General features: G+C 41.2%; 1 protein-coding gene and 1 long non-coding RNA gene across 2 annotated transcripts; both read left to right on the plus strand.

Moving 5' to 3' along the window:
• The first annotated feature begins 6,111 nt into the window (after positions 1-6,111).
• Positions 6,112-41,355, plus strand: LOC110970633 (B-cadherin-like). The gene is given in 19 exon segments (XM_022220936.2): positions 6,112-6,516; positions 7,604-7,718; positions 11,164-11,252; positions 11,855-12,019; positions 12,922-13,062; positions 13,503-13,658; positions 26,859-27,003; positions 28,610-28,782; positions 29,149-29,277; positions 31,489-31,674; positions 31,843-32,087; positions 32,460-32,602; positions 32,971-33,062; positions 33,313-33,448; positions 33,722-33,940; positions 36,856-36,986; positions 37,474-37,567; positions 37,570-37,616; positions 40,403-41,355. Coding segments are annotated over 19 exon segments (2,670 nt in total). The 5' UTR covers positions 6,112-6,465; the 3' UTR covers positions 40,616-41,355.
• A 5,998-nt stretch (positions 41,356-47,353) lies between these two features.
• Positions 47,354-56,169, plus strand: LOC127537422 (uncharacterized). Its single transcript, XR_007947045.1, has 3 exons — positions 47,354-48,523; positions 53,298-53,388; positions 55,721-56,169. It is a non-coding gene; the product is annotated as an uncharacterized LOC127537422 (long non-coding RNA).
• Positions 56,170-72,089: the final 15,920 nt, after the last annotated feature.

Below are 72,089 nucleotides of genomic sequence, written 5' to 3' on the forward strand. Positions count from 1 at the left end.
TGGGACTTTAGACTGTAGACCAACTGACATTAGGCACATCAGATGCAGAAACGTTTGCATGCTGGCAAGGTAGTGCAGTATTTCAGTATTTCAAATTTGTATTCCTTTCTGTGAATCTGACAGCATTTGAACATGTTAGCTTAATGTCTGAATAAGCACCCTGTTCACTATTTCATGCAAATGTCAATGGTAATCTCACTAGGTAAGACCCGCTGACCTTTCTGGATGACTTGCAACACAGCACAAGTCTGAACTCCATGCAGTCACATTTACAGACAGAGATACACAAGATTAAGATGTCTGAAGGTTGTTGAGGAAGATTTTTTCCAATTTTTTTTAGCACAAATATTGGTCCAAAAACATCACAAGAAGCAAAAGAAACAGTTTACTACCAAGTTCATGAAATTTAATGTGCTCTACAGTTTCACATCTATTAAAAACTGAAATATTAAAAAAAAAAAAAATCTTAATGTGACAAAGAGACTTCAGCAGTTTAGATTTGTGAGATTCACCAATCATGAACATGGGCCTTTTTTGACAAAATATTTAAAGGAATATAAAGTTTGGTTTGTTGATTTCAGGTGTTTGCTGTTTTTTTCCCTCTACGTTTATTCAATTCCTTCAGTGTCAAACAGTAGAAGGATCCATATGAATGTCTCCAAAGACAGAGAGCTGTACTATTTAAGCACATCACACAACAGCAGTAGCTTCATGAATTACTACTCTTTGATATGGAGACAGGATCAGTCAGATCTCTAATGATAAGTACTTTTTTTCACCTCAGACATCTGTGCTGTCTCACACAGTCACAGTTTATCAGCTGCTATTATATAACTTATGGGTGATCCTCATTTTGGATCCTGAGAACACAGCTGGTGGGATATTTTCATTTCACTGTTGATAAAGTAGTTGCAGATTATTATCACACATAGGCAACATTTTCACAGTTTAGGGAAATAATTTGGACAGCTTGATAATATGTATAACTTGACGTATTGTCCAGTCTCTCATGCTTGATAAATATCACGTGTATAAATATCACATATCACTGTCTTGGGTATGTCTGAATGAAGTCATAACGAATATTAATGTACAAGTGATCTATATCTGAATTAAATGTCATCACAGACAAATAAATGTACGTCTGAAAATGACTAAAGTTGATGTGTGACTTCATTGTTTCCCTGTGTTTTACATACCTATTCAGATTAACATAACCTGGAAGTTTTAAAAATCTGTCCTTTGAATGGAATTTGGGGGAAATGTATATTCGAATGACCTAAAACACTGTGTTCATGTGGATGAGGCCGAGACATAGAGGAAAATTCTTTCAAAAATGTTTGTATTTGTGTGGACTGAGGTATTTCTTCACAGGGTTCCAGGCGTACTTTTTTCCTTGGAGCACAGTGGCCTCTAACTTAAAATTTTAGGAGCGCAAGCAGAAAATTTAGGGGTGCACACCGAAATCGACTTGCAAAGTAAATATTCACATTTCCTCTCATTTTCTCTGTATTACTGACAAATACTTGAACAATAAATGCAGAAACTACAATGTTTTCAATTCACATTTTATTGTGGAACAGTTGACACAATATAATAAACAGCTAAAGGTGGGTGTCCACTCGATGCGATTTTCCAGCAAGGCAATCTTCTTCTGAAAATCGCACGGATGGCGGGCGGTCACAAATAGACCACAACATTATCACGTGACAGCGTTCGAGCAACACCAGGCCACTACTAGTCATGTGACCGACCTTTCAGCATGACAGTCTGGCAGGCATGTCAGATAAACACACCGGCTTGGCTGCAAACTTTCCCTTTTATTTTAAAAAACACCTTCTTCTTCTATGGTGTTCGCCTCCTTTCTTCTTCTTTTGGATTTATTGTCAGTTAGCAAACCAGCTCATTTGTGCACTGTCAGCTACTGGGCTGAAGTGTGGAGCAGACGTTAGTCAGCAACAAAAATATTCAATTGTAATTTTTAAAAAAAATCGGCAAATTTACTGGTAGAGTAGATGAAAAATTTACTGGCACTGTCTCAAATTTTAGTCACAAAATGCAACCATTTAATCGCAGTCTGGAGCCCTGTTTCATATTTTTTCAAATGACAATTATAGACTTCTTTATTTTTAATGTGTTATAATTGTTCACCCAGTGATAGAAATAATAAAGTTTGTGATTTTAGTACAATTTGTATATTCCAAAATTAATTTACTAAAAATAAAATAACCTTGGGAATGGTACACTCTGAACTTGAGTTCAGAAAACGAATTCAGCTACGACTGAGCCTGTTTGCTATTCAGGGTAAATAAACATGGATTCAGTGCTTTATTTGCTTTTATCCAATAAATTACTAGCATTTAAGGCAGTTTATATACAATTGTTTCCAAAAGGAGTAAACTGAGACGAAATGAAGTCAACAAACATTAGCATGGATCATCTAGCACCTGAGAATATCCTGTTACAAGCACAGTTACCTTTAGCAAGCTAGCAGTCTATCAAATCCTAAATTCCATCCATTCTCTATACACCACTTTATCCTCACTAGGGTCGCGGAAATCCTAAATTGATGTGTAATATTTTAAAAAAGCATTTTCAAATTTTCCACACATTTAGCTGCTCAGCATTAGATTACTGTGATAAATGTGAAGTTGTTTAAGAATCGCAAAGTTTCTAGAAGATGTTCCTGAGATGGAAAGAGTGAAAATGCTCAGGTAGGCTAACGCTAGCTGGCTTTCATCAAGATTAGCTCATGAAAAGTTTAAAACATAATTTATTATTTTTGCAGTTTGTACAAAAGAAATGCTTCTTTCAAATATGCAAATTCCAGTGACATAACTATTTAAATGCATAATGTCCTTATTTAGTATTGTACTTTTTGTGGCCAGCAGGTACTTTACATCTCTATCTATCTATCTATCTATCTATCTATCTATCTATCTATCTATCTATATATATATATATATATATATATATATATACCGGGCTTTGCAAAAGTAAAGACGTTTACATGTCGGAGTGAAAAATTCCATTAAATAAACTGAAAGTTCTACCTTATAGGCAGGTGTCCTTAATACAATTTTTTCTCCGGTGAAGTTGTATCAAGATGGAAGTCAAAATAGTTGAGATATCTGCTCTCCTTCATGCTGGCCACAACAAGTCTGACAGAGCCAAGCAGCTGAACATCAGCCGGATGACCGTCTACAGAGTCGCGGAGAGGCTCAAGAATGGTGAAGATCTTTCAGTGATCTTTCAAGAATGGTGAAGACCTGAAAGATCTTCACCATTCTTTAGCCTCTCCGCAACTCTGTGGACGGTCATCCGGCTGATGTTCAGCACAAAGGAGAGCAGATATCTCAACTCTTTTGACTTCCATCTTGATACAACTTCACCGGAGAACAAAATTTGTATTAAGGACACCTGCCTATAAGGTAGAACTTTCAGTTTATTTAATGGAATTTTTCACTCCGACATGTAAACGTCTCTAAAGATCATGAAACCGAGTGTAACAGAACTTTTGCAAAGCCCGGTATATATATATATATATATATATATATATATATATATATATATATGTATATACATACACACGTGGACAAAATTGTTGGTACCCCTCAGTTAAAGAAGGAAAAACCCACAATTCTCACTGAAATCACTTGAAACTCACAAAAGTAACAATAAATAAAAATGTATTGAAAATTAAATAATCAAAAACAGCCATTACTTTTGAATTGTTGATTAACATAATTATTTAAAAAAACAAACTAATGAAACAGGCCTGGACAAAAATGATGGTACCTCTATAAAAGATTGAAAACTATTTGACCAGAGTGACATGATTAACTCAGGTGTGTCATTTAATTGACATCACAGGTGTTTCCAAACTCATAATCAGTCAGTCTGCCTATTTAAAGGGAGACAAGTAGTCACCCTGCTGTTTGGTGAAAAGGTGTGTACCACACTGAACATGGACAACAGAAAGCGAAGGAGAGAATTGTCCCAGGACATCCGAAAAAAAATTATAGACAAACATCTTAAAGGTAAAGGCTATAAGACCATCTCTAAACAGCTTGAAGTTCCTGTGACAACAGTGGCTCATATTATTCAGAAGTTCAAGACCCACGGGACAGTAGCCAACCTCCCTGGACGTGGCCGCAAGAGGAAAATTGATGACAAATTGAAGAGACGGATCGTTCGAATTGTATCCAAAGAGCCCAGAGCAACCTCCAAAGAAATTAAAGGTGAACTCCAAGGCCAAGGTACATCAGTGTCAGATCGCACCATTCGTCGTTGTTTGAGCCAAAGTGGACTTCATGGAAGACGACCAAGGAGGACACCACTGCTGAAAAAAACTCATAAAAAAGCGAGAGTTGAATTTGCAAAAATGCATGTTGACAAGCCACAAAGCTTCTGGGAGAATGTCCTTTGGACAGATGAGACCAAACTGGAGCTTTTTGGTAAGGCACATCAACTCTATGTTCATAGACTCAAAAACCAAGCATACGAAGAAAAGAACACTGTCCCTACGGTGAAACATGGAGGAGGCTCAGTAATGTTTTGGGGCTGCTTTGCTGCATCTGGCACAGGGTGTCTTGAAAGTGTGCAAGGTACGATGAAATCTGAAGACTATCAAGGCATTCTGGAGAGAAATGTGCTGCCTAGTGTCAGAAAGCTTGGTCTCAGTCGCAGGTCATGGGTCTTCCAACAGGACAACGATCCAAAACACACAGCCAAAAACACCCAAGAATGGCTGAGAGAAAAGCGTTGGACTATTCTAAAGTGGCCTTCTATGAGCCCAGATCTGAATCCCATTGAACATATGTGGAAGGAGCTGAAACATGCCATTTGGAGAAGACACCCATCAAACCTGAGACAACTGGAGCTGTTTGCTCATGAGGAGTGGGCCAAAATACCTGTTGACAGCTGCAGAACGCTCACTGACAAATACAGAAATCGTTTAATTGCAGTGATTGCCTCAAAAGGTTGTGCAACAAAATATTAAGTTATGGGTACCATCATTTTTGTCCAGCCCTATTTCATTAGTTTGTTTTTTTTAAATAATTATGTTAATCAACAATTCAAAAGTGATGGCTGATTTTGATTATTTAATTTTCAATAATTTTTTATTTATTGTTACTTTTGTGAGTTTCAAGTGATTTCAGTGAGAATTGTGGGTTTTTCCTTCTTTAACTGAGGGGTACCAACAATTTTGTCCACGTGTGTATATATGCCTTACTTCTATTAAATCTAGTGCTGTCTATAAACCAGCGTAGTTAATATACAATGAAAACAAGAAAGCAAGTGTTTTTATTTATTTAATAATGTAGATAAATAGCAGATAATATCAAACCTTACTGTCAGTCAGTTTTGTTTGGGCAGCCAGTGGTCACTCTGACACAGTGCAGGCTATTAACCCACAAAGCTTTCAGTCAGCTGATGTCCAGACAGTCAGGAGAAGAGAAGCACAGATGGATGAAGGAAGTGCTCTTTTCTCAGGATTAAATATTGATGTTTATTAGCACAGAGAATGACTTCAATGAGCACATTAAGAAAATGGTTTGTAAGACTCAGTGTAGTACAGCCTATTAGCAAAAGATTTCTGAGATGTTGTCTACTCAAATGACAGTAAATACAGAGGTCAAAATAAAGTTCAGTTGACAGAAATTAGTGCCATGTGCTCTATAAACTCTGTGTTGGCCTATTCTGAGTACAGTTAGCCTATTCTGAAATGTCTCACCATTTAAATTAGGATCTCATTTCGTCGGATGAAAATGGAGAAACTGAAACTTCCACTGGGCTTTAGAAAGCATTTGGGTGACTTTTGGACAGGTTTCACACCAATTCTAAACAAAGTGTTTGATTGGACACTTAATATTAACTTCACAAATGAAAAATATCTTCTGTTAGCAGTTACAATATGTTTGGGTTGTCATTCTTAGTGAACAGTCATGGTTGGAAACTTTATTCGAGAGAGAGAGAGAGAGAGAGAGAGAGAGAGAGAGAGAGAGAGAGAGAGAGAGAGAGAGAGAGAGAGAGAGAGAGAGAGAGAGAGAGAGAGAGAGAGAGAGAGAGTTGTGTGTTTGGAGAAGAGGAAACGAGACAGAAAGCACCTCGCTCTACTCAGATAACTAACAATTCTGTCAGCGTGTGACTAATATCTGATGTACATGTCTGAGCTGTTCACCACTGAGACAGCAACAGAAACTACTGGTTTCTGCCTTCTCAGGTATGTTCGGTTCAGTCTCTATGACCATATGAGGAACCCGGAACCCGCGCACCTGTGAGCTGACGTCATAAGCTGAAAGTACCTGTGGGGACTCGCCTGCTGAGAGCTTCAGTTACGGGAAGTACCTCGAAGAGAACAGAAGACGACGCCAGTTTACAGAGGAATATATTTATCATCTGTCTCTTTTATATTTTTTCCTACTTTCTTGTGGGGTCTATTGAAAGAGGATTTACAGACAGATGGGGACCGCTCGGTTCGCGGTTTTGGGCGTTCTGGTCTTAGTTTTTCAGGTGAGACTTCCTCCTGTCCGGGGAACTTCACTTCAGGAAAGGTTTTCCTTTATTTTCACCGTGTACCTTAAACTAGTGTGTTCATTAGACAGAACACAGTTTGGATAATGGTGAGAGCATTTTCCTCCTCGTTCTCTCGGGATAACGTCGCTATTCGTCCAATCGCTTAGATTCCCACTTTTCTCAGCCAGGGCACTTGCAGCTCTGAGCTCTGTTGAAGTGGTTGGTGACGAGGACGGCTGTTCAGCTAATGGTCGAGTTCATTGTAACAAGGAACTGCTTCATTAGCTTAGCAAACTTAAAGTGGTCACGATCTCATCACGCAACTAATCCCAAAGTAATACTGATACCAATGTGTCCACCTCGTAGCTCACACCGTAGCTTTAAATCGCCATTTTATGAACTACTTGAGTCTTCCTCCGCCTCAAGCGCTCGGTAGATACTCGGCCTCGCCCTTGTTTAGTGACGCTGCTGCAGGTTAAATTACTCATCGTGTTTCAATTTGACCGCTTGTAATCCTTTAAAATTTGTTCACACCAATCCAGTATTTGTTGTAATCATACTCAGAGGTAGTTTCTCAAGCAATTCTAACAGAATCACAGTATTGCTGTGAACACAGTGTCTGACCCAGTTTTATGCATTCAAGTGGTTTACAGCTGACTGATTGTTACCTGAGGAAAATGCGAACATTTTTTACCTCCATCTTTTAAAATGTGATTATAAAAAGATTTATTTAGAGATTCCTTTTTGCCAAACTAAGAGATTAGCAAGAACAGAACTAAAACCAAACTTAAAAGTTGCCCATCAGCAGAACAAGTACATCTTTCTCACTGTCGTTCATTCAAATTAGAGTTGCAACTTAAAATTTTTTCAGTGTCAGTTTTTGTGCTGATATCTTTAGAATTATTGGAATATTGGTTTTGTCTTGCGAGTGTCATAAAATACTAAGTGTACCTGTTACAGTTCCTCACATGAGCTTACATGTCTTGTTTGACCAACAGTAAAACAAAACTGGTTGATTTAGTTTTATGTATATTGATGATCAACTAATAATTAGACATGTAAATTGCTGTTTCTGCTCTCTTAGGCTTCAGCTTCACTGACTGCTGAGGAGACGACATGTGCACCTGGATTTGAGTCGGATCTGTTGATCTTCAAAGTGACCAGAATGTACCTGAGTTCAGGCATGAGACTGGGTAAAGGTAAGAGCAATCTAAGAAACTCTCCAACAGGTTGTTGCCTAATGCACGCAGTCCTGATGAACCTGTGGTGGTAATTTGTAATGTTAAGTATAATTTTAACTGTAAGATTTTTAATTTGTGTAAAGCATCTGGACCTGTTAGAGCCATAGATGAAACTTGTTAGCTTTTGTAAAGTGCTCCGCTGACTCAGATGGGCATCTTCAGACTACCTGTTTGCATTGTTCTCACATGAAACCCTCAAACAACCGAAGGTCTCAGCTTGCACTCACTCTGCACCTCATGTAATGCTCTTACCTACAGGCAAAAACAATGTGCCCAAGCCTGTTTTGCAGGCTTTGATTCTAAAAGGATGTCAAATACTCAAAGAAAAGCAACACATTATATTTTTGTGTCAGTTTACTGGAGGGGGTTATGCATTTTGTGTATTTGCATATATGGATTGCTGGATTGTTTTTGTGTTGTTGCCTTTTTTTTTTGGTTATGTAATGTTAGTTTCCTCTGTTCTCTCTTTTTCTCCAGTTTCCCCATGTTTGTTCATCAGTTAAATACTGGATAGTTGTGTATAGCTGTATAACTTTAAGACTATATATTGTAAATAAGAATTTACAAAAAATTCCTTTTGTGATTAAAAAGGATGAATTGAATTGACAAATCACAGACATGAAGTATCTTTGTAGTTTGTACCTGGGTACAGGTTGCTTATTTCCTTGGAGTAGGCCCTAACAGAAACACTCAGACTTTGATAAAAGCTGCTCTACAGTGCCAGTCATCTTGTGCAGGGTTGTTGAGTGAAGCTTTTCCCATAATGCATTGTGAAAGAGGTGGGGGCTTGAGCCAAAATGACAGAGCTCCCCTTTCATACAGAAGCACTGATCGACAGAGTTTACCAAGAGATACTTTAACTCCTCTGTTGATCCTGGTGACATAGAGTCTGTGTAAATATCATGATAATGTGCACTTTTTCCTGATGAGCTTTTTGGTGCTGTGTTATGGTAGGTTTACCATCAACAAAGTATACAATGTGTTTTTGTGTGTGTGGTTTAGCACTAGAGATAAATTGCATCAGACTTTAACTCAGTTAAATTTGCTTATTGTCTAGTATAAGCATTGCTGACTTTTAAGAGATTGACTGGCAGTCTACATTAAACTATAGAGGAGTAATATGGAAACACTTTATAGTTTTCCAACATTTCAAAAAAAAAGTTGACTGTCCTGTGGTTGGTGTGTTATCAGTAAGGCCAGTGCTGGGAAAATACTGACCACTGAAATATCCCAACTCCTTGTTGCCTCAAAGATTTTAATAACTCAATTGCAAACCGAGGTAAGTCAATTGGTTTAATTGGACCTACTCATATCAGTACAATTGAAGGTTATATTAATAATACATTGATTATAATTAAGAAATCCCAACAAGTAGTGTTTTCTGGGACCAACAGAGCCAGCTTGATGCCTTATCAAGTTGCTAGTTGCTAGCAGTTTGTCATTGATTGAATCTTTAAGGTCTTTAACCCATCTTTTCTTTGATCATTACTTCTCTGTGTCTAATTACATGGAGAGAAACTTGGTACTGCATCAACTAACCCATTTTGACAGTATCATTTGAAGAGTGGTGCTATTATTTTTCTAACCCATTGGGACTAACTTTAGCTAAGTACCAGAAGTATTTGTTGATGTTATTTGTTAGCTCTGTTATCTCATATTCTCAAAAAACAATTTCTCAGTCTGGACCCAGATGTTTCCATGAATAAATTTAGAGGAGTAAAACTTTCTGCTAAGATATAATGTTTGTCTAAGTGGCTGTTTAAAGCACTGATATCGAATGCATTGTTCCCTGTGGACATGGCATCTGACAATGCTAAAACTCCACAATACAACTTTAACTCAAAGTTCACACAGCCTGATGGATACCATACTACATGTTCCTGAGCTACTCGGTGTGTGAACAGTTTGGCATTACAGTTTTTATTTGTTTTTTGTTTATCAGAAACATTGCTCGTTATTCTTGACTCAGCAAATCTTTTTTGATTATTACCTGATATGCTTTGTGCAGTTGCAACATCAGTTTGATGAGGTAACCTTATTCCTTATGACATTTTCCACCAGTTGTTGAGTAGTTAAGTCCTGGATGATATTTAAAAGTGAGTGAGAGAACTGGTAATGTCTTGGATTTGATTTTAAAATACAGATGCAATTTTAAACTCAGGTGATGACAGAAAGGGGTAAAATGAATGTATTGTTTTTCCGTTGACAGTCACTGACTTCAAGCAGCTAACTGAAATGCCAAAAATAAGAAAAATAAATTTATGTACACATGCTATACATCAACACTCAGCATGCAAACATTTGACCAATCAGATGAAGCCCCTGGCTGGCTGTCAGCAAGCTTCAGATTAACTGCTGTCAGTTTGAAGGCAATTGGTTGAGGAAGGAGAGAACAGCGAGGAGCACTTCAATAGAGGTTTTAGGAAAATAATTTGAGGGGGGAATTGGACTTCATTGCTCTTTTTTAACATTAATTGTGTTCAATGAAAGTATTTTCAAAACTAGAAGAGCACTCTGAGAGCGCAGTACTCTGCCAAGGCTGTTCATTCCCCCGTATAGCATTGTGTGCAATGTCTTTTCTAACGGAGGAACTTCAGCACTGTCATGAGTTCATGTCACATTACACTAAACAATATTCAACACATTACCTTTAATCTGAAGAAAAAACTCTTGTTTAAACTTCAACTAGCAAGTGATTATTTCAGATTTTGATAGTTTCATTGAAATTGGCATTGAAAAATTAAGTTGTTTTCTCAGATCTTTTATGAATCTGATAAAACTGAAAAAAGTGGTGATGTATACAAATTTCAGATTGTCTTCAGTGCTTACAGTTTTAGGTGAACATGAAATTATTTTGTACTTCAGCTAATCACAAAAGCTGAATGTTTAGGCAGGGTCACTAACAATCTGAAGTCCAACATAAAGTTTCAGTCTGTCATACAGGTAGAGCTTTGTTTCATAGTCAGTAAATCTGACCTCTAAGTTGGAGACGCGACAAACTGAGAAAGTGGGTCGCAGCAGTGCTCCTGGTGAAAAAGTTTTGTCTGGAACCCTGTATTGTTGTTATGGGTGTAGTTACACTTTAGTACATTCACGACAAAGTCAGTCACAAATATCTGCTAGTTATTTTTTTGTGTGTTGACAAGTCTTACTCCATCTTTCCTCCCACTATCACCAAATGCTGCTTGCTGGGAAATTGTTGGGTTCTGCTGTATATTAATATCAAATGCTTCACTTTGATGTTTGTAGTTTCTTATGTATTGTTGTCCTAACCTCACAAAATACAGTGCGTTAAGATGACTTAAGTGCTGTTTTGATACCATAAACAAATTTGAACTGAGCTTAAATTTAACTGAATTTGCCACATTTGTAATGGATAGCTTGTTGTTCTGTCTTTTTCTAGTGGGCTTCACTGGCTGCACAGACCACACAAGATTTACTTTCATCAGTGATGACAGCCACTTCAAGGTTCAGACGGACGGCATATTAACTGTTAGTGAGTTTATCTGATTTGATTACAACATTACAGTTTATAATGGTCACCTCCAAAATATCCCTACATGAGTTTTGTCAGGGTCTTGGGGTAACTGTGTTGAGGTAATAGAAATAAGAAAGCAATGGGAGGGTTGGAGAGATTTTTTTATTTTATTTTTTACAGAACTTTGAAAGGTGTGATATTGTTGTCTTATGATTTGCTACCATCGAAACCAGGTTGTAATATAACATAGTAAACTTTAAAGTGGAGTGGAGAAAAATAAATCACAAGGTGAAAATTTAGATCATGTGTGCCTGATGTCTGCTGCACTGAAAATATCTGTCTTAACTGTAGCAGAGTAACTTCTCATGAATTTTTAGTTAAATATGACACAGATTAACCTACACTCCTTGAAATATTGTAGATTTAGCAGCAACAGCCATGATCACTTCTGACGATCATTTACTGATTATTCCTTATGTACCCTTCACAAGTTGGCAATGAATGTTGTAATTATTGCAGTGGTTCAGTTAGCCACAATTTGAAATTGTTTGACATTAAATGCAGGAATGTTTCCAGAATGTGACTTTGGTTCATGAGTGTTTTTTTTCCCCTCCAGGTAAACAAACAGGTTGTTCTTCGTAAAGGACAACACAATTTTAACATATCCTCTTTGGACTCACAAGGTCTCAAAATGACTGTTCCTGTCAAGGTAGTGCATGATGGGCACCACCACCAAAATGTTGAGCATCACCATCGGCAAAACCACAATAATAACACAGAGGTAGTGGATGAACTAAATTGACAAAGTAATTTGTTCTATAAATATCTTTTTTTTTTTTTTTTTTTCCTCCAAGAAATTACAATTGCTGGTCCAACATGCACCATATTGTTTACAAGGGCTTTAATTATTCAAGACCAGAGGCAGTCTGAGAGAAAGGTCTGCATGCAAAGACTGTTTTACTTTAACACACACTGCCCCTCTGTGGCTGTGTATGAAAAGGTTTTATTTTATTGGTCTTCATTGCTTTATCACTGCAGCCATATTAGATTATATGCAAGACACAAAATTGAATATTAAAATGCATGAATACATCATTTCAGTTTGTGTAACGTAAGGTAACAACAGTACTTCAGTCTTTACAGCACACATGAACTTTTTAAGCACCTTCTTTGTTCTAACCAGATGATATGAAGGCTGCAGTTCTTTTTCTGTGCCTGTGTCTTTTGCCCTGCATGACTCTGTTAGAATCTGTTGAAGTACATAAGCTAATAATTATCCATTAATCCATCCATCTATCGATTTTTCTCCTGCCTAAAGGGCAGTGGCCCATGTTACTTCTTCAGGCTGTGCCTGATCGAGTCACACGGGACCCTAAGGCTCGACCACCAGACGTGCTCTGACAAGCTCCTCTTTCATTGGGTTTATGACTATTAGAGAACCTTTCAAATAGGAGTCATCCAAACAAATGTTCTGTACTTTATTGTCTAATAGTCATTGTCATCATATTTGTTCCTGTTTGGGTGCAGAGAGGATGTTCTCCTGGCTCAAATGGGTTAGGAGATAGGGTAGACCAATTTTAAGCTAATGCTGATTAATGCTTTTCATTCTAGATTGCTCCATTCAAGGAGTAGAGTGGTCTACTTTCAACCCCTCACTGACAAAAAATTTGCATGTTTTCCTAGAGTGCAGCAGATCCACAGGTGTATATTCTGTATTTCCCCAAGTCTGGTGAAAGGCTGAGGCGGAGGAAGAGAGATTGGGTTATTCCTGACCTATCTGTTGTTGAGAATGACAGAGGACCCTATCCCCTCAAAGTATCTCAGGTAAGAATCAGAATCACTTTATTCATCCCCGAAGGGAAATTCAGTTGTCAGGGTTCTTATCTGTTTAATTTAGAATTGAATAGCCTGACTGCTGATGGCAAGAAAGATTTCCTAAATCTTTCGGTCTTGCAGAGGAAATAAAGTCCCTGTTACTGAGAATGTGATAGCGAACTTCTTTCTTTGTTTTGCTATTTGTCATAGCAAGGATATTTGGATGTTCATTCCTACCACAGTAATTGTGCTGTGATGGGTGTTTTTTATTTGATTTATTTTTTATATTTCTACTTGTAGTATGTTCAAAAAAGCTTTGGATTTTCTTGTGTTGCACAGTGTACAGAAGTTAGATATTCACTAACCCTGTAAACTTGAGATTGTTTCTTGGAACAACAAATTTGATTTTGAAGTTGTTTTGCAAAATTGTAACACTGTGTTTTGCCCAGATCCGCTCCAACGAAGATAAAATAAAGAAGATCTTTTACAGCATCACTGGTCCAGGAGCTGATCAACCTCCAGTTGGTCTTTTTACTATGGACAGAACAACTGGAATTTTGTATCTCACACAACCACTTGACAGAGAGAAACAAGATAAATATACGGTAAGCCTCCTCTGTCCTGGTTTTATACACACTCTTTCCCTTTCCAAATACTCATCCTACCACTACCTCAGAATAGTGGCTCTGCTTAATTTTAGTTGATATATATTAGGGATGGGAACAGATTCGATCCAGTTTTGGATTCGGGTTCCGATACCAACGAAATTCACAGATCGGAAATTTCAGATCCTACCTGCAGAGATTTCTGATGCATGAGCCTATTGTACTTGATTTGTGCTGTTCAGATGCAAACTTGTGTGTGTGTAAGATGTTTACACTGATTGCATTTTTCTTTTATTTCATATATTTGATATTGGAACACCTTGATTTGTTGATGCTACAAGAGCCAGTATACATAATTTGTGCTGATCAGATGGAGAAGTCCTTTGTATTTTCCAAAGTTGTTTAAATCAATCCACTGGACTTTAAGAAAGTTCCTTGAAGACATTTCACCTCTCATCCAAGAGGCTTCTTCAGTTCTGGTGGTGGTTGGTGTTGCCTCAGCTTTTAAACCTCTGTGAGGTGTGTTCAGGGCTATTGTTCCAACGACCAATGCCAAGACTCAGCTGACTACTCAACGATTGTCATTGTATCGGTGTGGGTCGTTAAATGCACCGATGTCACTCAGCCCTCGTGTGCTAATGGTGGTCATTAGCGTGAGTCTGCTGAGTAGTTCTTTTGGGGAGTTTTGAAAGGACCTGATTGTAAATCGGCCAAAGATGATGTCGCAGACCACCCGCCCTGTTCAGTGATGGCTTCTCTACTTTGACATGGATGGCTTCTTTCACTCCTCTCTCAAACCATCTGCCCTCCCTGTCCAAAATCTGAACATTGGTGTCCTGAAACGAGTGTCCTTCTTGCTTAAGGTGAAGGAACAGGGTTCCCATGCGTCCTGGAAAACCTGGAAAATGACTGACCAATTTTCCAGTCATGGAAAACATATAGAAAATGAGAAAAAAAGGTCAAATGTCCTGGTAACGGTTAACTTGTCCTGGAAAAATATATCTTCCCCTTGTCAATGCAAACGGGTTACAAGTTATGCGCATGCATGTGTGTTGTCACCGTATTTTGTGGGCAACATTAAGACATATAATATATATAAAATAGCGCTTCTCTGCTTCGAGCCGGCACGGCGCCCCATGTGATGCTACCAGCCAATCAAATTTGCATTCCCCTTAGTTGGCTGTAACTTGCGAGATGAAACACAACTCTGATATCGACATAGCGGCGGCTTAACAGGTATGGGCCATGTTTCACTCAGTAGTTCAGTTGTTTTATTGTCTGATAAAAATAAGGGAATAAAAACATTAGGAATTCTGTTGTGTGGGTGGTGTGGGTGTTGCGACACCCGCACTTTTACTGAAACATCATTTCATCCCCCTCACTGCCGAGGTGTGTGGTGTCGTCCGCATAAACTACATCTTCCCACAACAGCTGAGGGTGCAGCTGAGTGTTTCATGTCTGAAATCAAACTTTCAGTCGATGACGCCGGTCAGCACCGTAGAATACAGTCTATGGTCAACACAGATAAAGTCTCTGTCGCGAAAAATCCGCCTGCGTATGATGGTGACGTCATGGTGACATTGCTCACTTCACCTCCTCCGTATCAATCGGTAGTCGAGTTGCAGACACTGGAATGCGAATTTAGCGTGCACACGCTAATAAGCAAGAATGTCCAATTAATACAGAGTAAACAATCAACATGTCAGTCTGGAAACAGAATATCAGAGGGCAGAGGTTCTCAATAAACGAGGTTATAAATGATGGAACTAGGAGAGACCAGGACCAGATGAGCATGAGGGTGAACTGTCCTGGCTACTGTTTACATGTCATTGTGCACATTTTTTCCTCACTGAACCAAACTTTACCCTCTTAAACCCTGATCAGCAAATGAAGCTACATTTGGGCATATTCTGGATATGGCATAGCCTAGCTGTGCTAGACCCAGCTCTTAAGACACAAGGGTCTAGGAACGCTCGACAGGGAGGGAGGCGGGCTAAAAGGTTGTCTTTCAAATCACTCTGCAGCAATTGGGTAGGTATACAACCAATCAGCGCAACAAATAGGCTGACGTAGTTCCTAGAGAGCTGGATTGTGGCTAAGTCCCATTAGCTTCCCAACCAGCGGAGCCAACCGGTATATTAAGGATTTGCCATATCCCGTCGGCGTAAGTCCAAATACGTCTTTCTTAATGAAACACTTCAGTGCCGTCCTTTGTTTATCTTTCAAGTTGAATTTTAGCTTCAAATCTTTAAGGGCTGTGGCCAAAGCCGAGTCGAAAGATAACTGTTTATTGTGCACCGGTTGTTTCTGTCAGAATCATCGCGCCTCTGTCGTCACTTAGTTACGCCCGCCTTCTGACTCTACACTTCATGGTGATTCGTAGGGCCAGTTTTAGGAGCATCCAACCTCGAGCCTCATGGAGGGTAAGCTAGACCCACCCTGGCAGAGAATTAAATTTGTTGCCGTGGGTTGTCTAGCGCTGCTAGGCTAGATATGGCATATTTAGGGCTGTCTTTTCGAACAGTAGGTGGCATATTTTTGGGTAATTTGTTTTAAATCTGATCACATTTTTTCAGGTGTATACTGGCATACCAAGAGCACATTTTGGTATTTTTCAGGTTCGTATTAAGGTCACATTTTTGCTTTGTTCTGTCATTTTCTGGGCACATTTTGTTACAATTGAAGCACATTGTGGCATTTTTGTCCATATTTTTGCATTAAATTGTCCAGTAGGCCAGCAGAGCCATATTAGACTCCATATGGGCTTAAGAGGGTGAAGAAAAACACATTATCTTCATGAGAAATGCAGGTGCCAGATGTGCAGAAAATCTGAGTTAAGCAATAAACTGATATGAAACAAAGGAAATTGGTCAGTGATTTATTGAAAATATCCTAATATTTAAAAATCAATTGCAACAGAGAAAGTAGGAGAGAAGACAAAGTAGAGTTGGGAATTACCCAGTTGAACACTGTAACTCCAGTTTGTCATGCTAGTGAACTGTTACGCTGTAATCTGTGGTTGTGTTTGCATTATTCTATGATATATCTGCCATAATTATTTTTCATAGATAAATTATAGCCATAGATGCACATCATATGTCTGAGTAATAAGTATAGAAACAATCTGGGTAAATGCAAGTTACAGCCGTAGTAAAGAATACTTCCAAAGAATGAGGGGGACGGGAACGTATTAGTGGATGATGTGATAATGTGTGTCTGTACCGACTGGAAATGTCCTGGAAAATCATTTTGGGGAAAGAGTGGGAACCCTGAGGAAGACTGCCAAATCCTGTCCTGAGGAATTGGCACTCCTGTGTTGAAGAGCCAGTTCCTCAAACTCCCCAAAAGGACTACTCGGCAGACTCATGCTAATGACCACCATTAGCACACTAGGGCTCAGTGACATCTGTGCATTTCAACGACCCCCACCAATACTCACAACCATCGTTGAATAGTCAGACGAGTCTTGGAATTGGTCGTTGGAATAATAGCCCTGAACACACCTCACAGAGTTTTAAAACCTGAGGCAACACCAACCACCACTAGAACCGAAGAAGCCTCTTGGATGAGAGGTGAAGCATCTTCAAGGATCTTTCTTAAAGTCCCGTGGATTGATTTAAACAACTTTGGATAGCCATGACCTGGAAGAATGAGAACCTACACAGACACCCTTTGTATTTTATTTGGAGAAGGGTAGTGTTAGAGAAGTTTATGCTTTGTGTGTGTCTGTCTTGGAATTGGTAAATATTGAGTCAATTTGAAACCCTTGCAGTTACATATTTGTTTTCAGGATGGGATTTTTCCTGTTAATGGGATTTTGTGTTTTTCTGAATATTTTTCTGACCTTATACTTACCTTAAGTCGTCTTTTGGGACTTAGATTCATACACATCATGCTTTCCTGGAATGAACTAAATTTTGGGGAAGATGTTCATTTTAATAGGGTTTATTCTTCCACCCAGCGAAAGTGGTAGCAAGTCTCCTTTTTCAAAATCTTTTAGTAGCAGTAGATAGTTTGCTTTATAAAGTTCCTTGTGGTTATGTGTAATCCAGATTCCTAAATATTTAAATTTCTGGGGACTGATTTTAAAGGGAGTCGGAAATGAAATTTGGCCTGTAAATTATCCAATTGGCATTAGTTCACTTTTTGAGAATTCACTTTATAACCCAATACTTCCCCAAATTCTTTAAGTAAAACGAGTAGTTTTGGAAGGCTGTTGGAGGGGTTTGATATGAAAAGCAACATGTCATCGGCATAAAGTGATACTTTGTGTTCAAGACCCCCACAATGAATTCCTTTGATTTCAGTACACTCCCTCAAGGCAATGGCCAATGGTTCAATTGCTAATGCAAAAAGAAGGGGTGACAAAGGGTAGCCCTGTCGTGTGCCACGTTGGAGCTCAAAAAATGGTGCTAAATTATTGTTGGTGCACACAGCTGCCAAAGGAGTAAAGTACTTTAATCCACGATATAAATTTAGTTCCGAATCCAAAGTTTTGGAGGGTGCAGAAGAGGAAGTCCTATTTCACACAAACGCCTTTTCTGCATCAAGTGAGGTTATGTCCTGAGAATCATTCGGAGATCGGTTGTAATTTATGGTCAGCAAACGTCTAATGTTAAAAAAGGATTGTCTATTTTTAATACATTCCATTTGGTCAGGTGAGATGATGGAAGGTAGGACGTTCTCTAGACGGCGAGCTAACACTTTTGCAAGGATCTTTGTATCTGTATTTAGCAGGGAAATTGGGCAATATGAGCTGCAGTCATGGCGACTTCTTTTGTAAGAATTAAAGAGATTATTGCTTGTCGCATTGTTGTAGGTAAAGAATGGGATAATAATGACTCCTCAAAGACAGCCACTAATAAAGGACTAATTTGATCAGAAAATGTTTTGAAGAATTCTGAGGGGTACCCATCTGGGCCTGGGGATTTTCCTGATTTCATACTTTGTATTGCAGATGCAACATCCATGACAGAGATTGACTCTTCCAGCTTGGTTGCTCCATCAGAGTTAGATAGATAGATTAAACCTTTATTAATCCCACAGCGGGGAAATTTACATTGTACAACAACAAATGGAACACTTATTTACAGCAAGATTTTTATGTAATTGCACAGCATCAGTATTTACATTTTTTTATTCCACAGTTTGTAAATGGTTGAACAGAAACTACTGGGAGCAGGCTTGATTGTAAAGTCTGACTGCAGCAGGAAGGAAAGACCTGCGGTATCTCTCTTTTAGACACCGCGGGTGAAGCAGTCTGTCACTGAAGGAGCTTCCCAGCGATCTTACTGTTTCCTGCAGGGAGTGGGAGGTGTCCTCCATGATAGACAATAGCTTTGTCATCATCCTCCTGTCTCCCACCACCTCCACAGGATCAAGGGGGCAGCCCAGGACAGAACTGGCTTTCTTAACCAGTTTTAGTCTCTTGCTCTCTGCAGCCATGATGCTGCTGCTCCAGCAAACCACACCATACATGATGGCTGATGCCACCACAGAATCATAAAAGGTCTTCAGAAGTGCTCCCTGCAACCCGAAGGACCTCAGTTTTCTAAGGAGGTAGGGTCTGCTCTGACCTTTCTTGTAAAGTGCGCTGGTGTTAGTAGTCCAGTCCAGTTTCTTGTTTAAGTCAACACCCAGGTACCTGTAGGAGTCCACAATCTCAATGTCTGTTCCCTGGATGTTCACTGGTGTAGGAGAAGTGTGTCTGTTCCTGCTAAAGTCCACCACCAGTTCCTTGGTTTTCACCACATTGATCTGGAGGCAGTTCAGCAGGCACCAGTCCACAAAGTCCCGGTTAAGTTTTCTGTACTCCTCTTCTTCTCCGCCCGTGATGAGGCCGACAATGGCAGAGTCGTCAGAGAACTTCTGAAGATGGCAGTTTGTGGTGTGATGGGAGAAGTCTGGCCCGATCTCACGAGGATTCGTGAAACTGTCACGTAAGTTTTAGTTTCGGTTTCGTGCGCACCAACACGATTTCGTCATGTTTTTCGTGCCGCTCACCACGAAATGCGCACCAATGTATTTTAAACGGCGGACTTTTCGTGCCACTCAGAACGTATTTCAAAAGAATGTGTATATTATATTTTTAATGTAAAACCGTGGCGAATCCAACGCTATATTTTGCATGACATCGTTCCTAAACATAACCCTAACCATAACCATAACCTAACCATAAGCCGGTGGTACACTTACCAATTTGCATAGGAATTTCAAGAATGTCCGGCGGCCGGCGGCCGCAAACGCAATCACACAAGCAGTATACGCCGATGGACAGCTTAGATCGTCATGAATCCGCCGGTATAAACCACTTTCAGATGTAATTACCACAGCGAAAAACATTTCGTGGTGAGCGGCACGAAAAACATGACGAAATCGTGTTGGTGCGCACGAAACCGAAACTAAAACTTACGTGACAGTTTCACGAATCCCCGTGAGACCGGGTTGGCAGTGTAGAGGATAAAAAGAAAGGGGGCAAGGACAGTCCCCTGTGGGGCCCCCGTACTGCAGACCACAGTGTCGGACACACAGTCCCCTACCCTCACAAACTGTGGCCGGTTTGTGAGGTGAGAGTCCACTCCTGTCTGCTCCAGCTTGTCCCAGTTTAGGGTAGGGATGTTATTTTTTTTTTAAAGTTCTCCAGGTCCGAATTATTATTAGATTTTGAGGAACTGTACTGTGTCTGGTAGTATTTCACAAAAATTTTATTTATGTCTAGACTGTCAGTACATTTTAAGCCCTGATCATTAAGAATTTATGTAGTAGTTTGGTTAACCGTTCTCTGCTGCAGCTGATGAGCCAGAAGTTTCCCTGTTTTTTCCTCATGTTTATAAATATTACTACACATTTTTGAAATGAGATATTCTGCCTGTCTGGTTGATATAAGATTAAATTCTGTTTGCAATAGTAAACGTTGCATATATATTGCTGATGTGGGTAAGGAACTACATATTGCATCCAGGTTCTGTATGTCACCTGCCAATTTTGTGAGGCGTTCAGTTGTTGCTCTCTACTTCTGTGCATAGTAGGAAATAGGTTGTCCCCTCAAATAAGCTTTCGATGTCTCCCATACAGCAGATGAGGAGGCTTCTGGGGTTTGGTTAGTGTTTAGAAATAATTCAATTTCAGACTTTATATAATTGACAAAAGCCTCGTCTTTAAGTAATAGTGGATTAAGCCTCCATGTACGATAGTTGGAGTGTACTTTGGGAATGCATACTGTCATAGCTAATGGGGAGTGGTCTGAAATCACCATGGCTTTGTAATCGCAGTCTGTTATCAAAGGTAAAAGTTTTTTATCCAAGAGAAAATAATCTGTGTGAAAAAGTCTTGTGTACTGGGGGGAAAAAAAGAGTATTTCCTTGAAATTGGATTATGAAACCGCCGAACATCTACTATACCATAGGTTTTAAGAAAACACTGGATTGTACAGGCTGATTTAGTTGTCAGTGTTTTCTTTTGTGAACTACGATCCACAGCAGGAGATAGGACACAGTTTAAATCACCACCAAGAATGAGGTGACGAGTTTCCATATTTGGAAGTCGCGACAGGACATTGGTGGAAAAAAAACCTGGTCATCCCAATTGGGTGCATATATGTTCGCAAGGATTACCGGGAAACCATAGATTGTACTGACTACAATTACGAATCGCCCGGCCGGATCGGATCGAGTCTACATTTGGTGCTACATTTGGGACAGTTTTATTGATTAGAATGGCCACCCCCCAAGATTTGGAGTGAAAATTGGACTGAAATGATTGGCCTACCCATCCACCCCTTATTCTGAGATGGTCAGAAGTTCACAAATGAGTTTCTTGTAAGAAGGCGATATCTGCCTTAAGTTGTTCTAGGTTACTAAGGACCTTCTTCCGCTTCACTGGGTGATTAAGGGATTTAACGTTCCAACTTACAAAGTTAACTGAGCAACCATCAGCTGACCTGGAGTGATCAATGACCATCAGAGATTATTAAGATATGAAATGAAAACAATAACAGAAAACAGCAAACCAAACGAAAAACGCATCACTAAGGACTCAAACATCTGGCATAATCCCAACCCCTGAACGTTATCACCTAATTGAACCTGGTGATCAGAACATATCCACACATCAAGTGCGTGTATGGTTTACTCTGAACCCGTATATAAACTGGGCTCCCACTGAGCCTATGTTTCTCATGCAGGTTGGCAGCTGAGGGCCAGCAACACTCCACAATAAGTTAGACATAGAGCATGACATACCTGCAGAGGATCAATTGTGCAAAGTAGAATTTAATAATGGTAAATAAAATCAGTCTCTATTAGAGAGGGAGGGAAAAAGTGTCTTCTTACTGTATGTAAAATTTCAGGCATGTGTTTTCTCCCATTCCCTTCAGAGCTAAGATCAGAGGTAGTTAAACAGCTAGGAAGGTGACTGATGGCAGGAAACTGTTATTTTTCTGAAGCTATAATGTATAATGTAAATATTGAATTATGAACAGATGTATGGTCTGTTAGGAATCAATCGGAGCATGCAGTTCGTTTCAGTCACATTTTGTCCTCCGTTGGTTTGATGATATTCTTTTTAACATAAACCATGGCTTTGCTGGGATCTAGGAACTCCTTGTCTTGCCCGTTGTGCATAATACAGAGTCATGCAGGATACAAAATACCAAAGCGGACACCTTGTTGGTTGTGCAGGAACTTCTGTCCCTCTGTAAACGCAGCTCGGGCCTGAGCCACGGTCATGGTGTAGTCCGGAAAAATGGCTACAGGTTAAAGCGGAGCGAGGTCTGGGTTCGGGCACAACGCAGAATCTCTGCACAGTCCTGGTAGTAGTGGAGTTTGGCAATGATGGCTCGCAGTTTTCCATCTTGTCTTTTTGGTGCGAGACTCCTGTGTGAGCAGTCAATAATAATGTCCTTGTCCAGCTTTAGCATATCTTTCAGTAGCTAAGATACGGGTGCCTTGGAGCTTGAGCCTGGCTCCTCCAGGATCCCCAGAATTCATATGTTGCATCGCCGCATTTGTCCTTCCATATCTTCACACTTGCCCATCAACTCAGTTAGCTCTTTCTGCAGGCTTGTCACCGTAGTTTTTAGCATGGTGACTTCATCTGACCACTCCGAGACAGCCTGCTGTCCATGTCCTTCATATTGACTTTCATTTGATCGATCTCACCGCAGGTCGCTGCTGTACTTTTAGCAATCTCACTTCTCACTGCCTACAGTTCGGTTTTGAGGAAATTAAAATCCTCAGAAAGTGCACTTCTCAGCTGTTCTTTAGTCACAGCAGTCATGTCAAACTTCAGAGACAGAAGAATCTGGGCTTTTAAGTCCTCTGTGTCCATACCTGTGGGCTCCGTAGCTCGGGTGTGGCTAGGTGCTGTGTCCAGGCTGTCGGTGGAATCCTGGCTCAAGGAGGTGGTGGGCCTTGCAGTAGCAGACCCGCTGTACTTATATTTTCTCAACCTGGAAGCCATTATCTCAATCAGAAAAAGATGTGGAATGTGTCACTAGGTCCCCAGTCTACGTTCTTTGGTTCAAAACAAAAGTTTAAGAAAAAATATTATCGAAATATTTAAGGTCAGGTCCAGCGGGAGCCCAGCGAAACACGTCTTACTCCATTGCAGCTCACTAGCGCCCCCCACATCATACTTTCTTGTAGAGAAGAGTTTATTACACTCTCATATATAATCAACAATGATGATGATAATATTATTAGGGCTGCAACAACAAATCGATTAAAACGATTTAATTCGATTATTAAAAGCGTCGGCAACGAATTTCATTATCAATTTGTTGTCACTCACCATGTCACAGAGCCGTCCACTTCACCTGCAGAGCTTTGTCAATGCTGACTGACTGAAATAAAGTTTAAAAAAAAAAAAAAACCTCCACCTGCAGGGCGAGTCGAACAGAGCAAGATGGAGACGGATCGGAAGTGATATTTTCAAAGGAAAAGTAAATTCAACAAATGAAACATGACCTACACGAAGAAAACAGTTTGACTGAAGTCCTGAAAAGTGTGGGAGCATTTCACGCTTCACAAAACAAAAAACATGTGGAACATGCAATCTTTACAAAAGTCATTTGAGATGGCATGGGAACAACACAATGATAATACACCACCTGAAACAGAAACATGTTGGAGTCACCGATGAAGATGAACGGAGTTCAACAGCAAATGTAAGTCACTAAATTATCCTATGTTTGTTCCGTTTTAAAGTGAGGAAACTTGACATCAGTCTCTCCGGTAGCTTGCCTGATGCTATCGTTTGCTTGTTAGCTGATTAATGACAGTGAGAGATGCTTTTTATTTCACTTTAATCAGATTAAGCAGGGTTTGAATGTCCTTTATAAATAAACGTAACTTGCACACAAGATTGAGCCTCAAGTTTTAAATAACACTGACAAAGTCTGAGTGAAGACACTGCATTGCATTTAGACAGGGGTTACAGTAAGTTATGTCTACTCAAAAAAGTGTATGTGTGTATATACATACACACACACACACATATATATATATATATATATATATATATATATATATATATATACACACACACACACACGTGGACAAAATTGTTGGTACCCCTCAGTTAAAGAAGGAAAAACCCACAATTCTCACTGAAATCACTTGAAACTCACAAAAGTAACAATAAATAAAAATTTATTGAAAATTAAATAATCAAAAACAGCCATTACTTTTGAATTGTTGATTAACATAATTATTTAAAAAAAACAAACTAATGAAACAGGCCTGGACAAAAATGATGGTACCTCTATAAAAGATTGAAAACTATTTGACCAGAGTGACATAATTAACTCAGGTGTGTCATTTAATTGACATCACAGGTGTTTCCAAACTCATAATCAGTCAGTCTGCCTATTAAAAGGGAGACAAGTAGTCACCCTGCTGTTTGGTGAAAAGGTGTGTACCACACTGAACATGGACAACAGAAAGCGAAGGAGAGAATTGTCCCAGGACATCCGAAAAAAAATTATAGACATCTTAAAGGTAAAGGCTATAAGACCATCTCTAAACAGCTTGAAGTTCCTGTGACAACAGTGGCTCATATTATTCAGAAGTTCAAGACCCACGGGACAGTAGCCAACCTCCCTGGACGTGGCCGCAAGAGGAAAATTGATGACAAATTGAAGAGACGGATCGTTCGAATTGTATCCAAAGAGCCCAGAGCAACCTCCAAAGAAATTGAAGGTGAACTCCAAGGCCAAGGTGTGTCAGTGTCAGATCGCACCATTCGTCGTTGTTTGAGCCAAAGTGGACTTCATGGGAGACGACCAAGGAGGACACCACTGCTGAAAAAAACTCATAAAAAAGCGAGACTGGAATTTGCAAAAATGCATGTTGACAAGCCACAAAGCTTCTGGGAGAATGTCCTTTGGACAGATTAGACCAAACTGGAGCTTTTTGGTAAGGCACATCAACTCTATGTTCATAGACTCAAAAACCAAGCATACGAAGAAAAGAACACTGTCCCTGCGGTGAAACATGGAGGAGGCTCAGTAATGTTTTGGGGCTGCTTTGCTGCATCTGGCACAGGGTGTCTTGAAAGTGTGCAAGGTACGATGAAATCTGAAGACTATCAAGGCATTCTGGAGAGAAATGTGCTGCCTAGTGTCAGAAAGCTTGGTCTCAGTCGCAGGTCATGGGTCTTCCAACAGGACAACGATCCAAAAACACCCAAGAATGGCTGAGAGAAAAGCGTTGGACTATTCTAAAGTGGCCTTCTATGAGCCCAGATCTGAATCCCATTGAACATATGTGGAAGGAGCTGAAACATGCCATTTGGAGAAGACACCCATCAAACCTGAGACAACTGGAGCTGTTTGCTCATGAGGAGTGGGCCAAAATACCTGTTGACAGCTGCAGAACGCTCATTGACAAATACAGAAATCGTTTAATTGCAGTGATTGCCTCAAAAGGTTGTGCAACAAAATATTAAGTTATGGGTACCATCATTTTTGTCCAGCCCTATTTCATTAGTTTGTTTTTTAAAATAATTATGTTAATCAACAATTCAAAAGTGATGGCTGATTTTGATTATTTAATTTTCAATAAATTTTTATTTATTGTTACTTTTGTGAGTTTCAAGTGATTTCAGTGAGAATTGTGGGTTTTTCCTGCTTTAACTGAGGGGTACCAACAATTTTGTCCACGTGTATATATATATATATGTGTGTGTGCGCACTTTGTGTTTTGCTCTTTGGACTACTTACCTGCCTTGGACTACTTAAAACAAGATAATTGTTGAGGTGTTGTAAGTTGTGCTATAATACATACTCATACTATACTGTCTTTTTCATTTCATCAACAGCAAACAATGGCAGGCTTTGTGATGAGAGACATGTACACCACAGCAAGCAGCTGTCTTAACTGAAAACATCCTCAGCATAATGGTCATTGACATTAGGCCTCAGTCGATGGTTGAAGACGAAGGATTCACTACAATGATCTTATTTTCTCTTTCAGTCCAAATCCTCTTTTTCTGAATAAAGAAGTGGAAATTAAAAATGTGTTGTTGTTTTTTTTAATCCGATTGATTCATCGAAAAAATAATCGACTGATTAATGGATTATTAAAATAATCGTTAGTTGCAGCTCTAAATATTAAAGTAAACAGCGCTCTGGTAAAAGAATAGTAATGGTATCGACAGATATCCAGATTCAGATATCAGGATCGGATTGGAAGTGATAAATGTGGATCGATGCATCCCTGATATAGATGATGCTATGTTATTTATTCTCAAAAGTTTCCACCTTAAAACAAATGTCCAAAGACCCATGTCTACTCCCCTCTGAGATAATTTACTTCTTTGCTGACCTGCCTCTTTGCTTCAAAATCAGTAATGTCTGACAGGGAGATGTACCAAACTTTTAGCAACTGCACATCTTGTGTCATCAACTGTTATTTAAAGTATTATTGTTCTGCAAAGTGTTCTGTCCAAAGCCTTTTTTTTTTTTTTTTTTGAAATTTTTTTTTTTTTTTTTAGGAAGCGCAATAACATGTCTGTATCATTAATATGACCACTATAAAGATTTTCTTGTATCTTTGTCTGACAAATATTTGAAAGCATTTCCTGCTTCAAAAACATTTGTGAAATGGATATTTTTAAAATTATTTATTAATTTTCTACGCATGATGTAATAATGAAGGAATCTACATGATCCCTACTGCAACGGTTTCTGTCTTTGTGCAGTTTCTCGCACATGCTGTGGCAGAAGGTGCAGGAACAGCTGAAGACCCTATGGATATTGTCGTCAATGTAATTGACCAGAATGACAACAAACCTACTTTTGCTCAAGACACCTTCGTGGGTGAAGTTGCTGAGGCTTCACCAACAGGTACTGTCAGTGGATATAATGAGCATGAAACAATATTTCTGTTTTTCATTTTTACAGTAAAAGGGAATGATACGAAGCTGCTAATGTCTGTCTAAACTTTACTCGAACACAGTGATGTTTCAGATCTGATTAGGACTTTCTCTAATGTAAACTCTAACCCCAAAAATGTATGTAAATGCAGCTGTGGGGAATAAAAGTAGTGCACCTCATGTATACTCACACGCAAAAGAAACGCAAGTTTCTTTAACCCGATTGAAAAATTAAATTTTGTTTTTGAAAATGTTAAGAACACACCATGCACCACAAAGTACCAAATGCATTTTTGTTTTGGGAAACCAAATTTAATTTTTCATCGGGTAAAAGAAACTTGCGTTTCTTTTGCGTGTGAGTATACATTCTTTTTGACACATTGAAATAAACCATAGATCCTATTTGAAACGGTGCCTACAGATAAATATTGTATATTTGAAGACACCCACAAGAAAAATTAGGGTTTTAAATCATTCCTGCAACAAAATATCAATCGATGTAATATTGTGTGACAGCAAAAGTTCACCTTTGGTCAGTGAAGTTACTATTGCCACCTTTCAGCAGATGTAACTTCTTGTATCTTGTAACTTCTTGCATAAATGTCCTGCACTTGTTGACATGGGCTTGCTGAAATTATTGGACCAAGTTCCCAGATGTATTCCTTCAAAATGAAGGAACGCAAAAGTGGGAAACGAAAAAACCCCATTGTGTGCTGCTGAGATGGCCACAATTTTTGGACCAAAGATTCTTCACCTTGTTAATTATGTGCATATCTTCTCATAAATTTTCTTGGGAATTCTTGGTCGCTAGCCAAATGTTGATGAACCAACTCATGTCCACTCACAGATGAAGCAAACAAATATCTGGGTGATATTAGACTGTGAGGGAGCAGTTGGTTCTTTAAGTCTCAATATGTTGGATCTGTGAGGAATGGGCAGGTGTGTAGATGTTTGTCAGGGACTAAATCAGTAAAGCCAGATGACTGTCATTGCGCCTTAGAAACAACAAAGTCTATTGTTAGCTCCCTGTTAGCAATGATGAGTATCTGCTGATATTTATTTGAGGATAACCAGTTACAGGGTGTTGGAGGATTTGCTGCAGCAGCTCCAATTCCAAGTTTGAATGATTAAATAAACTACTGTTCCCATCTTAGTCTTAGCCTGTCAGAAGTGGTCATCAGAATGTTTTCACTCATCATTGTGTAGAATTTTAGATGAGAAAATCAAATACAGCTGTCAATACAAATCAGGTCATTGCAGCCATGTAGAAGTTGTGTAGATCCATTTTTGTTTTCAGTTTACGCAGTGCATCATAGCTCAGTGACAGATTCTACACGAGTCTTTTTTTAATGGAGTGTCACAATTTTTTTTTTAAAAAGTTGAACAAAGACTACAAAAATCCAAAGTGACTTAACTGACTGGCATTGCCCACCACAATCAACAGATGCTTTGTACATTGGTCAGCAAACTACCCGTCCAGACCAGTTTTATTTTATAAATCACCTCTTTAACAAATTTTTCTAGAAACTTTGACAAACCTCTGCTCTTATTTCCACTTCTAAAATCCTTCTCTTCAGGTTTTGAGGTGATTAAAGTTGAGGCCACAGATCTTGACCAGCCCAATAATGACAATTCAGATATCCGCTACCGTATACTGAGCCAGGAGCCACAGTTGCCTAGTGCCTCCCTGTTTGTCATCAACCCGGTCAATGGAGTCATCAGAGTGAATTCTGGGAGGCTGGACAGAGAGGTGAGCCTTCTAGAAACAACTGTTATCTTTCTTAGTGTGTTTTCATAGCTATACACTGAAATGATCAGTGGTTCAAACAGTTTTCAGTTTGATGTGGTTCAGTTGGCCAGGGTAAATGCTTCCATGGGTGCTCTGGTGCAGACCAGATAATTCCACTGAGACTCACAGACTGATCAGAAGGTTGTTTTGATCTTCTTTCAGAGTCTGTGTTGACAAACTACCAAGCCCTAAGAAAAAAATACATTAGCTCAAATGTTACATTAACTTTAAAGTTATCCTAATGGATTATCTGGCAAGTGATTGTTAGTCAGAATGTTTATTCCTTTTTGTTGACCAGTTACATTCATCATGTGTGTCTTTCAACAGAAATATCCACAGTACACTCTTGTGGTACAAGCAGCAGACATGGTAGGAGAAGGGTTGACTGGACAAGCAAAAGTGATCCTTAAAGTGACAGATAGCAATGACAATGCTCCAGACTTCACTCAGCCTGCTGTAAGTACATCATACTTGTGACTGGAAATATTCTCTTAATTTGCTGTTTCCCTACTCATTTATTAAAACGGATTGACACATTTAATTTGCTAATGTTGCATTCATACACTTTATGATGTCATTAAATTTTCCACATTTTATCTCTTGAATTCATCAGTGTGTACACATTCTTTGATCAATTTCACAATGCAAGGCACCATGTTTTTAAAATGTGAAAATAGCATTTGTGCATCTCTGGTAGTGAGTAGAATATTACTGTACATCACCATGTAAGGGCTTATTGTTGATGGAACTACTTAGTGTATAGGGAGTAGTAAATAAATGAACAAGGGAGTTCTTTCAGATATAGCCACAGTATTTAAAACAATCCCATAAATTCCAGTTTGCACGTCTGTCATCATAATCCTTGTAAAAAGCATACATGTAGCACAACAAACGGTGGACAGTAGCTTAGTTGAAAGTACAGTGGGTACAGACCCCTTGAAATTTTTCACTCTCTGTGTAATTGCAGCCATTTGCCAAAATCAAAAAAGTTCATTTTATTTCTCATTAATGTACACTCAGCACCCCACCTTGACAGAAAAAAAACAGAAATGTAGAAATTTTTGCAAATTTATGAAAAAAGGAAAACTGAAATATCACATGGTCATAAGTATTCAGACCCTGTGCTCAGTATTGAGTAGAAGCACCCTTTTCAGTTAGTACAGCCATGAGTCTTCTTGGGAATGATGCAACAAATTTTTCACACCTGGATTTGGGGATCCTCTGCCATTCTCCCTTGCAGATCCTCTCCAGTTCTGTCAGGTTGGATGGTGAATGTTGGACAGCCATTTTGAGGTCTCTCCAGAGATGCTCAATTGGGTTTAGGTCAGGGCTCTGGCTGGGCCAGTCAAGAACGGTACATACCGCTTAGAATTAACACCAAAAAGTTCAATCTTGGTCTCATCAGACCAGAGAACCTTATTTTTCATAGTCTGGGAGTCCTTCATGTGTTTTTGGCAAACTCTATGTGGGCTTTCATGTGTCTTGCACTGAGGAGAGGCTTCCGTCGGGCCACTCTGCCATAAAGCCCCGACTGGTGGAGGGCTGCAGTGATAGTTGACTTTGTGGAACTTTCTCCTATCTCCCGACTGCATCTCTGGAGCTCAGCCACAGTGATCTTTGGGTTCTTCTTTACCTCTCACACCAAGGCTCTTCTCCCACCATTTCTCAGTTTGGCTGGACGGCCAGGTCTAGGAAGAGTTGTGGTCATCCCAAACTTCTTCCATTTGAGGATTATAGAGGCCACTGTGCTCTTACGAACCTTGAGTGCTGCAGAAATTCTTTTGTAACCTTGGCCAGATCTGTGCCTTGTCACAATTCTGTCTCTGAGCTCCTTGGGCAGTTCCTTCGACCTCATGATTCTCAGTTGCTCTGACAGGCACTGTGAGCTGTAAGGTCTTATATAGACAGGTGTGTGCCTTTCCTAATCAAGTCCAATCAGTTTAATTAAACACGGCTGGACTCCAATAAAGAAGCAGAACCATCTCGAGGAGGATCAGAAGAAATGGACAACATGTGAGTTAAATATGAATGTCGCTGCAAAGGGTTTGAATACTTATGACCATGTGATATTTCAGTTTTTCTTTTTTAATAAATTTGCAAAAATTTCTACATTTCTGTTTTTTTCTGTCAAGATGGGGTGCTGAGTGCACATTAATGAGAAATAAAATGAACTTTTTTGATTTTGGCAAATGGCTGCAGTGACACAGTGAAAAATTTCAAGGGGTCTGAATACTTTCCGTACCCACTGTAAGTCTATACATGGTCAACTTAAAGACAGTAACAGGTTTTCTGAGGAATCTTGCTTATAAAATATTTTTTCTTAATGCAACAGAGTGTGAGCAAATAAGCCCAGTCCCTTTTCATTGAACTTGTTAGTTAAATTAACGTTGGATCTTAGGGTTGTTTGACTGAATGATTTATAGCTTTACCAAGTCATTTTACAAGTCGTGACAATTTTTACATGAAAAGTTGATAGAGTGCATGTTTTTAGGAATTTCTGTCTTAATGTGAACAAATTATATTCCATACTTGCACAGAAAATTAAATCAACATGAAATTGAGGGTCATTTACAATTACTCTTTTAATTCTTAGTAAGCCACCAACAAACTTTTTTCAATCTATATTTTCTTGCTTCATTATTCAAACATCCCTTCCATTTTTTCCAGTATGAGGCAACAGTCGAAGAAAACAAAGTAGATGCTTTAGTTATCACAATGTCAGTAACTGATGGCGACGAGCCCCATTCCCCAGCCTGGAATGCCAAGTTCAAGATTGTTGATGGTGATCCTGAAGGTCTTTTTACAGTGAAAACAGCAAGTAATAAACAAGAGGGAATCATTTCTACTGCCAAGGTATGAAGTTAAAATGAAAATCTCAAATAGGAGTTTTTTGAATATCAGTTACAGTTCCATAAATTAGTAAAATAAAAGTCAAAGAACTTGAATTTAATTGACCTGCACAGTGAACTGTAACATGTTTGTCTGATCAGTTGTGTTGGTACTTTGCCTCCATCCAACCAGGGTCTTGACTTTGAGAAGACCAGCAAGCACACTCTGTTGGTTACAGTGGAGAATGAGGTTCCTTTTGCTACCCCACTGCCTACTTCCACTGCCACAGTGGTGGTAAATGTGGAGGATGTTAATGAAGCTCCAGTCTTTGATCCAAAAGAGAAGCTTGTCTCAAAACCAGAGGACCTTGCTGTCGAAAGTGAAGTGGTGCAGTACAAGGCTTCTGATCCAGACACTGCACGCAAACAGAAAGTCATGTAAGATCAAACTAATGAAAGAAATCCTTTGTTTACTTTGAACTTGTATTCAAACACAAGATTCACATTGAGTCAATAGCTCATTAGATTACAAATGTTCTCTTTATATGCTGTATAGTGCCCCCAAAATTTCCACAATGGAGCTTTTAAGTCCACAACATGTATTCTTTGTGCGAACAATCCCACAAGACATTGCAGCACATTTTTTAGATGTGAAAATAGTAGGGCTGGACCCGAATATCTGAATATTCGGTCATTCGGGTGGTGTCCGAATATATAATTTCAGATCTGAATATTTGGATTTCCACCACCCATGTATTTGACTAATTAGAGTTTGCATTTTTCTGTGACTATTTGCATTTTTCTGTCCAGGTATAAAATAATTAGTGACCCTGCGGGCTGGCTGAATGTGGCAAAGGAGACTGGCCTGATTACAGTCAAAAGCCTCATGGACAGAGAGTCCCACTTTGTTAAGGACAACAAATACACAGCACTCATTGGTGCATATGATGACGGTAAGTAGGAGGCAAAGCTGACGTTGTTGTCCGGCTGCTTTTAAGCCGAAAATGAAACATGAAATTAAAGCTTTAATGGTGTGTGTTTTTAAAAGAACCCATTCGTATAAGCATATGGAGTGGGTTCAATAATGTAAAAATGAGCAGTTGAATGTTTTTATTGCATGATCTCAAGCAGTTCATATTAAAAGAACTCTGCCTTTATAAAGCCTGCTTGGGAAGAGCTTTCTGCAAAAATATCAACTTTGACATTTTGGAGTTTAATAACTGCTTTAAAGCTAGGAAGTCTAAATATAAATTTTATCTCACTAGGATGATGAAAACTTCTCCTTAATTCATTATGTTTTGCTCTCCTCTCGTCTCACCAGATGAAGTCCCAGCTACAGGAACTGGTACTCTGATGATTCAGCTTGAAGATGTCAATGACAATGCACCCACCATTATACAACGTGAATTTAAGGTGTGTCTAATTTCCCAATAGGAGAGGAATTGTCATGTTTAGCACTTCTATTGCAGATTAATCTTATAGTGGAAGTTTGTGGTAGTGTGATGGCTGTGTTTTACAATACACCGATTTTGAACATATGGTAGAATAAAAAAGTCATGTCAATCATACACTAACTTCAGAGTTAAAAGAAATCAAATGTGCCTGTGTGCATTAACATCACCAGCATAAAGAAAAACTTGACTGTGACATGGTGTTTCCTCAGGTGTGTAACAAGGAATCAGCTCCTCAGCTGCTGGCTGTAACAGATAAAGATGGACCAGGCTTTGCTGCTCCATACAGGGTCTCTCTGGATGATGCCATGTCGAAGGCCAACTGGACTGCACGGATGAACGAGACCAGTATGTTCACTATTAATACATGATAAGCACAAACTGATGCTATCCAATCAAATTACCAGCCCCAGCAAAAATGGATGGGTCATTCCTGGGAGAAAAAGCATTCTTTGTTATTGTGATGTTAAGAAGTTTGCAAACTACAAATTTAACAAATATGTTAAAAGAATAAAAACAATAGTAACGATGAATTTCAAATATTTTGATGCAGAAAGTATTTTTACTTTGTTGCAAAGCGGTTCGCAAATACATTTTCCTCTGTTTTTGACTTGATTGCAGGAACGGGCATCATCCTGAATTTAGCCAAACATCTGGAGAGTGGGCACTACACTGTGGTCCTGACGGTTTCAGACACCCAGGGTATGGGGCAGATCAACACGGTCCATGCCGAAGTGTGTGAGTGCACTGGAGCTGAAGTGGTGTGTGCAGGTCGTATTGGAGGTGGCTCCAACCTGCCTGTCATCCTAGGAATACTTGGAGGCATCCTGTTGCTGCTGAGTGAGTTTAATATTTGTTTACCTTCAGTTCAAAAAGGAAATGCGCTTTTTAAAATTCCAGGGATTTGAGCTGGAGATTCTAGCTTGGAAACCAAAATGTAGTCATCAAACTTTGCATCACATTGGATAGGACCCTTCAAGACATTTTACTTACAGTGCGACCCAGTGACAAGGATGCTGACACTGATCTGACCAACTGTGGACAGCAAGAGGGGCTTTGAATGTATGAAAACTGCTGTAATGTTTATTATTAACTTCAAACTGTATATTGCAGTGTAAAGATGGCGTAATATTTGCCTGCTATTTGACATTCATAGAACTGCACCATTTTGATGACGTACCTTAACCCTTTAACACCCAAGGGTCGTAGAGGCCGCCTGGATTATTTTTTTTATTTGGGCTGAAAAAGAGTCAGAAATTGTACTGTGTTTTTACTTCTTTCTTTCAGAGCAACTTACGCTTTTAATATCTGGCAATATCTTACATAAACTATGTGTTTATACAATGCAACAATAGTTTAATACAAGGGGGTTGAATTTCCAATATCTAGTTTGAGTTGTTGTGTGTGATAGATTGTATTCTAGAAATACTGCTGCATGGTCAGAAATAATGATTGGCCCTATTGAACTACTGGTAGCCAAATACAGCAAGTTTTTGGGAAGCAAAAAATAGTCAATTCTTGTAGATGACTGTGCGACATTAGGGGGAAAAAAGTGTATTCTTTATCAGTGAGATGTAACACTCTCCACACATCTGTATAATCCATGTCCTCACAAAATACTTTCACACACTTGGCATGAGAGGAATGTAAAAGTTTTGCAGGGGGAGATTTGTCTAAAATAGCAGCCTGATGCATCCTTTATGCAGTCCAAAATCTTTAAAGGAATATTTTTCTGTATAAGACTAGCCACCCCACGGCTCCTCGAAGTAAAAGATGAAAAGTAAACTTGGCTAAACCCTCCATGTTGTAGTTTTAAATGTTCACTGTCATTTAAATAGGTTTCTTGTAGTAAAGCTATTTGTACGTTCTCCTTTTTGATGTAATTTAACACTTTTCTACGTTTTACAGGGGTATGTATTCCCTTAACATTCTAAGTACACAATTTGAGTCCCGTCATAAAAGTAATTAAGATATGAATTAGCAGAGCATTTGTCAACTCTGAGTAAGAAATATCACAGTCATGAACATAGGGCCAAAAAGAACACAAAATGAGCAGAAAGAACAGAAAACGATGCGCTTAAGGCGCACGCTGCCAAACTGAAGCATAGAACGCAACTCTGTCCTCCTCCTAAGCACAGAGGAGATCGAGTGAGTGAGATATCTAGCGGCAACAAGATAGACCAGTCTGGGACGAAGGGAGGCAATGTTTATCTTTCTACACAATCATTGTAAATTAGATGCTCCATTCTTGTCACAGATCACATCAGTTAGAGAGTACTTAAGCTACTGAAAGATGACAGTCAGAGATGGTCTTTAGTATAGCCCAAATATTACTCATCGGAAGTTGACATGGCCCTAATGCAATCTTCTGTCTCCACGAGGTTATTAAACACTCTGGTAGATCCACGGCATGTTACTTTCAGCTTTGCGGGGTAAATTAACCTGTATTCTGCACCGAGTGACCGGAGCCGTTTCTTCACTGCATCATAACCGACAGCGGCAGAAAAATCCTGGAAAAACATAACCGTAGAACCATGTTTCACGGTCTGATTCCATCTTGCTAATTCCCAGGATGCATTCATCACACGTTTTTTTGTATTGGTAGTTGTGAAAATGCACCACCACGGGTCTTGGTCTTTGCGTGGATGGGGGCTTTGGAGCAAGCAAGCGGTGAGCCCTCTCCAGCTTTATCCATCCGCCTTTCCCTTCAATGTGCAGCATTTCGGGCAGCCAGTGCTCGAAAAAGCACGTCGGATTGGTCCCTTCAGCACCCTCGGGAAGATTCAGTATTCGGATATTCATCCTTTGCCCACGGTTCGCTAAATCGTCAATACACTCGACCAAAAAGTCCATAGTCTTTTCCAGAATCTCAACCTTGGTTTTGACCGGGTCCATTGCATCCTCTACGGCTCCAATTCTCTGTTTGGCCTCATCCACCCTCTTCTCATGGCTTTCCAAGGTATCGCCGTGTTTTTTCAACAGCTCTAAAATATTTGCACACTTTTCATACATTGCTTTCGTGACATTAGTTGTCACCTCATGCACCACTTCACGTAAAGGTGCCCGGATGCCAGCCTCTGTCCCATGATCCGTGTTAGCCGTAGCATTAACAATGTTAGCCGCGTTAGCATCTTCTGCGGTCATGCTAGCGTGTTCTTCAGGAGTGTCCTTATTTCTCTTCTTTGGCCGAGCCTCTTGTCTTAAGAAATAGGTATTAATGATCATCTTATGAAAGTCAATCACTAGTTGAATGGAGGTTTGATTTTTAGCAGAGTTAAATGAAAATATCAGCGAATTGTTTTACCAGCCTTTCCGGACATGACTCATCCCTATGCCGCCATATTCAAAACCCCTTTCAGGAACTGTTTGAATTTTCTCTCTAGCACAAATGGTTGAGAAGTTACAGTAAATTAAAGAGCGCTCATAAAGTGGGAGCGGCGCCACTCCTGTGCATTTAAAGAGTTAATAGGTACCGTACATACCTTAATAGTTAACTTGGCAGCCTCCATTGAATGATGACCATTTTACTGCAAAAGGTTTGTAAAATTATGTATTTATTCAGGACTATTTTCAGTGGTGGATTACTACACATATGTGCCCCATACATATGTTTGTGTTTAGTAGCCTCAGAGTAGCAATAGAGCTTCATGGCACAGAAAAAAGTAGTATATCCGCAACTACTTTCATGTCCTCAGTTTAGTGGGATTTGTTTTGACATGGGGTGTGTTGTGTTAAGTTTTGTGCTCTGTCTTTAGTGTTGGCATTGCTACTGCTGCTATTTGCAAGACGAAGGGGAGGAGAGAAGAAGGAGCCTCTACTGCAAGATGATGACATCAGAGACAATATCTATTACTATGATGAAGAGGGAGGTGGAGAAGATGATCAGGTAAAGAATGACAGAAACTGATTCAAATGACATCAAACCTTCAGAAATGTGTCACTAAATTCTTACTGTACACATATTTTACACATCAACCATCTTTCCAAGTGACATCAAGGTCTACTGTAGAAGATATAAATTAAGTACGAAAGGTGGAATAAGTCTGTAAAGTGTTTGGAATATATGGTAAATGAATTTCTCTGAAAGAAGCATAGTCATAAGGCAAAGTCCAAAAGAAAACATTATGTCAGCATCTGTTAACTTGAGCATTTTGAACAGAGATGTACATACACTGTATAATGAATCAATAAGTGTCTTTTATTGTATTATGTATTGCTATGAGCAATGAACACACCGAGACCCAAAGAGGAAGAATCCGCTCAGATGGGGTGCCTGAAGTTCTGGCCGGCAAAACGGGCCTGAGAAAACGTTGTACAACAGTAAAATACAGTAATAATCAAAGTAATAATCTCACTAAATTTCTTTCACTCAGGACTATGATCTGAGTGTTCTCCACCGTGGTCTGGACAACCGACCTGATGTGTTCAGGAATGACGTGGTGCCAAATTTCATGCCTGCTCCTCAGTACCGGCCTCGCCCGCCAACCCAGACGAGATCGGCAACTTCATCGACGATGTGAGTAAAATGCAAAAATTCATCATGATTTCATTCATTACAATAGCTTGTTTATTCATTATTCCAAATTCAATCTAATGTATAGAATTTGAACACACGCACGTTATGATAATGACAACAGTATAGTCAGTTATGCATAATCAGGAAAATACTGGACATCAAATTCTAAAGGATGCATAGATAAATGTAATCACAGCATGTCATAGCATGCCCCGTATGCCATGACATAGCATGCCCCGTATGCTATGTCATGAAGAATCAGTGCTTGGAGTTAACTCTGTGAGCCCTTGGCTTTATCCACAGTCATTTCGCTACCTTTACTTTTTTACTCTTAACATGGTCACTATAAAGACTAGCTATGTATGCTGTACTTTTTTTTCCCCAAAACAGTCTACACTATCTCGATCAGGGATGTCAAACTCATTCCTCAAAGGGCCGGTGTGGCTGGAGGTTTTTGTTCCAACTAAGCAGCATCACACCAGACCTGACTCATTTAATCAACCAATCTCAGTCTCCAGACAGGTGATTGGTCAGACTGTGTGCTCTAGGCTACAGCATTTAGTTCCAACATATCTACAGCACACAGTCTGACCAATCACCTGTCTGGAGACTGAGATCGGTTGATTAAATGAGTCACGTCTGGTGTGATGCTGCTTAGTTGGAACAAAAACCTGCAGCCACACCGGCCCTTTGTGGAATGAGTTTGACATCCCTGATCTAGATCTTTCATCTGCTATGATACTTGCAGATTTTTTAATATTGGCCTTTATATCAAAAACAAAATACTTTGTATGATAAAATCATGTTTATATCATACCATAAATGCTTTCAGTAGGGATATCTTTCCAGAATTGTGCCTGGAATTTGGTAGTATGATGGTGCATGACTTGTACTTGACAAATTGGGGAGAGTGCCTGTTGAAGGACACTTTAACCTGAGAGAAAGGGAAGTGACTGTGGATACAGTTGGATTCTCAGGGTTAAATAATTGCATTAAAACTTAAAAAAGGTTATGGCATGGGTTCATTTTGTCACTGGAATATTATGCTGTTAATATACTCACTGGTAGCCTAGACCCATGTTCTGAAGGCACAAGGGTCTAGGGCCGCTCGACAGGGAGGGAGGCGGGCTAAAAGGTTGTCTTTCAAATCCCTCTGCAGCAATTGGGTAGGTATACAACCAATCAGTGCAACGAATAGGCTGACGTAGTTCCGAGAGCGCCGGCGGATTGTGGCTAAGTCCCATTAGCTTCCCAACCAGCGGAGCCAACTGGTATATTAAGGATTTGCCATATCCCATCGGCATAAGTCCAAATACGTCTTTCTTCTCAATGAAACACTTCAGTGCCGTCCTTTGTTTATCTTTCAAGTTGAATTTTAGCTTCAAATCTTTAAGGGCTGTGGCCAAAGCCGAGTCGAAAGATAACTGTTTATTGTGCGCCGGTTGTTTCTGTCAGAATCGTCGCGCCTCTGTCGTCACTTAGTTACGCCCGCCTACTGACTCTACATTTCATGGTGATTCGTTCGGCCAGTTTTAGGAGAATCCAGCCTCGAGCCTTATGGAGGGTAAGCTAGACCCACCCTGGCAGAGAATTAAATTCGTTGCCGTGGGTTATCTAGCGCGGCTAGGCTAACTCACTGGTACATATATCTGTATATCAATGTGACAAAAAGAAAGACAGACTTATTTGCATGACAGTTTCTAAACCATGTCCTCACGCATGCATGACCATTACTTTACATGAACACATAATGCAAAATTGTCAATTACTGTGGCATATTGTAATGTCACATCATCACAACAGCAGTACAGTATGTCACATCAGTGTCGGTTCATGTTTAAATGTCATCAGTCAGCAAGGATGCTTTACATCCCTTCCTAAATGTATCCTTAATACAGATTTTATGTATATTTTGTATTTAACTTATTTATGATTCTGTTTTAATTGTGACCACCTCCTATGAAGCAGAAAAAGGCTGCACTTTACATAGTCCTAATGTGTAATTTACTAAAGGATGGAGAGAAAACGGGCTTAGTTACCACACGTACCTTCAGTACTACGCAGTACTTACAGGGAGTTAGGGGTTTGATTTAAGTGTTACACTGCCATGTAATGATTTTCAGCTAAAATTTGTATATTATGGATTTTATTTTGATGGTTTTGCATCGTCTGAAGATTGTATTGCTGGGCCACATTGATTATTTTGAATGAGTGTGTGAGCTGTCTACAAATAACTACAGTTTGCACTATATAATTCTCACAAATATGAGACTACCAATTTGTCAAATGTCCAAATGGTTGGAGTGAGTGGCATTTAGAAAAGAACCAGACCACCACAGCATTAGAACAATCCCAATAAACGCAAAAAACCAACAAAATCCAGCCAAGAAATTTAAGGCTAATTTGTCAGGGTGCAGCCATCTTTCCATACCACCATTGTTGTAATTAATGATAATGATGTCATTACATCTCTGAGTCTCTCTACCCCTATGACAACTACTGACAGGTGTTTAATTTTTATCCGTTTTAACACTGCACTCCCCTGGGTCCCTGGCAATACAACTACAGAGGAGGACAGATGCGCACATACACATTCCTTGTATTTTTTTGTGAGATAGTCATAAACTTCTAGATAGAAGTTTATTGAGTTTGACTTGATTTGAAGTCTCAGTACTTCATGATCATGTTTGGCATAATATATAGGTCTGTCTCATCTCTCCATATTTACTGATGTATAGAAATAAATTCTGTAAAATGAAAACATGTTTTCTTTTCTCCTCCCTCAGAACCTGAAGGCAGCAGACAATGACCCGACAGCACCCCCTTATGACTCCTTGCTTGTGTTTGACTATGAGGGAGGTGGCTCTGATGCAGGAAGCCTCTCCTCTCTGAACTCCTCAAGCAGCGGGGACCAAGACTACGACTGCCTCAATGAATGGGGCCCCCGCTTCAAGAAATTGGCTGACATGTACGGAGGTGGAGAAGATGACATGCTGTAAATATACCAAAGAATGAACCATCATAGTTGAAAGGTGGATGCATGTATGGCTGAGTTCATGAATGCGTCACAGGAAAACTACTCAGTCTGCTAACATGCTAGGTGCCACTTTGCTATGCTGCTATTTTTTTATTGTGGACTATGGTTTGCCTTTTCAGTGCAGTCCCAGTAATAGTTGACAGCCCCTGCTCAGAAGCCAAAGTATGAGTTTGTTTTTATACATGAGCTCCCCATTTTCAATGGTTAATCTCTGTGTCCCTGTCTTTGTCTGTTTTAAATCCTAGGCTAAAGACTAAAAATACTTTTTGTTTTGGGTTCACCGAGTTCTTAAGCCACAGTGTAGATTCTTTAACCAGTGTTGCAACTTACACAATGACACTGGATACATGCACACAGAGGCTTACAGTTGCCATGGAATCTTTCTCGTTTTGGCAGCATATGCATTACATTTTCTTCTTTTTGTTTTGTTTGTTGTGCTACTATTTCGTATTTGTGTTTAAGGGATTTAATTAGAAGTGATCAATGATCTGTGTAGCCAACCAATGCTACATCGCGCTCAGTGCTCAATGAATTGCAGATAAATGCTTTTTAAAATTGTTTAGTAAGAAGTTATTCTGTTGATGTTGTCTTTATTACACTGCATTATCAAAAATACTCTTGCAGTTACCTCCAGCGGTACTTTATTATTAATGCTTTGGTAAATCTGATTTTTTTTAAAATAAAGATATCGTAATAGAATGATGGATTTGTGGATGGTCTTTTATTTCATTTCGAGAAATTAATTTTTCACTTGAACTACATTAGACAACCACAATTTATAGTGGTGTAAAGCAGCAGCAATGCCAGAAGTAGTGTATGAGAGGGAAGTTCTCTCAAAAGAAGGGTTATTTCACATGCATTAATCAGAGCCCCTGATTGCAAAGAAAGCTGTTTGAATAACCCACATAGTTGTTGCCCTTTATACTGTCTATTCTGTCTTATTCTGTGGCCTAATGTCAATCTCCTCACTCACAAACTCTAAAATGTGTTCTCTTGCGTGCATGAGGACTCAGGGCTGTCCAAATCCAGTCAAATCAACTGAATGAGGGCTCTGATGCAGACTTTCTGATACTTTCATGCATTTTTTGCTGCAAGTCTGCATAATACTTTACGGAGGATGTTGCCCATAATTTATACCAATATTGGGTGACAAACACGCTTGCTTGTAATTTATTGTATGTGTTTTTTTTTTTTGTATTTCTAAATGTCCACATATGATTAGACACATTTATGACTATGGACAAGAACCTCCAGTGATGTCCTTTTGTGTGTGGTGTTTGGGATATTTGCAGTGGACTTTTGGGTCTTTAGGTTGCAGGGTTGCGTCACTGTGAATCGGGATTATTGCAGTACATCCTGCAGATGCCCAGTTGGAAATGTGGGGAGTTTGGAAGCCAGGTCCCCTACCCGCCCAAGGTCCTCCAGCGACCCCATGTGCCCAAATACTGGTACTAGGTGCCCAAGTACCGGCTCCAGCGACCTCAAGTGATACACTATCTATTCAAGAAGCTAGGCTTTTGGCCCAATTCAATTCAATTTTATTTATATAGCGTCAATTACAGTCAAATCGTCTCAAGACGCTTTACAGAACCCATATGCCTGACCCCCAGAGCAAGCCCAAAGGCGACAGTGGCAAGGAAAAACACCCTTTTAACAGGGAAGAAACCTCGAGCAGAACCCGGCTCTATATAGGGGGGACCCATCTGCCTGCTGGCCGGGCGAGTTGAGAAGGACAGAGGAGGGCAAGGGGGAGGGATGGGAGAAGAGGGAGGGGTGGGAAAGCAAGGAAAACACAACACACATTTCGATACATGCATGACAGGATATGTGACACAGACAAAGTATAAGCTAACATTGAAAACTGACTCATAGTTTACGCTTATGATGTATGGCTCTGACATTAAACATACTCCATATAGAACTAACAGTAAAATTCAAACAGTATGTAAGTTAGCATAACAAGTATAGTGAAGGCAATGCAGAGTTGACTGGTGGAAAAGGGGAGCTGGAAGCAGAGGGCTGGAGGAAGGTCAGCAGCAGCATCCCACAGTGGACATGATGGAGACTGGACCAGCTGGTGGAACATCGACCGCAGATCTGAAGCATCCAGCTCTGGGACCAGGGACACTCGGAGAAATAGCACAGGGGGAAACGGAGTGAATGTACTGCAATAACGGTATACATATTAAATGTAAAGGTAGATAGAGAAGGGCTCAGTGCGTCAAGAAAAGTCCCCCAGCAGCCGAGGCCTATAGCAGCATGACTAGAGGCAGAACGAAGGGACGTCCAAGAGGGAGTCAGCTGTGCAATGAAGACACAAGCCGAACCCCTGTGGGTCACCCAGTCAGCCCCAACTATAAGATTTGTCAAAAAGGAACGTTTTAAGCCTGGTCTTAAAAATAGAGAGGGTGTCTGCCTCCAGAACCCAAACTGGGAGCAGGTTCCACAGGAGAGGCGCCTGATAACTGAAGGCTCTGCCTCCCATTTTACTTTTAGAAATTCTAGGAACAACAAGTAAGCCTGCAGTTTGAGAGCGAAGAGTTCTACTAGGATAATAAGGTACTATCAGATCTTTAAGATATGATGGAGATTGGTTATTAAGAGCTTTATATGTCAGAAGAAGGATTTTAAATTCTATTCTGGATTTAACAGGAAGCCAGTGAAGAGAAGCAAGTATAGGGGAAATATGATCTCTTTTGCTAACTCCTGTCAGTACTCTCGCAGCAGCATTTTGGATCAACTGTAGATGTTTAAGAGAGCTATTTGGACAACCCGATAATAAGGAATTAAAATAGTCAAGCCTGGAAGTAACAAAAGCATGAACTAATTTTTCTGCATCACTCTGAGACAGAATGTTCCTGATTTTTACAATATTACGCAGGTGAATAAAGGAAGTCCTACAGACTTGCTTTATGTGCGAGTTAAAGGACATGTCCTGGTCAAAAATAACTCCAAGATTCCTCACAGTCGTACTGGAGGCCAATGTGATGCCATCCAGAGTAACTATTTGCTTTGAAAGCGAGTTTCTAAGATGTTTGGGGCCAAATACAATGACTTCAGTTTTGTCTGAATTTAGCAGTAGGAAGTTAAAAGTCATCCAGGTTTTAATGTCCTTAAGACAATCTTGCAGTCTAGCTAACTGATCAGTTTCATCTGGCTTCATAGATAAATACAATTGTGTGTCATCTGCATAACAATGGAAGTTAATACAATGCTTCCTAATAATATTGTCTAAAGGAAGCATGTATAATGTGAAAAGTATCGGTCCTAAGACAGAACCCTGAGGAACTCCATGATTAACTTTAGTATGCTCAGAAGAGTTATTGTTGACATGCACAAACTGGAACCTATCTGATAAGTAGAATTTAAACCAGTCCAGTGCTGTCCCTTTAATGTAATAAAATTTTGTGGTCAATTGTGTCAAACGCTGCACTAAGATCGAACAAAACAAGTATAGAGACTAGTCCATTATCTGATGCTATGAGATGGTCATTAGTAACTTTCACTAGAGCTGTTTCTGTGCTATGATGCACTCTGAAGCCTGACTGAAACATTTCAAACAAATTATTCCTTTGTAAGTGTTCAAGGTGCTTAACCTTAGTAACTTCAGTTACAAAGAACCCCTGGTTCTTTGTTCTGCTCATCAAGCTGGGCAAAGCAGTTCATAGTATGGGAAGAAGAAGGATATGTGTTCTGCCCTGCAGAAGCCAGCTCCATTTTAAAAGACTGCTCACATCCCCTGAATGGGGAATTCCAGCTCCTTCGTTCGGGCTGCCGACTTGTGGTCCCTCAGGGACAGACAAAACGCTATAGGTGCAGTTTTGTACCCTCAGTTATTTTAGCTATGCAGATTGTTTTTAGGTAGATACGGGTCATATGTTGGAGCAGTTTCCCTTTTTCCTGATTGATTATGCTTTTTGTTGTGATTTGTATGGTATGAATGTTTGTTGGGTGTTTTGTCATTTCATTAGGGTCCGAGCACCGAGGGTGCGAAGGACAGGCGGTGCAAGGGCACCGACTGTCCAAGGAACCAGCGGTGCCAAGGACCCTATTGAAACCCGAGGGTTTATTATTAGGGTCCGAGCACCGAGGGTGCGAAGGACAGGTTGTGCAAGGGCACCGACTGTCCAAGGCACCAGCGGTGCCAAGGACCCTATTGAAACCCTAGGGTTTATTATTATTAGGGTCCGAGCACCGAGGGTGCGAAGGACAGGTGGTGCAAGGGCACCGACTGTCCAAGGCACCAGCGGTGCCAAGGACCCTATTGAAACCCTAGGGTTTATTATTATTATTATTATTAGGGTCCGAGCACCGAGGGTGCGAAGGACAGGCGGTGCCAGGGCACTGACTGTCCAAGGCACCAGCGGTGCCAAGGACCCTATTGAAACCCTAGGGTTTATTATTAGGGTCCGAGCACTGAGGGTGCGAAGGACAGGCGGTGCCAGGGCACCGACTGTCCAAGGCACCAGCGGTGCCAAGGACCCTATTGAAACCCTAGGGTTTATTAGGGTCCGAGCACCGAGGGTGCCGAGGACAGGCGGTGCAAGGGCACCGACTGTCCAAGGCACCAGCGGTGCCAAGGACCCGATTGAAACCCCAGGGTTTATTATTATTAGGGTCCGAGCACCGAGGGTGCGAAGGACAGGCGGTGCCAGGGCACCGACTGTCCAAGGCACCAGCGGTGCCAAGGACCCTATTGAAACCCGAGGGTTTATTGTTAGGGTCCGAGCACCGAGAGTGCGAAGGACAGGTGGTGCAAGGGCACCGACTGTCCAAGGCACCAGCGGTGCCAAGGACCCTATTGAAACCCTAGGGTTTATTATTATTAGGGTCCGAGCACCGAGGGTGCGAAGGACAGGTGGTGCAAGGGCACCGACTGTCCAAGGCACCAGCGGTGCCAAGGACCCTATTGAAACCCTAGGGTTTATTATTATTATTATTATTAGGGTCCGAGCACCGAGGGTGCGAAGGACAGGCGGTGCCAGGGCACTGACTGTCCAAGGCACCAGCGGTGCCAAGGACCCTATTGAAACCCTAGGGTTTATTATTATTATTATTATTAGGGTCCGAGCACCGAGGGTGCGAAGGACAGGTGGTGCAAGGGCACCGACTGTCCAAGGCACCAGCGGTGCCAAGGACCCTATTGAAACCCTAGGGTTTATTATTATTATTATTATTAGGGTCCGAGCACCGAGGGTGCGAAGGACAGGCGGTGCCAGGGCACTGACTGTCCAAGGCACCAGCGGTGCCAAGGACCCTATTGAAACCCTAGGGTTTATTAGGGTCCGAGCACCGAGGGTGCCGAGGACAGGCGGTGCAAGGGCACCGACTGTCCAAGGCACCAGCGGTGCCAAGGACCCGATTGAAACCCCAGGGTTTATTATTATTAGGGTCCGAGCACCGAGGGTGCGAAGGACAGGCGGTGCCAGGGCACCGACTGTCCAAGGCACCAGCGGTGCCAAGGACCCTATTGAAACCCTAGGGTTTATTATTAGGGTCCGAGCACCGAGGGTGCGAAGGACAGGCGGTGCCAGGGCACCGACTGTCCAAGGCACCAGCGGTGCCAAGGACCCTATTGAAACCCGAGGGTTTATTGTTAGGGTCCGAGCACCGAGGGTGCGAAGGACAGGTGGTGCAAGGGCACCGACTGTCCAAGGCACCAGCGGTGCCAAGGACCCTATTGAAACCCTAGGGTTTATTATTATTAGGGTCCGAGCACCGAGGGTGCGAAGGACAGGTGGTGCAAGGGCACCGACTGTCCAAGGCACCAGCGGTGCCAAGGACCCTATTGAAACCCTAGGGTTTATTATTATTATTATTATTAGGGTCCGAGCACCGAGGGTGCGAAGGACAGGTGGTGCAAGGGCACCGACTGTCCAAGGCACCAGCGGTGCCAAGGACCCTATTGAAACCCTAGGGTTTATTATTATTATTATTATTAGGGTCCGAGCACCGAGGGTGCGAAGGACAGGCGGTGCCAGGGCACCGACTGTCCAAGGCACCAGCGGTGCCAAGGACCCTATTGAAACCCTAGGGTTTATTATTAGGGTCCGAGCACCGAGGGTGCGAAGGACAGGCGGTGCCAGGGCACCGACTGTCCAAGGCACCAGCGGTGCCAAGGACCCTATTGAAACCCTAGGGTTTATTAGGGTCCGAGCACCGAGGGTGCCGAGGACAGGCGGTGCAAGGGCACCGACTGTCCAAGGCACCAGCGGTGCCAAGGACCCGATTGAAACCCCAGGGTTTATTATTATTAGGGTCCGAGCACCGAGGGTGCGAAGGACAGGCGGTGCCAGGGCACCGACTGTCCAAGGCACCAGCGGTGCCAAGGACCCTATTGAAACCCTAGGGTTTATTATTAGGGTCCGAGCACCGAGGGTGCGAAGGACAGGCGGTGCCAGGGCACCGACTGTCCAAGGCACCAGCGGTGCCAAGGACCCTATTGAAACCCTAGGGTTTATTAGGGTCCGAGCACCGAGGGTGCGAAGGACAGGCGGTGCCAGGGCACCGACTGTCCAAGGCACCAGCGGTGCCAAGGACCCTATTGAAACCCTAGGGTTTATTATTATTATTATTATTATTAGGGTCCGAGCACCGAGGGTGCGAAGGACAGGCGGTGCCAGGGCACCGACTGTCCAAGGCACCAGCGGTGCCAAGGACCCTATTGAAACCCTAGGGTTTATTATTATTATTATTTTTTTTTTTCTCCCGTGAAGTAAATTGGCTTTTTGGCGGCCTTGTCATACTCCAAAACGCGTGAAATTTGGCATGCACATCAGGACTGGCGAAAAATTTGATATTTTATGGGAGTTGCGCATGTGCGTGGCAAAATGGCTCTATAGCGCCACCTGCAAAGTTGAAAAAGTAGTCATTAGGCCAACTGCCACAATGTTTCATGTACAGCTACAATATTTGGTGGGCGTATGCAGAACATCCGGACACACCAAAAAGTCAATTACAGCCACGCCCTAAACCCAACAGGAAGTCGGCCATCTTCAATTTGCTGTAAATTTTTCAAACTTAATCGCTCCTCGGGAAATGAATTGCCTTTTTGGCGGCCTTATCATGAACCAAAACGCGTGAAATTTGGCGTGCACATCAGGACTGGCGAAAAATTTGATATTTTATGGGAGTTGCGCATATGTGTGGAAAAATGGCTCTATAGCGCCACCTGCAAAATTGAAAAAGTGGTCATTAGGCCAACTTCCACAATGTTTTATTTACAGCTACAATATTTGGTGGGCATATGCACCACATCAGGACACACCAAAAAGTCAATCACAGCCACACCCTAAACCCAACAGGAAGTCGGCCATCTTGAATTTGCTGTACATCTGTCAAAATTTATAGCTCCTAGTGGATAAGTCTGAGAGAACTGAAATTTGGCCAGTACATGCACCAGACCTTTCTGATGAAAAGTTATCAAAAACTCAACCAGAAGCCAAAAGGTGTGGCCATGGCGGAGCCTCAAACAACTGATCCTTTGCCATGAAACAGGAATTGGTGTCTAATTCTTCTCAACATGCTCCAATCTGCCTGAAACTTTACATGTATGATGACAGTCCTGTCCTGATGTCATCCACATAGGGATATTGATTGACAGTCATAGCGCCACCTTGTGGTTTCAGGAAATAGACATCTTTTACACTTTCATGCCCTATTGTTACCCGGTTGATCATATTCACTTCAAATGCGGTGACAACAGGCTGAACACATTGATGATGCATCCCAGTGAAAATGGTGACTTGTCATCAAAGGGCGTGTCTGTGGCGGCCAAACCAATTTCGATGTTTCGCCATGAAAATTTAACAATTCATATCTCAGCTGAACAACATCCTATCTGCCTCAGACTTCACATGCTGGATACCAGGTCCAGTCTGAACACATCCACACTCATAAATTTTGAAAAAGTCATAGCGCCATCTGTTGGTAATAGTAAGTTTAAGGCCTTATATTTTCAGGTACAATGGCCCCAAACTTGGTGATATCATGCTGGAAATTGGTCAGTCGAGTCTTCACCTCTTGACAATCACACACTGTGAAGGGTGTGACATTTCATGCAACGCTGTTGCCGTAGCAACCAAATATCGCCATGAAAAACAAAGCCCTTTCTGACAGGTTAGGAATACTCCAATGCTCACAAAAATTACCACACACATCACCATTGACCCAAGGAACAACACTGTATGTATCTCGGCACTGCACATGCTATAGCGCCCCCGACAGTATTTTTAACAAACAGCCCCCCCAGCACGTTTCACCTACATCCATGAAATTTGGGAGGCTTATAGAGCACATCAGGACGCACAAAAAAGCCTCTTGGAGCCATGTCCTAAACCCAACAGGAAGTTGGCCATCTTGGATTGATTGTGAGATTTTTGATGATTTTTCTCATTTTTGAGAGTTAATACCTCCTCGGGGATAATTCCAGGAGACCTGAAATTTTGTCAGTCCACACAGCAGGACTTGGTTTGGAAAAGTTATCAAAAGTTTAACCAGAAGCCAAATGGCGTGGCCATGGCGACCATTAGAGTTTTGATGCTTCGCCATGAAACAACAACTGCTGTATAACTCTCCTCTGCATGCTCCAATCTGCCTCAAACTTTCCATGTGTGATCACAATCCAATCCTGATCACATCTACAGGCCAACAGACACTCTCAGTCGCAGCGCCACCTGTTGGAGGGACAGTAAATGCTGTATAACTGGCCTCTACATGATCAAATCAGCCTGAAACTTTTCATGAGTGATCAGAGTCCAGCCCTCATCACATCCACTGTTTGAAATACACTCTGAGTTACAGCGCCACCTGGTGGTGGATGGGCAGGAAATGCTGTATAACTAGTCTGAACATGCTCCAATCTGGCTGAAATTTTACGTGTGATTAAACTCTGGTCCAGATGTGATTCAGAGGCCAGCACACACTCTCAGTCACAGTGCCACCTGGTGGACGTGCATGGATTCGCCGACCAGCGTGGATGCGAGGACCCGTCCATCGCGACTTGCAGCTTTAATTATTTTTTATTTTATTTTTTTCTCCCGTAAAGTAAATTGGCTTTTTGGCGGCCTTATCATACTCCAAAACGCGTGAAATTTGGCATGCACATCAGGACTGGCGAAAAATTTGATATTTTATGGGAGTTGCGCATGTGTGTGGCAAAATGGCTCTATAGCGCCACCTGCACAATTGAAAAGTGGTCATTAGGCTAACTTCCACAATGTTTCATTTACAGCTACAATATTTGGTGGGCATATGCACCACATCAGGACACACCAAAAAGTCAATGACAGCCACGCCCTAAACCCAACAGGAAGTCGGCCATCTTGAATTTGCTGTAAATTTGTCAAAATTAATTTCTCCCGGTAAATGAGTTGCCTTTTTGGGGGCCTTATCATGAACCAAAACGCGTGAAATTTGGCGTGCACATCCGGACTGGTGAAAAATTTGATATTTTATGGCAGTTGCGCATATGTGTGGAAAAATGGCTCTATAGCGCCACCTGCAAAATTGAAAAAGTGGTCATTAGGCCAACTTCCACAATGTTTTATTTACAGCTACAATATTTGGTGGGCATATGCACCACATCAGGACACACCAAAAAGTCAATCACAGCCACACCCTAAACCCAACAGGAAGTCGGCCATCTTGAATTTGCTGTACATTTGTCAAAATTTATAGCTCCTAGTGGATAAGTCTGAGAGAACTGAAATTTGGCCAGTACATGCACCAGACCTTTCTGATGAAAAGTTATCAAAAACTCAACCAGAAGCCAAAAGGTGTGGCCATGGTGGAGCCTCAAACAACTGATCCTTCGCCATGAAACAGGAATTGGTGTCTAATTCTTCTCAACATGCTCCAATCTGCCTGAAACTTTACATGTATGATGACAGTCCTGTCCTGATGTCATCCACATAGGGATATTGATTGACAGTCATAGCGCCACCTTGTGGTTTCAGGAAATAGACATCTTTTACACTTTCATGCCCTATTGTTACCCGGTTGATCATATTCACTTCAAATGCAGTGACAACAGCCTAAACACATTGATGATGCATCCCAGTGAAAATGGTGACTTGTCATCAAAGGGCGTGTCTGTGGCGGCCAAACCAATTTCGATGTTTCGCCATGAAAATTTAACGATTCATATCTCAGCTGAACAAGATCCTATCTGCCCCAAACTTCACATGATGGATACCAGGTCCAGTCTGAACACATCCACACTCATAAATTCTGAAAAAGTCATAGCGCCATCTGTTGGTAATAGTAAGTTTAAGGCCTTATATTTTCAGGTACAATGGCCCCAAACGTGGTGATATCATGCTGGAAATTGGTCAGTTGAGTCTTCACCTCTTGACAATCCCACATTGTCAAAGGTGTGACATTTCATGCAACGCTGTTGCCGTAGCAACCAAATATCGCCATGCAAAACAAAGTGCTATTTGACAGGTTAGAAATACTCCAATGCTCACTAAAATTACCACACACATCACCATCGACCCAAGGAACGACACCGTATGCATCTCGGCACTGCACATGCTATAGCGCCCCCTACAGTATTTTTAACAAACAGCCCCCCCAGCACATTTCACCTACATCCATGAAGTTTGGGAGGCTTATAGAGCACATCAGGACGCACAAAAAAGCCTCTTGGAGCCATGTCCTAAACCCAACAGGAAGTCGGCCATCTTGGATTAATTGTGAGATTTTTGATGATTTTTCTCATTTTTGAGAGTTAATACCTCCTAGGGGATAATTCCAGGAGACCTGAAATTTTGTCAGTCCACACAGCAGGACTTGGTTTGGAAAAGTTATCAAAAGTTTAACCAGAAGCCAAATGGCGTGGCCATGGCGACCATCAGCGTTTTAATGCTTCGCCATGAAACATCAACTGCTGTATAACTCTCCTCTGCATGCTCCAATCTGCCTCAAACTTTCCATGTGTGATCACAATCCAATCCTGATCACATCTACAGGCCAACAGACACTCTCAGTCGTGGCGCCACGTGTTGGAGGGACAGTAAATTCTGTATAACTGGCCTCTACATGATCAAATCAGCCTGAAACTTTTCATGAGTGATCAGAGTCCAACCCTCATCACATCCACTGTGTGAAATACACTCTGAGTTACAGCGCCACCTGGTGGATAGACAGGAAATGCTCTATAACTGCTCTGAACATGCTACAGTCTGGCTGAAATTTTACATGTATGATTGGACTCTGGTCCAGATGCGATTCAGAGGCCGACATACACTCTGTCACAGCGCCACCTGGTGGACGTGCGTGGATTCACCGACCAGCGTGGATGCGAGGACCCGTCCATCGCTGCTTGCAGCTTTAATTATTAGGGTCCGAGCACCGAGGGTGCGAAGGACAGGCGGTGCCAGGGCACCGACTGTCCAAGGCACCAGCGGTTCCAAGGACCCTATTGAAACCCTAGGGTTTATTATTATTATTATTATTATTTTTTTTTTTTTTTTTTCTCCCGTAAAGTAAATTGGCTTTTTGGCGGCCTTATCATACTCCAAAACGCGTGAAATTTGGCATGCACATCAGGACTGGCGAAAAATTTGATATTTTATGGGAGTTGCGCATGTGCGTGCCAAAATGGCTCTATAGCGCCACCTGCAAAGTTGAAAAAGTAGTCATTAGGCCAACTGCCACAATGTTTCATGTACAGCTACAATATTTGGTGGGCATATGCAGAACATCTGGACACACCAAAAAGTCAATTACAGCCACGCCCTAAACCCAACAGGAAGTCGGCCATCTTCAATTTGCTGTAAATTTTTCAAACTTAATCGCTCCTCGGGAAATGACTTGCCTTTTTGGCGGCCTTATCATGAACCAAAACGCGTGAAATTTGGCGTGCACATCAGGACTGGCGAAAAATTTGATATTTTATGGGAGTTGCGCATATGTGTGAAAAAATGGCTCTATAGCGCCACCTGCAAAATTGAAAAAGTGGTCATTAGGCCAACTTCCACAATGTTTTATTTACAGCTACAATATTTGGTGGGCATATGCACCACATCAGGACACACCAAAAAGTCAATCACAGCCACACCCTAAACCCAACAGGAAGTCGGCCATCTTGAATTTGCTGTACATTTGTCAAAATTTATAGCTCCTAGTGGATAAGTCTGAGAGAACTGAAATTTGGCCAGTACATGCACCAGACCTTTCTGATGAAAAGTTATCAAAAACTCAACCAGAAGCCAAAAGGTGTGGCCATGGCGGAGCCTCAAACAACTGATCCTTCGCCATGAAACAGGAATTGGTGTCTAATTCTTCTCAACATGCTCCAATCTGCCTGAAACTTTACATGTATGATGACAGTCCTGTCCTGATGTCATCCACATAGGGATATTCATTGACAGTCATAGCGCCACCTTGTGGTTTCAGGAAATAGACATCTTTTACACTTTCAAGCCCTATTGTTACCCGGTTGATCATATTCACTTCAAATGCAGTGACAACAGCCTAAACACATTGATGATGCATCCCAGTGAAAATGGTGACTTGTCATCAAAGGGCGTGTCTGTGGCGGCCAAACCAATTTCGATGTTTCGCCATGAAAATGTAACGATTCATATCTCAGCTGAACAACATCCTATCTGCCTCAGACTTCACATGCTGGACACCAGGTCCAGTCTGAACACATCCACACTCATAAATTCTGAAAAAGTCATAGCGCCACCTGTTGGTAATAGTAAGTTTAAGGCCTTATATTTTCAGGTACAATGGCCCCAAACTTGGTGATATCATGCTGGAAATTGGTCAGTCGAGTCTTCACCTCTTGACAATCCCACATTGTCAAGGGTGTGACATTTCATGCAACGCTGTTGCCGTAGCAACCAAATATCGCCATGCAAAACAAAGTGCTATTTGACAGGTTAGAAATACTCCAATGCTCACTAAAATTACCACACACATCACCATCGACCCAAGGAACGACACAGTATGCATCTCGGCACTGCACATGCTATAGCGCCCCCTACAGTATTTTTAACAAACAGCCCCCCCAGCACATTTCACCTACATCCATGAAGTTTGGGAGGCTTATAGAGCACATCAGGACGCACAAAAAAGCCTCTTGGAGCCATGTCCTAAACCCAACAGGAAGTCGGCCATCTTGGATTAATTGTGAGATTTTTGATGATTTTTCTCATTTTTGAGAGTTAATACCTCCGAGGGGATAATTCCAGGAGACCTGAAATTTTGTCAGTCCACACAGCAGGACTTGGTGATGAAAAGTTATCAAAAGTTTAACCAGAAGCCAAATGGTGTGGCCATGGCGACCATCAGCGTTTTGATGCTTCGCCATGAAACATCAACTGCTGTATAACTCTCCTCTGCATGCTCCAATCTGCCTCAAACTTTCCATGTGTGATCACAATCCAATCCTGATCACATCTACAGGCCAACAGACACTCTCAGTCGTGGCGCCACGTGTTGGAGGGACAGTAAATTCTGTATAACTGGCCTCTACATGATCAAATCAGCCTGAAACTTTTCATGAGTGATCAGAGTCCAACCCTCATCACATCCACTGTGTGAAATACACTCTGAGTTACAGCGCCACCTGGTGGATAGACAGGAAATGCTCTATAACTGCTCTGAACATGCTACAGTCTGGCTGAAATTTTACATGTATGATTGGACTCTGGTCCAGATGCGATTCAGAGGCCGACATACACTCTCAGTCGCAGCGCCACCTGGTGGACGTGCGTGGATTCGCCGACCAGCGTGGATGCGAGGACCCGTCCATCGCTGCTTGCAGCTTTAATTATTATTATTATTTTATTTTCTGTTTTCTCCCGTAAAGTAAATTGGCTTTTTGGCGGCCTTATCATATTCCAAAACGCGTGAAATTTGGCGTGCACATCAGGACTGGCGAAAAATTTGATATTTTATGGGAGTTGCGCATGTGCGTGGCAAAATGGCTCTATAGCGCCACCTGCAAAATTGAAAAGTGGTCATTAGGCTAACTTCCACAATGTTTCATTTACAGCTACAATATTTGGTGGGCATATGCACCACATCAGGACACACCAAAAAGTCAATGACAGCCACGCCCTAAACCCAACAGGAAGTCAGCCATCTTCAATTTGCTGTAAATTTGTCAAAATTAATTTCTCCCGGCAAATGAATTGCCTTTTTGGGGGCCTTATCATAAACCAAAACGCGTGAAATTTGGCGTGCACATCAGCACTGGCGAAAACTTTGATATTTTATGGGAGTTGCACATGTGTGTGGCAAAATGGCTCTATAGCGCCACCTACAAAATTGAAAAAGTGGTCATTAGGCCAACTTCCACAATGTTTCATTTACAGCTACAATATTTGGTGGGCATATGCACCACATCAGGACACACCAAAAAGTCAATCACAGCCACACCCTAAACCCAACAGGAAGTCGGCCATCTTGAATTTGCTGTACATTTGTCAAAATTAATAGCTCCTAGGGGGTATGTTGAGAGAACTGAAATTTGGCCAGTACATGCACCAGACCTTTCTGATGAAAAGTTATCAAAAACTCAACCAGAAGCCAAAAGGTGTGGCCATGGCAGAGCCTCAAAAAACTGATCCTTCGCCATGAAACAGGAAGTGGTGTCTAATTCTTCTCAGCATGCTCCAATCTGCCTGAAACTTTACATGTATGATGACAGTCCTGTCCTGATGTCATCCACATAGGGATATTCATTGACAGTCATAGCGCCACCTTGTGGTTTCAGGAAATAGACATCTTTTACACTTTCATGCCCTATTGTTACCCGGTTGATCATATTCACTTCAAATGCAGTGACAACAGCCTGAACACATTGATGATGCATCCCAGTGAAAATGGTGACTTGTCATCAAAGGGCGTGTCTGTGGCGGCCAAACCAATTTCGATGTTTCGCCATGAAAATTTAACGATTCATATCTCAGCTGAACAACATTCTATCTGCCTCAGACTTCACATGCTGGATACCAGGTCCAGTCTGAACACATCCACACTCATAAATTTTGAAAAAGTCATAGCGCCACCTGTTGGTAATAGTAAGTTTAAGGTCTTATATTTTCAGGTACAATGGCCCCAAACTTGGTGATATCATGCTGGAAATTGGTCAGTCGAGTCTTCACCTCTTGACAATCCCACACTGTGAAGGGTGTGACATTTCATGCAACGCTGTTGCCGTAGCAACCAAATATCGCCATGAAAAACAAAGCCCTTTCTGACAGGTTAGGAATACTCCAATGCTCACAAAAATTACCACACACATCACCATCGACCCAAGGAACAACACTGTATGCATCTCGGCACTGCACATGCTATAGCGCCCCCTACAGTATTTTTAACAAACAGCCCCCCCAGCACGTTTCACCTACATCCATGAAATTTGGGAGGCTTATAGAGCACATCAGGACGCACAAAAAAGCCTCTTGGAGCCATGCCCTAAATCCAACAGGAAGTTGGCCATCTTGGATTGATTGTGAGATTTTTGATGATTTTTCTCATTTTTGAGAGTGAATACCTCCAAGGGGCTAATTCCAGGAGACCTGAAATTTTGTCAGTCCACACAGCAGGACTTGGTGATGAAAAGTTATCAAAAGTTCAACCAGAAGCCAAATGGTGTGGCCATGACGACCATCACAGTTTTGATGCTTCGCCATGAAACAACAGCTGCTTTATAACTATCCTCTGAATGCACCAATCTGCCTCAAACTTTACATGTGTAATCACACTGCAATCCTGATCAATTCCATAGGCCAACATACCCTTTCAGTCATGGCGCCACCTGTTGGATGGACAGGAAATGCTTTATAAGTAGCCTGTATGTTTTCCAATCAGCCTTAAACTTTTCATGACTGATCAGAGTCCAGCCCTGATCACATCCACTGCTTGAAATACATTCTCAGTCGCAGCGCCACCTGGTGGATAGACAGGAAATGCTCTATAACTGCTCTGAACATGCTACAGTCTGGCTGAAATTTTACATGTATGATTGGACTCTGGTCCAGATGCGATTCAGAGGCCGACATACACTCTCAGTCACAGCGCCACCTGGTGGACGTGCGTGGATTCACCGACCAGCGTGGATGCGAGGACCCGTCCATCGCTGCTTGCAGCTTTAATTTGTTGTTGGGATCCTTGAGTTCGGTCCGTGTATCATCCGATCATTCCAGTATTCCATTCAACCTGGCAAACGAAAAACAAAATAACCACTCGATATTTCGTTTTCCTGTTTTCTTGTATGACCAAAAATTGAGGGATTGGTGTTTGATTTCCGTTGTCCAACCCAAAACAGAACAAATAATAAACAGGAAAACCAAAACGAAATAATAACTCTAATTTAGCTATTATTGGTACCCATTTCCCAATATGCTTTGCTCGCGCAACAGAGTAGACGCCGCTCGGGGTGCTGCGCAGCGAGAAATACGGCCGCCCTCTTGGTCCGGTCACCCGCTCCACTCAGCGCTGTTTGACAGCGCATTTAATCCATCTTAACTCTGAATATTAAACTGATTTTCACGCGTTTTTATTTTTATTGTTTTTGCTGCAAACGTCATACATGTAGCTATGTGATACAGGACAAATGATTCGGCGTATTTTAATATTCATAGCGGGATTAACAGTAATAGAATATTCTGATATTAAGCTCGACTGTAGACAGGTATTTTGCAAACACTGTAAACACACAAACACTAATATATGTTAGAGAAGCAGATAATGGCAGTAAAGCCAATTCTCGAGTAGGGGCAAGACCGATTTGTGGCACTGGCAGCGAGCGGTGACACTTTTTGTGGCACCATCGCAGTGCCACGGTTAATGCCACTGTGCAGTGACACTTTTTGTGGCACCGCCGCCATGCCACGGTTAATGCCACTGTGCAGTGACACTTTTTGTGGCACCGCCGCCATGCCACGGTTAATGCCACTGTGCAGTGACACTTTTTGTGGCACCGCCGCCGTGCCACGGTTAATGCCACTGTTTAGGGAACATGCCATGGTTAATGCCAGTACTTTTGCCGCTGTTTGGGCGAGATGCCATGGTTTATTCCGCTGTCTGAGGGAGATGCCACGGTTCATGCCACGGTGCATTGGGATCTTAAAGTTTTTTTTTTTTTTACCAGCACTCCACAAACTCTGTTATGAATGGCAATCAGCGTTTAGCCCCCTCCCTCGTCTCCATGCTGTTCTGAAGAATTCTCATCAGAGCCTCGCACAGAAATAAAGTTGTGCAATTAAAAGCAGATGAAATTTAAACTGATTAAATTGAAAGTAAATATTAGTTACTATCAAAATTTAAATACAATACAGAATACAAAAAGTAGATTAGTAAATACAGTAATAAAATACAAAATATAAGGTGTGTGTATCATATTTGTCTTGAACAACTCTTAACCATTTTAATACACTATAAATACAATACAAAATACAAAAAAGTAAAATAGTAAATACAACATATATGGTGTGTGTGTGTGTGTGGGTGGGAGGGGGTGTTTTCCTGGATTAATTTATTTACTCAGGTTCATAACCTCCTCAAACCTGGCAAATATTTTCAGGTTTTTTTTTGTCAACTATTTCTTTAATGAAGTTCTCATAGTCATCATGTTTTTCAAAAACAAATGACATCATTTCCATCGGAGAGGACTCATCAAATTCACCCTCCCAACTCTGCAGTTCTTTGAGGACTTCCATTTGTTCCCCTTTGTCCATTGAAATGACAGCTGGCAGCTTCAAGGCTCCCCCAAATTTGGAATTTTTGCACCAGTCAGCTGCAGCTATGGCATGCATTAGAAGCACTGTTCCCTGCAGTAAAGAGAAAAACCTCATCAAGGTATTTTGCGTATACATTATTCACAACTAGTTTTTAAAGTTACAGAGTATTTACTATACACTCTTAAAGAGATCACACTTGGTACATATTAAAACTGTCTATTATATTTGTCCCAGTTAATGCATACTGGCAGCAAATAAAATCTGCCTCATGCCACGTAGTTAAGTATTGCTGTATTTCATTATTATGCAACATATATCTAATGTGAAAAACTTTATGGGATTAATTAGGTTAATGTTAAAGTTTTTGTATTTTCTTTTTTTTTTTAATGTATTTACAGGATCCCTTAGGAGAAGCAGAATGGTGTTGCTTAGGTGAAGGATGTCTGTGTCTGTTTACAAATCTGTTTACAGACAAGCAGCAGAACACTGACAAACTTCATCTCCCAGGTTTTTATTCAGCTGCAATGTTATGCCATTATAAGAACATAAAATAATGAATATGACAATGTACAGATCTCTGTATAAGTTTCAAGCAACACAGAGCATAGAATTTCAAGGAAATATTATCACATACTTTACTTTCTGAGAAGTAGATATTAAGTTGTTGGTTAGTGCAGAAATAGAATAATTTCTTACCGGTTCTGTATTTTCCTCTGTCACTGTGGTTTAAGCCTTAAGATGCTTTTTACTAAGATGACTTCTGTTGGCTAGTTCTTTTCCTGTGCAGAAAATGCACTGTGAACCAACACAGGCCAACAATGACTCCGTATCACAGAACACCTGATGAGAACCTGTGAAGAACAGTAACAATGTTGGTTATAACAGCACGTTCCACCTTGACATGCTAGGTGGAAGTCAAGGTGGAAGTTATTTTAGGTACTTGTGAAAGCGGCTTTTCTCACCTTCCATTTCCATTTGCTATTTCTCACCAACTCAAAACTCTGTGGAAATATTGAATTGAATGGTCAACAAGGAATGATAGTAAATGAATATCACTTATGCTTGTATATCACAATGTAAAAGTAGCTATAAATGTGGAGAGGCAATTTTTTTGTTTTTTTTAATGTTTGTTAGTAAATTTAGTGTGTAGCTTCACACCATGGACACCTTGATCAAGTTCGAAAATGAGACCTGTGCGATAATATTTAACAGAGTTATGGCCCTTGATCACTATTTTGGATATAGACTCATAGACATCACATGTGGCGGGGGATATTGATGACCATGTCGTCTTGTTGTTTTTTTATTTTTTTTTTCAAAAGGGCCTATTGTTAATACTAATATTATTAGTATTATCTACAAATAATAATAGTAATAACAATGTAAATCTAGTAAATATATATATATATATAATGTAAATGTAATAAACATAATAATCAGATATTAGATATTATCCAGTTATTATGTTTGCTGGTTGCTCCTTATCCCAAGTAAGTCGAAAAAACTAAGCAAAATGCAAACCAAACCAAAGCTCGGGTCTTTGGAGGTTAAACAGTTTGAACGTGTGGACCTGGTATTATTGTTAAGATGCAACAGTTTTATTAGTCTGGATTTTATAATCCTTTTTCCTGGTTTGAAAAATCAAGCATGTTGTGATCTCTATCACCTGTTAAGACTAGGCTAATTAACACCTAAAATACCTTCTTCTTTGTGCAATATACCAGAAGAACCAGAAGGCTGGTTTCAAGGCTGATTGGTTTAATGTACTGACACTGTGAGCATGACATGTCTGGATCTGTGGTCTCTACAAGAAACATATTTTGGCAACGTATTACTTTCAAAACCTGAGGCAAAATGCAGGATTGAAAGATGTAACTGAACGATAAACAGCATAAGACATGACAGTCCAGTAACGGTACAGTCAGACCAAGTCAAAGTCTACAGAAGTAGACTTAGATATGTAGAACATATAAATTGTAAAATTGTTCCTCAAAATTGTAGCACAATTGTTTATATGCTTTTTTCATGTATCATGTTTACATCCCTGGCATCTTTCCCAAAAAGCAACATCAGCTGTTGCATCTTTGTGGCAGTTATAACCCATGCCTGGTAAAGGCTGTAATAGTCAAGAAAGCACACAGACAAGTTATTTCAAACAGTTTGAGTAAACATATTTTCTGGTGACAATCCACACAACATGTGTAACAACTGAATGAAAATGGAAATAAAATAGCCTATTTCAAGAGAACTGAGGATGAATTTGTTTCACATTACTCCAGTCTGCCAGCATTTGGCAGCAGTTTCTTCCCTCAAATAACCAGTGTCTTTAGCGCCCCTAGGGGCAACGACCACTAGTTCGGTCACCGGACAAATGACAGAATCGGATAACCCCATCCAGATAGTAGTAGTAGTAGTGGCATCTCCCCAAAAGAGTGACATTAACCGTAGCATCTCGTCCAAACAGTGGTAAAAGTAGCCTACTGGCTTAAAATGTGGCATCCCTAACAGACCATGGCATTAACTGTGGCACCTCACAGTGGCATTGACCGTGGTATCCCCTAAACCAGTGGTCGGCAACTGGCAGCCTGTGGGCCAAAACTGGCCCCCCAGGAATAATATCTGGCCCACCAGATGATTTTGAAAATTTGATTTGGCACGGAGCCAAGCCAGTCCGTCACTGCAACAACGAAACTCACGTGGTTGGCTGCTGCCGGGCATTTCCGCGTTTGCGCTACTGGTCGGACACGGTTGTACCAGCCAGATTTCACTGAGCAACAGTGTGTGCAAAACGTGTGTGTCTCGGGAGTCATTTTTAATACATCTGTGATCAGAATTGAGATGTGTGTCCCAAGCAGCAGCGATCAGCTGTAGAAGCTCCACTGCTCACGGTATCGCCCCCCCCCCCGCTCGCGGAATCGGCGCACACCCCCTCGCAGGTTGGCCCGCTGTTCGATTGTTTACAAACATTTTGTCCCGAAGCCACATCTACTTGCCGACCCCTGCCCTAAACAGTGGCATTAACCGTGGCATCTCTGCTGGCATCTCCAGAGGCCACTGGAAATGCAGCTGCGGCAGTGGCATCTCGCCCAAACAGTGGCATTAACCGTGGCACCGCGGTGGTGCCACAAAAAGTGTCACTGCACAGTGGCACTAACCGTGGCACCGTAGCGGTGCCACAAAAAGTGTCACTGCTCGCTGCCAGTGCCACAAATCGGTCTTGCCCCTACTCGAGAATTGGCTTTACTGCCATTATCTGCTTCTCTAACATATATTAGTGTTTGTGTGTTTACAAAATACCTGTCTACAGTCGAGTTTATCAGAATATTCTATTACTGTTAATCCCGCTATGAATATTAAAATACGCCGAACCATTTGTCCTGTATCACATAGCTACATGTATGACGTTTGCAGCAAAAACAGTAAAAATAAAAACGCGTGAAAATCAGTTTAATATTCAGAGTTAAGATGGATTAAATGCGCTGAGTGGAGTGGGTGACCGGACCAAGATGGCGGCCGTATTTCTCGCTGCGCAGCACCCCGAGCGGCGTCTACTCTGTTGCGCGAGCAAAGCACATTGGGAAATGGGTACCAATAATAGCTAAATTAGAGTTATTATTTTGTTTTGGTTTTCCTGTTTATTATTTGTTCTGTTTTGGGTTGGACAACGGAAATCAAACACCAATCCCTCAATTTTTGGTCATACAAAAAAACAGGAAAACAAAATATCGAGTGGTTATTTTGTTTTTCGTTTGCCAGGTTGAATGGAATACTGGAATGATCGGATGATACATGGACCGAGTTCCTTTGTGCACAACAATTTTACCATCTGGTACAATAAAGAAACCTTGAAACTTGAAATGCACACTTTTGTCAAATATGTTGTTTCCGCAATTCCTTCAAACCAAATCAACTTAATCATTTGCCTTCATATTTATGACTTTTCAAGTCATTCTGAAGAAGAAATTTGTTTGAAAACATTAAGTTCACGACCAAGGTACGTTTTATTTCCTGGCTATAAAAGACACGAGCAGAAACAAAAAAAATCAAGCCGTTTTTTCGTTATGAGCAAAAAACAAAAAGAACAGGAAACGGTTCGTTTTTTCGTTTTCACTATAGACTGTATAGTGGACGTAGCATCTGGCTCCAGAATTCAAGCCAACCCGGAAGTGTCAAAAATTTGCAATATCACGCCGTCCGCTAGGGTTGGCTCCAAGGACCAGGTACGTTTTATCAGTTTGTTTCCTATAAAAGACACAAGCAGAAACAAAAAATCAAGCCGTTTTTTTGTTTTTTCGTTTTGAGCAAAAAACAAAAAAACAGGAAACGGTTCGTTTTTTCCTTTTGAACAAAAAAAACAAAAAAAAAAAACAGGAAACGGTTCGTTTTTTTCGTTTTTCGTTTTCACCCCCAAAATGAAAATGCGACTCCATATTTTGTTTCATTGGTGGGCGGGGCTTCGGAGCCTGCCGTGCACAATAAAGCTCCTGCCCATCACAATAAAGCTCTTGCGCTGGCAGGCATAGACAGACTGACTTTCATTGTATTGCCTGCCCCCACTGCACTTCCCCTAACTCTAAATCAAAGCAAGTCGTGTACACAGTAATGACAGTCATAACCAGTGGTGTAGTCTAGTTTTTTCTAGTGGGTATACTCCAACCTCATAAACCAAAGCCAGGTCAGGTTCTCATATATGTGCGCGTGCACTCACATTTCCACGCGTACACACACACACACACACACACACACACACACACACACACACACACACACACACACACACAGCAGCAGTTCCTTTATTTCAAACTACCAATTTGATACTTATAGACATTATAGTGTCAGCAGCTCCTCCCCCTGCCATCAGGTAGACCTGATGTTTCCTCTTCATCAGGTAGACCTGATGTTTCCTCTTCATCAGGCTCCCTTTCCTGAACGTTAACCTTAACTCCAGCTGTAGTGTTCACAGGACAAGCAACAGGCTTATTAAAACACTGAAATAATTTCATTTAGCTTTGCTTTCTTTTCCTTATTTTTTCTCCACTGACTGATGTTGGGTCATTCGAAGTTCTAGACTCATGTCCCTCTTCTTCTAAGCCAGGGGTATTCAGCTAAAATTCAGAGGGGTCCAGTCAGCAAAGGTCCAGAACATCATAATGTCTAACTTGAGTTACTGTGATATATGCTGATGTAACCTGGTAGTTTTATTAGAGTCTGCCTGTAATCAAAAACTGACCGTCAAATAAATTCAGTACGGTTCAAAAACATTTTGACATTTATTAATAAATAACTTATATATAACTGTATATCTTAAAATAAAGTGCAGAACTTAAAAAAGCATGACTGAACAACCTGAATCAACTTCTATACACCTTTTACAATACCTAAATCTCATAAATGTAAACATTTGAACACTTTTTGCATTTTTGTCTGTCTTCTATCACTCCCCTTATACACACGTGGACAAAATTGTTGGTACCCCTCAGTTAAAGAAGGAAAAACCCACAATTCTCACTGAAATCACTTGAAACTCACAAAAGTAACAATAAATAAAAATGTATTGAAAATTAAATAATCAAAAACAGCCATTACTTTTGAATTGTTGATTAACATAATTATTTCAAAAAACAAACTAATGAAACAGGCCTGGACAAAAATGATGGTACCTCTATAAAAGATTGAAAACTATTTGACCAGAGTGACATGATTAACTCAGGTGTGTCATTTAATTGACATCACAGGTGTTTCCAAACTCATAATCAGTCAGTCTGCCTATTTAAAGGGAGACAAGTAGTCACCCTGCTGTTTGGTGAAAAGGTGTGTACCACACTGAACATGGACAACAGAAAGCGAAGGAGAGAATTGTCCCAGGACATCCGAAAAAAAATTATAGACAAACATCTTAAAGGTAAAGGCTATAAGACCATCTCTAAACAGCTTGAAGTTCCTGTGACAACAGTGGCTCATATTATTCAGAAGTTCAAGACCCACGGGACAGTAGCCAACCTCCCTGGACGTGGCCGCAAGAGGAAAATTGATGACAAATTGAAGAGACGGATCGTTCGAATTGTATCCAAAGAACCCAGAGCAACCTCCAAAGAAATTAAAGGTGAACTCCAAGGCCAAGGTACATCAGTGTCAGATCGCACCATTCGTCGTTGTTTGAGCCAAAGTGGACTTCATGGAAGACGACCAAGGAGGACACCACTGCTGAAAAAAACTCATAAAAAAGCGAGAGTGGAATTTGCAAAAATGCATGTTGACAAGCCACAAAGCTTCTGGGAGAATGTCCTTTGGACAGATGAGACCAAACTGGAGCTTTTTGGTAAGGCACATCAACTCTATGTTCATAGACTCAAAAACCAAGCATACGAAGAAAAGAACACTGTCCCTACGGTGAAACATGGAGGAGGCTCAGTAATGTTTTGGGGCTGCTTTGCTGCATCTGGCACAGGGTGTCTTGAAAGTGTGCAAGGTACGATGAAATCTGAAGACTATCAAGGCATTCTGGAGAGAAATGTGCTGCCTAGTGTCAGAAAGCTTGGTCTCAGTCGCAGGTCATGGGTCTTCCAACAGGACAACGATCCAAAACACACAGCCAAAAACACCCAAGAATGGCTGAGAGAAAAGCGTTGGACTATTCTAAAGTGGCCTTCTATGAGCCCAGATCTGAATCCCATTGAACATATGTGGAAGGAGCTGAAACATGCCATTTGGAGAAGACACCCATCAAACCTGAGACAACTGGAGCTGTTTGCTCATGAGGAGTGGGCCAAAATACCTGTTGACAGCTGCAGAACGCTCACTGACAAATACAGAAATCGTTTAATTGCAGTGATTGCCTCAAAAGGTTGTGCAACAAAATATTAAGTTATGGGTACCATCATTTTTGTCCAGCCCTATTTCATTAGTTTGTTTTTTTTAAATAATTATGTTAATCAACAATTCAAAAGTGATGGCTGATTTTGATTATTTAATTTTCAATAATTTTTTATTTATTGTTACTTTTGTGAGTTTCAAGTGATTTCAGTGAGAATTGTGGGTTTTTCCTTCTTTAACTGAGGGGTACCAACAATTTTGTCCACGTGTGTATCTCTGCGGCTTAATGGGAGAGCTGAGCTGCTGCTTGTTTGAGCCGTTCTCAAAACATATTTTGATTATGTTCATAGTTGATAAAGCTGCCTTACAGCTGTTTGCTGAGCCAAACATGGTCAGCATGTGACCACAATCTGTCCTCTACTGATGTATAAGGCACAAAAGATACGACTCTCAGAGCCGATGCTTTGTCGTGAATCTGAAGAGCCGACTCCTAACGTATTTAATGGAGTATGGAATTTAACACTGTCCTAGCAGAAAACATGTTACTGGATCCTAGATTAAAGAAGCTTGCCTTCAGTGACAACAGAGCTGTTGATGAGACACTTCAGAGAATAAGAGCAGCAGCAGCAGCCTGACACCTCCACCATTAGAGGACCAAGTGGAGGAGGAACCTCAAACTTCTGCTGTGTGGAGGCTCTTTGATGGAAGAGGTACAGGAGATGGTGCAAGGAGAAATCCTACAGCTGATGTGGGAATGGAGGATCATATCTAGAGGAACCCCTCATCCAACCAGCAGACGACCCACTGAGCAGGCAAGGCCTCAGTCTGCCCCACCTGGTGAAGGTGATGGAGGAGAGACAACTTCTTCCATCTGAGAGAATCTTCTCAAAAACACGGCAGATATTCACTGAAAGAAGAAATGTATCAGCCCATCCAAGCTCAGCCATCTGATTTTTCTAAATGTCAGCCTGCTCTGAGGACATTTATACTGTTTGAATACTGAGTCTGGTTCTGTTTCTGTTCTGGTTCTGTGGGTTCATGTGCAGAGTTTTGTTCATTTGTTTTTTGTGCAAAAAAGTTTGGTTGAAATAATAAACAAAAGCAAGAATACCTGTTTTTGTAACAGAGCAAATGTACAAAATGAGTCAATTATAAGGTTTCTCATAAAAACACTGAATGAAAAAGAGTTTGTCAAAATGCAAATTATTCATATTTGCCAGGTTAGGCAAAAACATGAGGCTACAAAGAATAATAAATTTGGAGCCGTTTGGGAGCCGAAAGAACCGGCTTTTCTTTGGAAGCAGTGCCAAAAGCTCTCTAAAAAAGAGCCGAACTCCCATCACTACTGTCCTCTCTGTCCCTCATCTCTCAGCTGCTTTTTGAAGGCAGAGCTGCGATGCGATTCAGCGACGTCATTGGCTGAGCAGCGTCACGTGGGATGCCTGAACTCGTACATAATTGGTCTGTGCGTTTCTGAGCTGACAGACCAATGATAAACACTGGAAAGTTGCACCGTTAAAATAGAAGCTACCTGTCAAATTTACACCCGTATAGACGGCGTCTGGGACCGGATCCGGACTGCAGTCGGCCTTTAGTGAGCACTGTTCTCAACCAGACACCTTCCCCCGTCCCATACAGCTTCACCGCTTCCTGACACAGAGAAAAGTGAACGTTATGTCAAAAAAACCTACTAATACATGTGTTTGCGCATTTTTAAGTGGTTATATGGAAATTCGGGACCTTTTCTAGTGGATATAAGGCGTATACCTGCGTGTTTACACCCCTGGGTATACGTATCTTTGAGCATTTTTAAGTGGATATACAGAAATTTGGAAAATTTTCTAGTGGTGGGGTGTATACCTGCGTATCACGTAGACTACACCACTGATTATAGCTACATGTATGACGTTTGTAGCAAAAAAAAATAAAAATAAAAAACGCGTGAAAATCAGTTTAATATTCAGAGTTAAGATGGATTAAATGCGCTGTCAAACAGCGCTGAGTGGAGCGGCTGACCGGACCAAGACGGCGGCCGTATTTCTCGCTGCGCAGCACCCCGAGCGGCATTGCGCGAGCAAAACACATTGGGAAATGCTAAATTAGAGTTATTATTTCGGGACCTTTATTGTGATGGGCACCGCACTGGTGGGCTCCGAAGCCTCGCCCACCAATGAAACGAAATATAGTCGTATTTTCATTTTGGGGGTGAAAACGAAAAAACGAACTGTTTCCTGTTTTTTTGTTTTTGAAAAAACGAAAAAACGGCTTGATTTTTTGTTTCTGCTCATGTCTTTTATAGCCAGGAAATGAAAAAACGGCTTGATTTTTTGTTTCTGCTTGTGTCTTTTATAGCCAGGAAACAAACTGATAAAACGTACCTTGTCCCTCCAAAAAGCTTTTTCTCCATAGACCCCAATTCATTTTTGGAAAAAATAAAATTTGATAGACTGATGTTCTACAGCTCAGGATTTTTTTCCTGTTAGTTTTCAAGGTCAAAATGAGAGATCAGGTGGCCGATCTTAAAATAAATCAATACTGAATTTGAAAGAAAGCGTTAAAGTTGGTGGAGCCAGGGGGCGTGGCTATACTTGATAGACAGCAACAGAAGCCTCTGCGGTAAAATGTGGGCGGGATAAGAGAGTCCTCAGTCAATCCTGCCCCAAGTTGCTCTCCGGTCCAGTCTGTTTGATGACGCTTTTTACTTCACTGGTTCCAAAAAATTCAAAACGGCGACCAGGAAGTAGCAAAATCCGGGCTTCATTTTCTCGGCGTTGAAACCAATGGGTGACATCACGGTTAGTTTATGCCTGTTTTCACCTCCAAAATGAAAATACGACTCCATATTTCGTTTCATTGGTTGGCAGGGCTTCAGAGTCCGCCGGTGCTGTGCCCATCATAATAAAACTCCTGCCCATCACAACAAAGCTCCTGCGCTGGCAGGCATAGACGCCGCATCAACCGCTACTGTCCATTGGGGCTGACGAGCGGTGGGGTCGCCATCTTGGTCCGGTCAGCCGCTCCACTCAGCGCTGTTTGACAGCGCATTTAATCCATCTTAACTCTGAATATTAAACTAATTTTCACGCATTTTTATTTTTATTTTTTTGCTGCAAACATCATACATGTAGCTATGATACAGGACAAATGGTTTGGTGTATTTTAATATTCATAGCGGGAATAATAGATAATTAAAGCTGCAAGCAGTGATGGACGGGTCCTCGCATCCACGCTGGTCGGCGAATCCATGCACGTCCACCAGGTGGCACTGTGACTGAGAGTGTGTGCCGGCCTCTGAATCACATCTGGACCAGAGTTTAATCACAAGTAAAATTTCAGCCAGATTGGAGCATGTTCAGACTAGTTATACAGCATTTCCTGCCCATCCAGCACCAGGTGGCGCTGTAACTCAGAGTGTATTTCAAACAGTGGATGTGATGAGGGTTGGACTCTGATCAGTCATGAAAAGTTTCAGGCTGATTTGACCATGTAGAGGCCAGTTGTACAGCATTTACTGTCCATCCAACAGGTGGCACTGCGACTGAGAGTGTCTGTTGGCCTGTAGATGTGATCAGGATTGAATTGTGATCACACATGGAAAGTTTGAGGCAGATTGGAGCATGCAGAGGAGAGTTATACAGCAGTTGATGTTTCTTGGCGAAGCATTAAAACTCTAATGGTCGCCATGGCCACGCCATTTGGATTCTGGTTAAACTTTTGATAACTTTTCATCACCAAGTCCTGCTGTGTGGACTGACAAAATTTCAGGTCTCCTGGAATTATTCCCTTGGAGGTATTAACTCTCAAAAATGAGAAAAATCATCAAAAATCTCACAATTAATCCAAGATGGCCGACTTCCTGTTGGGTTTAGGACATGGCTCCAAGAGGCTTTTTTTGTGCGTCCTGATGTGCTCTATAAGCCTCCCAAATTTCATGGATGTAGGTGAAACGTGTTGGGGGGGCTGTTTGTTAAAAATACTGTAGGGGGCGCTATAGCATGTGCAGTGCCGAGATGCATACGGTGTCGTTCCTTGGGTCGATGGTGATGTGTGTGGTAATTTTAGTGAGCATTGGAGTATTTCTAACCTGTCAAACAGCACTTTGTTTTGCATGGCAATATTTGGTTGCATTAAATGTCACACCCTTGACAGTGTGGGATTGTCGAGAGGTGAAGACTCGACTGACCAATTTCCAGCATGATATCACCACGTTTGGGGCCATTGTACCTGAAAATATAAGGCCTTAAACTTACTATTACCAACAGGTGGCGCTATGACTTTTTCAGAATTTATGAGTGTGGATGTGTTCAGACTGGACCTGGTGTCCATCATGTGAAGTTTGGGGCAGATAGGATCTTGTTCAGCTGAGATATGAATCGTTAAATTTTCATGGCGAAACATGGAAATTGGTTTGGCCGCCACAGACACGCCCTTTGATTTTAATGATACATGATGAATGATAAAGATTTTAATAACTTTTTCTCAGGAAGGCCGGCTGTATGTACTGGCAAAATTTCAGATCGCTCAGACTTTCCCCCTAGGAGGAGTTCATCACAGATTTTGTACAGTTAACGCATGATGGCGCACTTCCTGTTGGGTTTAGAGCATGGCTGTAATTGACTTTTTTGTGTTTCCTGATGTGTTGCATATGTCTCCCAAATTTTGTAGCTCGAGACCAAATTCCCTCTGAGTTGGCCTAATACCACTTTTTAAAATTTTGTAGGGGGCGCTATGGAGCCATTTTTGCACACACCTCCACATGCCCTAAAAAATATGAAAATTTTCGCCAGTTTTGATGTGTGTGCAAATTTTCATGACTTTTTGAGCATGTTAGGCCCTCAAAAATGCAGTTGTTCTGAGAGACAAATAATAATAATAATAATAATAATAATTAAAGCTGCGAGCAGCGTTGAACGGGTCCTCGCATACTTCCTGGTCGGCGACCCCAAGCATCTCCACCAGGCAAAGCTACGACTGAGAGTGTATTTAGGCCCATGAATGTCACAAAGGCTGCATTCTGAGCACACAGGTCAAATTTCAGGCAGATTTGAGCATGTACAGGCTATTTATGCAGCACTTTGTGTCCATCCACCAGGTGGCGCTATCTCTGTGACTGTATGTTGGTCTATGAAACTCATCAGGACTGGACTCTGATCAAACATGTAAAGTTTGAGGCGGATTGCAGCGTGTACAGGGGATTTACACAAGACGTCCTGCTTCATGGCGTAACATTAAACTTCAGCTGCCCGCCATGGCCACGCCCTTTGAGTTTTATGAACAATTTTCGCAAATATGCAACCTGAAGACGTGTCTTATATATTTTCCCAAATTCAGATGTTTTGGAGTTATTGCCTCTGAGAAATGAATTTTTGAAAATGACCAAAAACACCAAAAATCTGACATTTAATTAAAAATGGCCGACTTTCTGTTGGGTTGAGAGAATGACTCCAAGAGACTTTTTTGTTTGCACTGACATGCTACATTTGCATGCCAAATTTCATAGTCCCCGGTGAAAGTCTGTGTGGAGGCTATTTTTTAAATGCTGTAGGGGGCGCTATGGCACATGCTGTGAATGTATTTTGGCCTATAAATGTGATCAGGACAGGACTGTGTTCAATCATGTGAGGTCTGAGATAGATTGGAGCATGCAGAGGATAGTTAGGTAGCACTTGATGTTTCATGGCGAACCATCAAAATTGTGGAGGTCGCCATGTCCACACCCTTTGACTCTGGAAGAATCCTTTAATAACTTTTGATCATAGCATCGTGTTGTATTTCCTGGTAAAATTTCAGCTCTCTCGGAGTTAAGCCCTTGGAGGAGTTCGCTCTCAAAAATTAAAAAAATAGAGAAAATTTATCCACGTATTTCAAAATGGCGGACTGCCTGTTGAGTTTAGGGGATGGCTCCAAGAGGCTTTTTTGTGTGTCCTGGTGTGCTCTATAGGCGTCCCAAATTTTGTGGATGTAGGTGAAACGTGCTGCCGGGGCTGTTTGTTAAACATACTGTAGGGGGCGCTATAGCACATGCCCTGTAGAGATGCATACAGTGTTATTCCTTGAGACGACTGTTATGTGTGTGTAAATTTTGGTGAGCTGTTGAACATTCTCAGCCTGTGAAAAAGTACTTTGTTTGTCACAACAACAGCACGTTGCCACGGCAACAGCATTTTATCAAATGCTAAAATCTTCACACTTTGCCATTGTCAGGGGGTGAAGACTGAGCTGACCAGTTTCCAGAAGGATATGACAAAGTTTGGAGCAATAAGCACGCAAATGTAATTTCTAAACTGCTTGTTACCAATAGGTGGCGCTATGACTTTATCTAAATTTTTCAGTGTGGATGTCCTCAAACTGGTTCTGGTGTCCAGCACATGAAGTTTGGGACAGATAGGATCCTTTGTAGCTGAGATATGAACACTTCAATTTTCATGGCGAAACATCAAACTTTGCCGTTCCGCCACAGACACGCCTTTTTATGACATGTCACCATTTTTTCTGTGATTCATCATCAATGTGTTCAGGCTTTTGTCACCACATCTGAGGTGAATCTCAGCAACAGGCTAAGAATAGTACATGAAAGTGTAAAAAATGTCAAATTCTTGATACCACAAGGTGGCGCTGTGACTGTAAATGAATCTTGCTATATGGATGTCATCGAGGCAGGTCTGTGATCATACATGGAAAGTTTCATTCAGATCGGAGCATGTTCAGGAGAGTTAGACAGCATTTCCTGTTTCATGGCGAAGGATCAAATTTCGACAGGCCACCACGACCACAACCTTTGACTATGGAGGAAGATTTTGATAACTTTTTCTCAAGAAGGCCGGCTGTATGTACTGGCAAAATTTCAGATCGCTAAGACTTTCCCCCTAGGAGGAGTTCATCATAGATTTTGTACAGTTAACGCATGATGGCGCACTT

This window comes from Acanthochromis polyacanthus, chromosome 15 (genome assembly GCF_021347895.1).
Source record: "Acanthochromis polyacanthus isolate Apoly-LR-REF ecotype Palm Island chromosome 15, KAUST_Apoly_ChrSc, whole genome shotgun sequence".
Lineage (NCBI taxonomy): Eukaryota > Metazoa > Chordata > Actinopteri > Pomacentridae > Acanthochromis > Acanthochromis polyacanthus.